The 72,089-nt window shown below is 36.1% G+C and overlaps 1 protein-coding gene and 2 pseudogenes across 1 annotated transcript; all 3 read left to right on the top strand.

Annotated features, from left to right (window-relative positions):
• Window positions 1-31,110: 31,110 nt before the first annotated feature.
• On the top strand, window positions 31,111-33,338 carry LOC122601125 (annotated as a pseudogene).
• Window positions 33,339-34,071: 733 nt separating this feature from the next.
• Window positions 34,072-45,237, top strand: LOC122601124 (annotated as a pseudogene).
• A 2,275-nt stretch (window positions 45,238-47,512) lies between these two features.
• Window positions 47,513-50,834, top strand: LOC122601123. The gene is made up of 4 exons (XM_043773894.1): window positions 47,513-48,084; window positions 48,211-49,206; window positions 49,289-49,633; window positions 50,072-50,834. Exons 1-4 carry the CDS (start codon window positions 47,513-47,515, stop codon window positions 50,832-50,834), a joined length of 2,676 nt encoding a protein of 891 aa, XP_043629829.1.
• The last annotated feature ends 21,255 nt before the right edge of the window (window positions 50,835-72,089 follow it).

Here is a 72,089-nt window from a genome sequence, read left to right as displayed (position 1 = left end):
ATCAACAGTCTCCCAACAGACTGTTGACGAGTTAAAAGGGAACAGCAAGCAGCCACCTCAAACTTTTTTAGGTGAGGTTGGTGAACATATTGGGTTACCCCAACCCACTAGAGGTCAAAGTCCAACTCCACCCCCAAATACCTCCTCTTCTTGTCAAATACCTTCTGAGTCGTTGACAGCAGCCAGATCACAGGTGATGCTAGAGTCAACACCCTCTACGGCCGATGATGTCCCAGTGGAACAACACACTGAGATTGAGGCACCAGGTTCCTTTACCCCCTTTATTACTACAAGTGTCTCGGAAACTGTTAGTGCAGGAACCGAGACCAATATTTTTGAAGCAAGTATTATTAGTGATGAAGAACTGAGCAGTGAGTTTGATCTCTAAGATGATGATGCTGAAATCAAACTTACTGTTGCAGAAGAAAGTGAAGAAGAAGTAATTACCAGTGGTTTCTTGGCAAAAGACTTGGGGTATGTCTTAATCTCCTCGCCTCCCACTGAATTTAAGGATACCCTGGTTTCTTTAAATGATATGCCTCCCTCACCCAACTATTCTCCAAGGCCTACAGCTAATCATGAACAAATTGGTCACTTTGGAAAATATGCAACTGAGCTAAATGATGATGAACTTCAGCGAAGGGTGCAATATTGTCATATTCAAAAGCTTAAGACAACAATCTATATTGAGGTAGAAGAATTTGATGATGAAATTATTATGGAAGTACCTCCTTTGCACCATCCGGATTTCTTCAGGGTTCCTTGTGTTCGATATCCAGTTTCTTTAAAAGCTCTCAAGGTTCCCTCTACTGATGAAGATCTCCAAACTGCATTTACTGCTATAAACGTGCCTGGACTTGACTATGTTGAAACTTGCCAACTGCATGAACTATTAAGAAGGGTGCAAATCTGCCAGAGCCAGGGGAATAGACATGGTTATTTATATGGTTGGCTGGTAGACAAGATTACTGCATTGAATGCCGATGCTCTGTTATAACACGATTTGTTCTCTGGATTTGATCTCAACAATGGCGGATCAAGTGTGTGTGTTCTTGGTGTGTTTAGTGTGTGTGTGATTTCTAGATAGAGAGATTGGAACAATCTGGATTAAATGTATGTAAAAATGGATCAAAGGCTTATGATTTCTAAGGAGTTGAGGGTATTTATAGTCTAAATCTACAATTAACCTAATTAACACTCCTAGTCCCTCAACCTTAGAAATCATTTCACCATGTCTTAACAACAACTAAGTCCACTAATTTAAATTACAATTTATCACTATTTTTGGATTTCTAACATTCTCCCCCTTAGTGATATCTTGTAATGAATGAAGTACGTGTTATTTTGTCTTGTAGGAATTAAGTTGATGAGCCCGATGGTGAAGACAGTTGGTGTGATGAAACAAGTCTTCAAAGCTTTCTCATTGTCTCTGGAGAACTTGAATCAATCTTGGTCTTGGACTTCTTGAAGTTAAAACATGATGAAATTCTCAATGTTCTTTTTGAACAGAGAATAAAATGAATGAGTCTAGAATCATTGTAAAATTGATGAACCATGAATCAGAGTTGTCTTTTGAAGTAATTTGTTTTCTTGAAATGAAGTATCAATATGAAGTATCAAAAACTAGTACTCTCCTTCTTGATGTATGCTTTGGAGCTTCTAGACCAAGTATTATCATATGACTTTGAAGATCATGAACGAAATGTGTTGATAAAGACTCTTTCGAAGCTTTACTTCTTTGTCTTGAATCTTCCAATCAATCTTTCAACTTTTGTAGCTTTGATCTTTGTTATTTTGGCTTAAACACCTTGGAGAGTAAACTTTTGAGCAAAACTTGAATAAATCTCTTATGAAAAATCATGCTCCCCCTCAATTCATGAGTGTAAGCATTTTGAAGCATTTTTGGACATCATATCCTTATCTTTGTAATTATCTTTTTTCAAGTCAACAACTCAAGTTTGAAAATGAACAACTCAAATTTGAAAATCTGAGCTCAATTGACTGAAATTCCATTAAATGCAAGTTTTCCCATCAATCCCATACACTAAATATTCTCTCTTATCTTTTATCCGTAACCTCCATACACTCACTACAACCTAACTCCATGTTTGCACAAATCAAGCTCAGAGGTTTTCTTTCGCAATCAATCATAATCTATTTCTCCCCCTCATAATGACAAAGTTGGGAACCAATGTCATTATGCAAACATTGATTGATAAAACTAGATTTGCATGGAGAAATATCAAACGACAACACATCAACCCATTTCAATAGTCCCAACCCAAAGAATCTTAAGGGTACAAATCAAAATGTAAGGTTGAAGTTGTTGGTACAAACGTTATAGTATGGTGTTGGTGGTTTTTGTGTTTGTGGGATGAGAAAGGAAAAACCGGATAAGGATGATCCGTTAACATGTTCAAAAATCAAAAAGATTAATGAAATGACCGATATAAATGTATGACATTTTTCGGATTTCCTATATATCATTGAAATATGCACAAAGCAAATTTTCTAACATAGTTCGGTCTTGTAGTTTTTCAACTACGAGATTGCTTCAAAGAATAGAAATCATGGTCAGTGTCACCTAAGGTGTTCGATAACCACAATCTATTATCCTTAAAGACTTTTTAGGAAACATCCGAGGTCACTGATAGACTTCTCGTTCACTCAATAATCACATAAATGTAATTATGAGACCTACGTTCAACGTTGGAAAAAAACATTAGCATTGGTAGGATTTCCATTTGATCATTGTGAAATATCAATTAAGATATCACTACAAATGTTCCGGCTATATCACATAGATATGCAATAATATCACAAAGATATGACTCAAATGTGTCTTAAGATAATGAATAAGAATCAAATTAATGATCAAGCAAGATAGCTCTAGACACAACGTGATGAAATGAAGTCGGGGACCGGAGCAGAGTGTCGCCCTTATTCAATATCAACATCTTCCAAATGAAGAGTCAATAGAAATGCGAAGATCTCCGTGAGAAATGAAACAAGTATTTGTTAAGAAACACTTGAGTGGTTAGGTAAAGATGTGCATCGCTTCATTGGGTCCATGAAGTCTTGATCAAGATATCATCAAATGATATAAATGTGTTTTACCCGGCGATTTTGAGAAATTTAGGGAAGGGTGTCATTTCTTTTAACCCTTTTCTCACAACATATCACCATAACCTCTCACTTTTCGACTTTACTCCCTCCATCCTATTTGCACGAAACCATCATCTCTCAAAATACCCTTACAATCTAAAGAAGAAATTGAATACTCCGGGGTTAGAACTTATCGGTGATGATGAAGTTCATGGAGTGAATGAATCTCTCAAGTGCAAACTAAACACCGAACTTCAATTGATGAGAATCATTTGAAAATCATCAAATGTGTGTAAGAGAATGATTTGAAAACACATTTGAAGTTTTGAAATCACAAACTCCCCCTTAATCTATGCAAAGGTAGATCTTAAAAGTTTTTCATAGAAAGGTAGAGCAAAAATTGGTTTTTGTGAAGTCAAATAGAGTAAAATCTTTGTTGTGATATATACATGAAAAAAAATTTGAGAGTCTAAAAGTGAACAAGATTTTAAGAAAAACAAAGTTTTGCGTCAACAACAATGTTCATAGTAAGACTACTAGGGAGTACACAAAGGCGTTCAATCCTTCGCATCTTACATCAACAAGTTGGATGCAAATAAAACATTTAAGCACAAATTTAACTTAATCAATTGTTCACGATGAGACAACTAGAAAGTACACAAAGGCGTTCAATCCGTCGCTTCTCATATCAACAATTGAGAGTAACAAAATCTTTTGATAAGAAAAATAATTCTTTTGAAAATAAATAAAACTTTTTAAGAACGGGTTATACACAAAATATGTATAAGCCATTTTGAAATAAATAAATCGTTTAAGCACGGGTTACATACAGAGTATATGTAAACCATTAAAATATAAATAACACTATAAAGCCCGGGTTACATACAGAGTATATGTAAGCCACTAAAATATAAATAACACTATAAAGCCCGGGTTACATACAGAGTATATGTAAGCACTAAAATATAGGGAAAAAAATAAAGAAAATCTTTTTGTTATTTTTCAAAATTTTAAGTTTTTGTATCTGATTTTTGTCTTTTCAAATTTTGTATTTTGTTTTACAAGAATGTATCAAGAACAAAATAAGTTAAGGTTCAAGATTTAACATGCCAAGCTTAGAGATAAAAAAAGTTAAACCTTTTATCATCCAATGGTTTAGTGAACAAATCTGCAAGTTGGTAGTCAGTTCCCACAAAATAGAGTTCGATGTCACCTTTCTCAATAGGATCTTTGAGAAAATGATATCTCACATCTATATGCTTTGATCGAGAGTGGTTTACTGAGTTGACTGCAATAGCAATGGCACTTTGAGAGTCACAATAGATGGGAATATGATCATATTTCAGACCATAATCAGTAAGTTGAGTCTTCATCCATTACACTTGAGCACAACAACTAGCCGCAGCCACATATTCAGCTTCAGCTGTTGATAGTGATACACAGTTTTGTTTCTTGGAAGACCAACTCACAATTTTATCACCCAAAAATTGTAAAGTACCGGAAGTGCTCTTGCGATCAAGCTTACAACCTGCATGATCTGCATCTGAATAGGCAATTAAATTAAATCCAGTATCCCTAGGATACCAGAGACCTAAGTTGGGTGTACCCTTCAGATAACAAAATATTCGTTTCACAGCTTGAAAATGTAAATCAGTTGGAGCAGCTTGATACCTAGCACACATACATGTTGCAAACATTATATCTGGGCGAGATGCTGTAAGATACAACAATGAACCAATCATACTTCTATATCTCTTTTGGTCAAATGGTTTCCCATTTTTATCAGCATTAATACTTGTACGAGCAGCCATTGGAGTTGAAATTGAAGAACAAGTAGTCATATCAAACTTTTTCAACATGTCATGAATATACTTACCTTGTGATATGAAAATACCATTTGTTAGTTGTTTGATTTGAAAACCCAAAAAGTAGTTTATTTCCCCAATCATGCTCATTTCAAAATAATTAACCATTAGAGATGAAAAATTTCGGCAAAATGTTTGACTGGTTGACCCAAAGATAATGTCATCAACATATATTTGGACAAGAAGAACATGCTTACCTTGTTTGCGAATGAATAGGGTAGGGTCAATTGTGCCTTTGGTAAAGCCACCTCTAATCAAGAAAGTAGATAAGGAATCATACCATGCTCGGGGTGCTTGCTTAAGACCGTAGAGAGCCTTGTCTAACCTGTAGACATGGTTTGGTCTTTTGGGATCAACAAAACCTTCAGGTTGTTCAACGTAAACTTCTTCTTTGAGGTCACCATTCAAGAAAGTTGTCTTCACATCCATTTGAAACACTGTAAAGTTTTTGAATGCAACATAGGCTAAGAGGATCCGAATGGCTTCCATTCTTGCAACTGGAGCAAAAGTTTCGTCGAAGTCAACACCAGGTTGTTGGCAATAACCCTTTGCAACTAATCGAGCCTTGTTCCTTACTACCACACCATTCTCATCTTTCTTGTTCTTGAAAATCCACTTTGTGCCAATAGGTTCATCTTTTCTTGGATTTGGAACTAATCTCCATACTTTCAGTCTTTCAAACTGAGCGAGTTCGTCTTGCATAGCTTTAACCCATTCTGGATCTCGAAGAACTTCAGAAATAGTTTTGGGTTCAATGTTGCTAAGAGAAAATGCAACAAGACACTCATTCACTGAAGTACGAGTAGTTACTCCGGCTTGTGGATCTCCAATAATTTGATCTGTAGGATGATCTTTTCGCATACGTGACCATTTGCGATCATGAGGAAGAGGATCTTGTTGATTGACATCAACATCATTATCATTAAAACCAGAGTTTTGCTGAGAGATGGAATTATATCTTGGTAGAACAGCTTCCTCGTAGGATGGATGATCGAAATCAAGAGGCACATATACATTTGGAGTGTTCATCGGATTGGTAGTCTGGGTATATTGGGTAGGTTGTTCTTGAACATTCACTGGAGAAGAATTATCAAGAGAGGATTGAGAAGAAGAATCATTAGAAGAGGATGAAGAACTACTACTTGAAGAAGTAGCATTTTGCTCAGAAGAACTTGATGATGATTCATGATGGTTGTCAGGAACTGGATCATGGTTAGAGACTGGTTCAACAATAACTTGAGGTTCTTTATCATGAATCGGTTTAGATTTGTAGAATTCTTCAAAAAGAATATCTAACTCATCACTTGTTGGAGCTGGAAACTTCTTGAATTTAGATGCCAAAGTAGAAGTCCTTGACGAAGTACTTGAATCACTTGGATCATTACTTGTTGGTAGCAAACTTTCTTGCTCAAAGATCATTCCCGACATCTCATCAAACCAAACATTCATTGTTTCTTGAATTGTCTTTGTTCGGCGATTGTAGATTCGGTAGGCAATTGATGTCTTGGAATAACCAACAAAGTAACCTTCATCACCTTTCTTCTCGAACTTTCCAAGATTTTCCCAATCATTCAGAGTATAACAAACACACCCAAAAATATGAAAATAGTTGATGTTGGGTTTCCGTTTGTTAACAACCTCATAAGGAGTCTTCTCAAAACGCTGATTAACAATGGACCGATTCTGAGTGTGACAAGCAGTGTCAACAGCTTCAGCCCACATGTTGGAAGGTAACTTAGAATAAGCAAGCATGGTTCTTGCAGCTTCCACAAGCGTTCGATTTCTCCTTTCAACGACACCGTTTTGTTGTGGGGTACGAACTGCAGAGAATTGGTGAGTAATGCCTTTGGATTTACAAAATTCATCAAACATGGCGTTTTTGAACTCAGTTCCGTTATCCGAACGGATGTAACGGACTGGAAGTTGAAGATTTACTTGAGTAGAAGTAATGAAATCGATCAAAGTTCGAGTTTTTTCATCTTTGGAGGCAAGAAACTTGACCCAAGTATATCTTGAATAATCATCAACAATAACCAAGATGTATCTCTTCCCATTTCGGCTTTGTACTTTCATCGGCCCACAAAGATCCATGTGAAGCAAATGAAGAGGTGCTAATGAATTTGGAGATTTCTTAGGTTTATGAGAAGCTCGTTTAATCTTCCCAACAGCACAAGAAGGACACACATGCTCACTTTCATACTTATAGTCTGGCAAGCCTTCAACAAGATGCTAGTTGACCAAAGTATTGATGGTAGAAAAATTTAGGTGAGAAAGCCTTATATGCCACAACCAAGAATTCTTTGATGTAGCTTTCGAAATGAGACAAATATTATCGATTGGTTGGTTATCATCAAGATTAACGGTAAAAAGATTATCATCGCGGTCGCCACACAAAATGTCAACTCCATCTAGAGTTTGAACTATGCAAAGAGATTGTCGAAAAAGAACTTGAAGATTGTTGTCAAAGAATTGTCCAGCACTGAACAAGTTATGACTTAATCCTTCAACATAGTGAACTTTCTTAATGACAATTCCATTGCGTTCAATATCACCATAGCCTAAGATAGGAGCGAAATTGTTGTTACCAAATCGAATAGTTCCCATGAATCGTTCGATAAAGTTCTTGAGCAATGCTTTATTACTGGTCATGTGTTTTGAACACCCGGAATCGAGTATCCAAACACAGATGGTTATTTCCTGTAATCAAATAGAATTAACCGACTTTAGGTACCCACTTGAAGACGGGTCCTTTGTGGTTAGTTAAAACAGGCAGGGTATATAACTTAGGATACGCATACAAACATGCTTTAGAATCAACATAGGCATTAAAAAGCACATTATCAACAAGCACATATGGATTAAACAAACGAACATTAACACATGAATCAAAAGTAACATGTCTACCAGCATTCAAACCATGCATATGAGAACAAGAATTAACATTGTTTACAACATCACAAGGCCTAGCCTTGGCACCATTAACTTTGTTTAACACAGAGGACTTAAAAGATAAATTGTTTGACTCAACAGAAACATGCTTCTTCTTACTACCAGCTTTTCTCCTTCGCCTTTTCTTCTTTTTATCAACATTAGTGAACTTAGGTACTAATGACTTAGCTACCCATTTAGTCTCACTAATTAAGCTCTTTCCACCTGTCGAATTGACACTAAGAAGATTAGAACGAGAGTTTTGAAGCACTTTTATCTTTTTAGACTCTTTTGGAGGTGCGGAAACTTCTTGTTTCTTAGGTTTATCATGAGAAAACCAACCATATCTATCCCTATACCTAGTTGCACCATTTGAAGCATCCCTAGTTAGCAAAACTAAGCTAGATTTAGACATTTTAGGTAATGAACTAGATTGAGAGTTAGAAGAAGAAACATTTGAATTGATTTCCAGAAGCTTCACTTTGTTGTATTTGATTTTGGGAATGGTCTCAACTTGTTTAGTTTTGACATGCTTTTCCGGGGTAGGACACTTTGTTTTTAACTTATTGATTCTTGGTTTTGTGACAGTCTTTGGTTCAGTCTTGACAAGTTTTGGAATAACTCGTTTCTTTGAATAATATGAAGTTGGATCTTTGGAAAACAATTTTGGAGATTCCTCTTTTGATTCAACTTTGATTTTGGTAGATTCAATCTTTTTCTCAGTTTCAGAATCAAAAGCATATTCTCCCTCCATGAATTTATCAAAATCATCTTTTGTGAAAGGTTTAACGGGAGAGATTTTTGAAAAATCAGGAATCTTGGTATCCAACTTTAAACTATGGGTAGTCTCAAGAATTAGATCAACTTGAACTGACACATCTTTGGTTTCACAAGAAATTAAAGTAGAAGTATCAACACCTATACTAGCACTAAGCTTAGGGTGAACAACTAACTCTTTAAGAGAATCACAAGTGAAAAACCTATAGTAGTACCATATCAAAACTAAACTATGTGCAAGTTCGTCATTAGATAAATCAGTTTGCACATAATCATCAGCTATAGTAGCAGCAGTTTGACATGAACACTCAAGAGAATCAGTCAAGGTCTGGGTGGAGGAATCAGTAGATGAAACACAAGTAGTCTGAGTGGAATGGTCTGCTTCAGCACTTAGATTAGTTTGAGTAGAAACATTCACACAAACTTTCTTGGTGTCTACATCAATTAATTCATTCTCTGAACTTTGATTTTGAGACTTAAGATGATCAATGACTTGTTGTTGAGAATTCACCTTTTGTTGTAAACCTTCTATTTGTTTTCCAAAATTGTGGATGGAACATACATTTTAGTAGGTTTAGGTGAAATACCAATTGACTCTTGGTTTTCAAAAATTTGATGCTATTTCTTCTCATTTGAAAATTGAAGATTCTTTGAAATTACAAGAAGCATTTATAGCATCATAGTTAACCAAAAATTCAGTTTGAGGTATTTTCTCAACATCATAAGTCTCAAATTCGTCATCCAGTGGACGAATAAATTGTTGTACCATACCAAGGCGAAGAAATTTTTCATCATACAGAGGTTCAATTTGGTCTTTTGCCTTTTGTAATGGAGTGATATTCTCAAATCCCAACCCATGAAGAAATTCTGATTTGTCAATTTTCGACTTGTTGAAATAGGCGGTAAAATCCAAAAGAGGGCTTTGTTCAACTTTATATAACTTCTCATGATAAAAAATAATATTCTTTTTGAATTCCTCAATTTGGTTTTTAAGATTTTCAATCTCAACACCTTTCAAAAAAAAAGTATGATTTAAATCAGAAATTTTTCTTTTTAGTTCAACATTGTTTGGTTTGGATTCTTGAAGCTTTTTATTAAGAATATCAACATCCATTTGTCTAGCATTTGCTCGAAGCCACTCATTGGTCTTTTGAATTTCAAGATCTTGATTGGCTTTTTCAAGATCATGAATGGTCTTTTCAAGATTGTGACATTTATGTAATAACTTAGAATCAGGAGAAGCATTCAACTCACATTCTTTAACCAACATTTGATATTTGTATGTTTGAAAATCTTGTTTAATAGTATCATAATCAAAAAGTAATTTTGAATGTTCTTCAAAGAGTTTTAAAAATTCACTTTTAGAAAATGAAATACTATTTTTCAACTTCTTATTTTTGTTGGTTAAAGACGTGATATGAGTTGTCAAATTTGATAAAGCTAAATCAAACGACTCTTTATCTTTAACTATTGAAAAAGCAGAGTGTAGATTTACCTCATCATCCGGGTACTCATCATCAGTGCTTTCAGCCTCAAAAGCTTTGTCCTTGGCCAACCTCGCCATGAAACACACATTTGCAGAGAGATCTTCATCTTCATCATCCGAGAGCAACAGCCATTTGTCATCTTTAGCAAGTAATGCATGACCGGCTTCCACTTGCTTTGCCAACAACATCTTCTGCTTGTAGTACTCATAGTTCCACTTACGAGGTTGCTTGCAATCAATTGCAAAATGACCAGGATTTCCACAATTGTAGAACTTTTTATTAGAAGCTTTACCCTTCTCAACAACTTGATTGTCATAACCTTCAACTTTCTTTTCAACATGCTTGGATCCACTTGATTCACCTTGACCATTATTCTTAGAATGATAGTGTTCCTTCTTGGGAAATGCACTTGTGGAAGAAGTGCGGGGATTATTGTTTGTTGGCCTCGCTTTGTAGAACTTTTTCTTGAAGTGCTTGGTAACTGCGGCAACAGCTTGATATAATTCGTCAGAAACACCATCTCTTGGAGCCAACATATCATCTACCTCCTCATCAGACGAAGAAACAACTACCATTTGCCTTTTAAGAGCTTCAGAATCCTTCTTTTCAACAATTAATGCCAAAGGATCAGAAGATACAACTTCTGGCATTTTGTTTGATGAAGCTTTGTTTAGGACTTGATGTTCATTGAGTTTGAAGGATTCATGAAGATTATGGATGGAGAACTTGGCCAGATTTTGATGTTGCTTAATTTGAGTTCCATAATCTTCCCACTCAGGACCAAGAGCTTTGATGAATTTGATGATTAACTCAATCTCTGATTTCTTGACATTGTTCTTCCTAAGTTCATTTATGACATTGCAAAATCTATAGTAGACAGCCTCTAGAGATTCATTTGGCAATTTGCTGAAGTTGTCAAACTCAGTGAACACATTTGTCAATCTAATTGTTGAAGTTAGGTCAGATCCTTCCATTTGTCTTGCCACCTCATCCCATATCTCTTTGGCTGCATCATAAGAATCAACAAAACCATAGATTTCATCTGGTAGTGCTTTGTATAAGCATGATCTAGCTCTGTTATCTGCAGCTGTTCGATCTTTTTGTTCAGCATTCAAAAGATCAAGAGTGAGTATTGCACCAGTAGTGGGATGGTGATGAACTGCAAGTCCATTAAGGATGGAATCTTTAAGAAGGTGACCATTTGGTTGACATTCCACATAGTCCATAAATCTTTTCTTCCATAGTCCATAAGAACCACGGTAGAGAACTTGAGGTCTTGTATCGGAACCCAATGCCAATGCTTCACGAGAAGCCATTTGAAAGAGATTTGATTTGAAACTTGGAATGAAATGAGAGTTGGAAAATTCGGAAATGAAACAATCTTGATGAAGATCGTCCTAGGTGAAGATCGTTTTGGAAGATCGTCCTAGAAGAAGAAAGAAGTAAGACGAATTTGTGAAGGTCGTCTTAGATTTGAAAGAGTGAGACGATTTAAGGAAGATCGTCTTGGAAGAAATTTGGTGAAATTTAACTAAGTATGAAATGAAATTGAAATTGAGTAATAATTTTGTGTTTCTGGAATTGTAAACTGAAATTGAATTAAAGGAATTTGAAATGGAAATTGGAAAATGACAGACATGGAAATGAAAACAATCTCGTTGAAGATCGTCTTAGAATTTGAAGGGAAAATGAGACGGTCTTGAGTTGAAGATCGTCTTGGGTGACTGAGAAATTTTCTAAGTATTTTAAGAAAATTTGGACAAAGTTTGGTTATGAATTGGTAGGAATGAATTTGAGCAAAACCAATCAAGAATGATCAGTTACCCAGGAAGTGTGTGATTCCTAATCACAACAACTTCAATTAAACAACCAAAACACACCAACTTTTAACAGACACTGAGACGATCTTGGGCAAGATCGTCCTAGAGTCAGGTAACTGAGACGATCTTGGCAAGATCGTCTTAGTTTTCTGTCTTAATTTTCAAAGTAAATCACTTTGAATTGACCAAAACCGATCCTTTCGGATTAGTTAGCCACAATCAATACTTCACACCACAACCACTTGCTAGAACGATCTTGTGAGGATCGTCCTACAAGCCACAACACAGAAAGTATGAATGAATGAAAATTCAAGCACTCAGACGATTGATGAGCCAAATCGAGCTTTAATATTTGTAAACTAAAATTACCAAAGAACTAACTATTACGCACTCACGGGCAGTGGACCCGATCGTTTGTAATATAGCAAAGAGGTAAGTCTGAGTTCGTTCTCAGGGACTGTGAAATGATTAATTGCTTGTTAAATGGTTTGGAAAAACAGGTGTTGCTCGAAATTCCCTTTGACAATTAAACAAATTGATTTGCCAATTGATTGCATAAAATTAAAGAAAGATTCAGACAAAATAATTAAAAGTCATCCACCTTGACTTCCCTTGACTTCAAATGTGATTGCATTTGATGAGGAACAAATTCTTAAGAGTTTGAAAAGTAGTCGTGACAAGATTAAACTATTCACGTGGTACCACCATCCATGAATAATTTATCGATCCACCTGACTAGTCTAATTACCCAAGCCGGTACCACCAAGACCAAGACAATTCTTCTAACGATAGTTTTTATCTACTTATCAAATTATCAATTGAACCTATGTGACAATAACGTGGTACCACCAACCGATATCAATCACGTTGACAAATTTAATCTTTACTTAAAATGATATTCACTATCATACCATGAACTAGTGATAATTACTTATAGACAAGTAACCGTTTTAAAATCACATACACATTCGACTGGTACCACCAACGAAGAATCATATGCAACCAATATCGATTTTAATTAAATGAAAAGAATTAAAACCATCAAGATCACGGAACAACGATAATTAAATAAACCCTTTTAAATTAAAAATATAGCAATCACATTATCCGTCTAGTTTCATCAAGGTGGACGATTAAACAGTTAGCCACTCATGATCAATTCACAATAATCAAAGAAACGGAAAAGAAACATGAAGTACCAACTGTTTGAAGAAAATAATTTGCAAGACAATAATGTAGATACGATCTAGATGGATGCCCGTAATATCTTCAATGAGTCCGCCTAAGTGAAACACTTGATTAGAGAAGGAAGAATCCTGATAGAGCCGCTCCTAGAAAGAGTTTGAATGCCTTGAAATTCGTGCCTAAGGTTTATATTTATACCACTTGAAAAATAAGGCTTTAAGTCGGCCGTTGACTTTTGTTGACCAGCCTCCCACTGCGGCGCAGTGGTCATGTGAAGGCCTCCACTGCGTCGCAGCCAAATATCACTGGAATTCCCTTCGTATGCAACATGGATGACTGCGGCGCAGTGGGATCGTGCATGCCATCCACTGCGGCGCAGCCAAATATCTCTGCCAAATCTTTGCGTGCAAAAGGGGTGACTACGGCGCAGTGGACTCGTACAAACCCACCACTGCGGCACAGTCGTGCCCTACGACTTGTCTCTGTTGACTTGCTTGATCACTGCGGCGCAGTGATCCTCGATTACGACCACTGCTGCGCAGCCAGATCTCACTGGACAAAAATCACTCGTGCATGAATAACCACTGCGGCGCAGTGGGCAAATGTGCATTTCCACTGCGTCGTAGTGGACACAGACTTCGACCACCTCGTTTTCAACTTTCAGCTCGCCACTTTCATCATTTCTTTTGCATAAATCAACTCTCGACTTCATGAATTATTGTATTAGCCAATAGTCTTCCAAATGTGAGCCAAATGACTACGTAACCTGCTAAGCGCCTGAAACTACTAACAAACACCATAAACGCGCCAAATGCACACAAAGTAGACTTAAAACATATAAATAAATGGCCAATAATGATGTGGGTAATGGGTATAAATTAGTCACATCAACGATCTTAGAAAGATCGTCCTAGTGAAGATCGTCTGGAGGTCATCTTCTTCATTACAACAGTTTGCAAGAACTCCATTGATGACTTTTAAAGCTTTAATATCTTTCGAAGTACTTGGAGTTAGAACTTGAAATCACTTGCAAAATGTTTATAATCACGTCCGCAAAAAATCCTTGAACAAAATTCAGCTAATAACACAACAGAATCAAAATCCAAATTTTGAGCGCCAAAAACGAAAAATTCAATCTTGAGAATTCGATTGAATTGGAACGTAAAACTTGACAGAATTATGTTTTGAGCTATGAGGAATCTATTGGCGAACAAAATTTGATGATTTTATGTGTTTTAATCGATGAAAAATGATGAAACAGGGGACGGTATGAAAAACGGTTTTTTATATGAATTTGGATGAAAATTGAGATCAAAATCAGTTATGGATTGATATCAAAGTGATGTTTTGCTCTGATACCACATGTTATAACACGATTTCTTCTCTGGATTTGATCTCAACAATGGCGGATCAAGTGTGTGTGTTCTTGGTGTGTTTAGTGTGTGTATGATTTAGAGAGAGAGAGAGAGATTGGAACGAACTGGATTAAATGTATGTAAAAATGGATCAAAGGCTTATGATTTCTAAGGAATTGAGGGTATTTATAGTCTAAATCTACAATTAAGCTAATTAACACTCCTCGTCACTCAACCTTAGAAATCATTTCACCATGTCTTAACAACAACTAAGTCCACTAATTTAAATTACAATTTATCACTATTTTTGGATTTCTAACATGCTCATCATCAATTACTGAAGTTGATCACTGGCAATGATGAGATGATTGATGAAATGGTTGAGTTGAAAGATAAAGTTTTTGAGATCATCAAGGAGCATCACTATCAGCACAAGTCTCATGAAAATCTTCTCAAAAGAAACCAACTGCTGTTGGATCAAAGCATGAAGAGAGTCAGCACTTCCAACTCTCAAATCCCTGCCTAGCTTGACAAAATAACCAATGAACTTAACTCAGCGAAGGTCACTGAAGTGCCTGGCCTCTTATCCTCCCTTAACCAACTCTCTCAATCCAATATTCTCTTCACTGCTCAACTTCATAAGCTTGATTCCACTGTCTCATCCTTCTCCAAAAATCAAGACAACTTTCTCACTACTCTTACAAATGAAATCTCTTCCCTAAAACATCAAGTCTTCTCTCGTACCCCCTTCCAAGTTGTTGACAAAAAGTTGCTTGACGAATCCGTCAGCAGGACAAAGAACTTGGAAGACGAGGTTGCATATCTTAAGGGAATGATGGGAGAAATGTTGGGGCTCCTCAAGCAACGAAATATGGAAGTATATAGTCCCTCAGCTACTTCCAAGGGGGAGAAAATTGTAAAGGAGGCCCCAACAACTCAAAGTGATGAGCATGTAAATGCTGCTCCCTATGCTGAAACTGACAAAGCTGAGACGATTGTAGAACCGGCAGCAAGTGTTGAGGGGGAGCAGACTGAGGAGGTCGCTGAAGGGGTGCCAGCGAATGTTGAAGAGGTAGCCGCTGAAGGTAGTGTGCCAGCGAGACCAATCAATGTTTCTAGTTTCAAGCCAACTGTTGAATTTCATGATGCCCTTGAAAAGAGATATGCTGATAAGGGTAAAGCAGTTGTGGTCACTAAGAGCAAACCTCCTAAGATTCCATCTTCAGCAAGGCAAGAACAAGAAAAACTTATGCCTGGAGCATTTCCCAAGTCCTCACTATCAACAACAACTGTTGAACTTACTCCCACAGAAATTGTACTTTAAGAAGAATTGAAACAAAAGAAAAGGGAAGAAGAATTCACTGAGAAGTTTATAAGTGAGCAGATTGGTAGTGAGGAACTAAAAGATGCTGATGATGAAATAAAGAGATTGGCTCAAAAGTCTGGTGGCCTTAAAGCTTTAAAGAAGAAAGAGGCAAAGTTCTTTGCCAACAGAACAAAGAATTTTGAAGAAAGTCAAAGACTCTGCCTCAAATCAAGGGAAGTTAGGCAAAGAAAAGAGGAGATCATGTCTGTCAAGGTCTCACTCACTCAAAAAGGAATAAATCTCAGCATCCAGAGGAAAGGTGTGCCCAAGCTATATACGCTGAAAAATGTCACTAAGGACACACTTGGGCCAACTGAATGGATTGAAAAGAAGGGTGTAACTTATGATCCCCTAATCAAAATGGCAGGCGAGCAGATAAAGCACACACAAAAAATGGAGCAAAAATATAAAGTCCAAGACTCCCTGCTCAGCACTGCAAGACATCCATTTCCTCCTCCTCCTCAGCAACAGCAAATTGGTGTCAAAAGGACAGCCTCTGGTCAATTAACTTCTCAGCGTCCTTCTATCCTCGGAGCTGTGCCTAAGTCAGACATTGATAATGAACCAATGCTGAACCTTAGGATGCCATCGAGAACGCTTTTTGTTGATGGTACGTATGATGAAAAGCTAGGAGGTTTCTGTTTTTGCAATATCCATGGTCATGAACTTTTCTTTAGAACAAATGAAGTTGGAATTGCTCCCTCTGGCTTTCTTGTAAAGCTAAGAAAATATTGCATTAAGTCCTCCAACAATCAGGATTTCATTAAGCTGATTGATCAAGAATTGTTGAAGCCTGAAAGACAAAAGGATAAAGCGTTCATTGAGGCGAAGGAAGAATGTAAGTGGGAGTAAATAAGTGTTGTAATTTCATTTATGCTGTATATTGTAAAAGTGTTTTGACATATATATAATATCAGCATTTTTTCATTCTACTTGTTATCACAACTACTTCAAAAGACTCACTCTCAGCTAAGTCTCCTCAACGAATAGGGGGAGATTGTTGAGTCATGGATTCGCTGAGAGACTCAGCGAGGCACTTCATCAGGGAGCTCTCAGCGACCTATATTATCTTCGAGTTAAAGGATAAGTTCAATGACTCACCGTTGTATTTTGTAAGTCAAATATGAGCGGGAAAATTAAGATAAGAAGGATGGTCCCAAGGACACGTGGTGCACGATCAAGATGAAGCCATGTGACCTTGTACAGATTTAGTACTAAGGAGTTTCTCTTTCATGCCGTTTTGGGAAACAAACAAGATGAAGAAAGAAGAACTCTGCAGATCTGAATCATCCTCCAATAGATGGTTGACAACCTTCATGTGTCAACATCTATTGGGTTGTCATATGATTCTCATCTCTGCCTATATAAGGAATCACTTGACCTAGCTGCAACTCTTGTTGGTGTTGTTCTGCAATTATCACTTTGTGTGTTCTTTCATCTATTGTAGAACAGTTAAGTTTTTGTATGTCAAAAACTTAACAAGTATTTTCTTTTTCTTCTTCTTAAACCAACCATTTATTCACTGTTTAATTAATATATACATATGGTTAAACGTGTTTACTTCCTTGTCTTACATATCTAGTTTAATCTGTTTTGATCATTGCAAACTTGGGAGTTTCATAATTCAATAGTGAAGATACCTAAAGTACTAGCATCGCTAGCTTGCTTCTTCTTCACATTCAACTCGGCAAGATACTTGGAACAGTTCCTCTTCCAGTGCCCTACTTCATTACAATGATGACAGGTCTGGTCTTTAGCCGGATGCTCTTTCTTAGCCGGAGGGGTTTTCTTTGGTTTGGGGGCATTAGCAGCTTGCTTACCCTTGCCTTTACCATCAAACTTTCCTTTAGCTTGGTGCGATTTCTTAGCTTTCTGGATCCGACCCCCTTTTATCATAAGAACATTTAGGTCATTGGCCTTCTTGGGAATCGTCTTCTCATATTCAATGAGCATATCATGAAGTTCAGTGACACTCTTTTTCATAGAGTGCATGGTATAGTTTTGCACAAAGCCCTCATATTCCTTAGTAAGGGATTTGAGAATCATGCCAACTTTTTACCTCTTTATGATAAGCGTACTCCATCGACTCCAATTTGTCAAAAATGCTCTTCATCTTAAGCACATGACTGCTAACCGATTTACCAGATTCAAGTTTCATGTCATCGAGTTCCACGACTAAGTCGAATAGTTCCACTCCAACTTGTTTTTCATACAAGGATCTAAGTTCTCTGATCATATCATATGGAGTGTAATGCTCGAACTGTTTCTGAAGCTCGGGAGACATGCTCGCAAGCATCAAACAACAAACTTCATTGAATTTAGTGTATTGAACTCTATATTCAGTTCTTTCAGCTGCTGTTGATTCAGCACCTGGTTCGGCTGGCCATTGCCTTTCAATGACATCCATGCGTTCTTCAACTCTTAGAACAATTCTCAGTTGACGATACCAGTCATTGAAATTTGATCCATTAAGCTTTTCTCTTTCAAACATTTGCCGAAAAGCATTGGTGTTTGTAGGAGGATTCATTTCCATCTACAAAACAGATTAAGTTCAAAAATCAGTATTTTCGATAATATATCCTTAAGAAATTAATTACCTAATGTTTATAAAATAAACAATTAATTTCATGAACGCTAGGATCCAATTGACATACACTCATTTCATCAGTTGATTTGCTAGAAATGATTGCACTCAAAAGGTAAGTGACGAGCAGTAATTGCATTACATGTGCAATTCCTAGTAAGAATGGGACTTACAAATAACACTCGATTCATCAAGTGATTTGTAGTCATGTTTTGTCCCATCTTTTGCCACGGGTTAAGGTCTCACTGCTTAACTCGCTTTAAGTCGTCCAACCAAGAACGCACAAATTTGTCCACCACTGTGTACCAGTGAGTGGGATTCACCATGCAATTGACATTTCACCACTGTGTACCAGTGAGTAAAACAACAGCCACAAGTGTCCTTTAGGAGCTGGATGACAATGACTTAAGTTTATTGGGTCAATCAATTTGATACGTAATGAAAAAGTTATGTTTGAAGATTCATGCATATCTTCTAAACAGAATATGTTTATAAAACTCATTTTTATTGCCTTTAAATACAAAAGAGCACGGTATCTCCATTTTAACTCACATAGAAGCGCAAGGGCAAAGGTTTGCGATGGACGCAATTAAAAACACGCCCTTTTAGAAGGCTAACTCACTCCGACTTATACCTCTCTTAGAGTTTGTTCAAATGGTGAGCCGGTGTATCTTTTGATTTTATGGCACCAATTTTATAAACAAAATCATTATTTCAGTATAATTTAGTCAAGTTTAATTTTCCAAAAACAATTTTGCACACAATTTTCTTAAATATATAAACACGTAACAATTAGGTATTCATCCTTGGTTAGACCACTATGGTTTAAGATTGGCTTCCCTTTCTCTAGGAAAAGGACCACATACATCAAGTAAACTTGATTGCGTAAGCCAAAATTTAATAACAAATTTATCACATAAATTGGAAAATTCCAGCAGCTTCACAACCCATTTAGGCCTAGAGGATGGCCGAACTGGGCTTAGAACAGAACTAAAAAGTTGTAGCCCTCTGAGTCTAGTATCTACAGTTCAAAGGAAGACTTCTAACTCCTCACGGATTAAAAGATATGATTGTTTTAGTGGACTGGTGTTAAGCAGCAATATTAACAAAAATTATCACAATGTCAAACAATTAATTATTTTAATTATCCACCTAAATAGACCTAGTGATCAAGTAATTTTATCATTATACTAAGTAATAATCATGAATTAATTGCATGTAAAAACTCATGATTATTACTTCTATTTAACAATTAAAATAAAGATAATCCATAAACGTATGCAATTAACACATTAATCATGCAATAAATCAAAACTTGAACTTAGGGTTTCCAAAAACAATTTTTTTTTTATTTAATTCCAGATTTTCAAATTAGGGTTTTAAAAAAAATAAATTTTTTTTTTTTATTATTCTATTACAATTAAACCAATTAATTAATAAAATTATCAAAATAACTACATATAAATTCAAAAAATATAAACCCCTAACCCCCCTACAAGTTTTGATTTTTAGGTAACTAAAAATCATATGGGTGGCTCGTGATACCACTGTTGGAATATATAACTAAATATCATTATTCACGAGTACGCAACGGAAGTAAATAAAACCATATAATCAAATAATTAACCTTGAAATAGGATTAAGAAATACCTTTTAACGTAGATGATAAAGTGAAGAACTTTAAAAGGATTTGAAGTAAATTCCTTTACGATCACACACTAGACACCTCTTATACCGTATGCTAGTACCCCGATCACGAACCGAACAACCCTTTGATACTATTTCTATTAGTCGAACCAAACAAAACCCGAAACCCTTTGTTTTTTTGTGTTTCGGCCGAACCAAGAGAGAGGGAAGAGAGGAGAGAATTAATGTGTAAACTTTTTTTTTAATGAAAACCCTTGAATTAAGCCTTCTATATTTAGGGAATAATTAGAGTTTAATTATCTTGGAAAACAAGTTAAATCAAGGCTTAAAAAGCCCTTGATAGAACCGCCCCCCCATAGGAAAATTAGGGTCCAACACTAATTTTCTATTTTCACATTTAATCCTCCTCTTTAATTAGTTAAATGCAATTAACCTTTTAACTTATTTAAATTAATTATTTCGTGATCAAACTAATTAATATATTACTTTAATATATTAATTAATAATATAGAGTTACCGTGTCCTTTTGTGTGAACCCGTAGGTTTTAATTATTTCCAGACATACGTTCATTTTACGTGATCATATACTAACAGTCTTGGGCTTCACACGAAGTGAATCGAGCCCAATCCACCAAAACATGATCTGCCTCCGTGCTGACGTCAGCACGAGGACAACACAACGTGCTAATGACGTCAGCACGAGGTGCGTAGTCTGGGATCCTTTATTTCACTCGTACATAACGTTCAGCCACTGTTTAAGTTTTCTAAGACACTTATAACCTTGGCTCTACGTTCTTGTACCTGCAAAACAATAATATAACACACAAACATAACAATAATCATAAACATATATTATATTGAAGTTCAAACGTAATCTTTAAATACGAACGTAAGTCCAAACGACTTATTATTTAAACGATTACACACATTTTCCTAAAACAAAAACGTTAATCAAATCTATGTTGCTATTATCACATAAATATGCATCTACAGACTCCCCCTTGACATTAGCGACTAGATTTCTTTAAAGCGTCTTTAACTAGAACTTCAAAGTTATTCGTTAAACAGAAGTCTTGTGCTATTCGCATGAATTCTCTCTTGTAAACAATGTGCGAGAATGTTGCGATAGCGCCTTTCTTCAACTCTCCAAAATCTCACTATTGAACGAGGTATCTCTAAGAGTCTTCTCTGATCACTTTTTGACAGATTGACTACTTGCATTGGATCATACATGCGCAGCGACATCTGTTCCTTTGAATTATCAACAAACATATGTGCCTCGCCTTGCTTGATATCTATCTGCCAATATGTCATAGTTGTCAGCATATCTTGATCCCATTTGATAGCTGTAACAACCGCCTTAGAAATAATTTAAATAAATCCATAATATGTTCTAGTTTCGAACATGTGCTCACGTGAAGGTCTATTCACTCTTAAATCTTAAATTATAAGACGCGTCTATGGTCTATTGTGATAAGAATGTTAGGTTTCAAGACGTAAGCGATTGTGTTCAAGAAATTCAAGTCTGAAAATGTTTCATTTAGGCCCTACAATTATTAGAATCATTAATTAAGGGAAAAACTATATAAGGGTTAGAAAACCCAATTTTTCCACTTCTTCTCCATCTTCATCCCATCTCACCTCTCTCTCTCTAAAAACACACACATACCTTCACCATCTTCACCCACAAAAATTCATCATTTGATTTTGAGTTGTTAAACCCAGATTTCTTGCATTTTTAGCTTCCTTGTGATAATCAAAACATATTTCTAGTATCGATTTTCAGGTAATGACAACAAGTTTTGAGATTTTCATCAAAATAAAAGCTTACTTTTCAAGTGTATGTTCTTGATGATTTGGTCCATTTTTGGTGTAAAAATCGTGTTAAAAGTTAGTGGGTTTGTGTCTAAAAGTGTTTAGTAACCTTTTCGTGATCAAATTTGGGTCGTAAACATGTTTTAATCTTCAAAACCCTCGTTTTTGTTTGAACAGTCCCAAATTCGTCCTAAAAACACTTAAAACGAATTTAGTATCCCAGAAACGAATTTAAGACTTCCAAAACGAAGTTAAGCTTCAAAACGAACTTAGCAAACAAACTTAAGTCCTCAAACGAATTTAATCTTCGTTCAGATACACCTTACGAATTTAATCTTCGTTCAGATACACCTTACGAATTTAATCTTCGTTCAGATACACCTTACGAATTTAATCTTCGTTCAGCTACACCTTACGAATTTAAACCCTATTTTCGTTAGTTGTAGAAATCAGGTTTTATACTTAGTTGTAATCCAAGTCTATCATGTACAAGGAAACCCTAATTAAGGTATAATCAAGACATATTCGATCTTGTTTATCAAAGTGCGAGTTCAAAGACGTTCATTACGAGTCTAGTGTATGAAAAACACTGTTGAGTCAAACGTTTAAAGATCATTAGTGATCCAAATCATCAGTACATCAAGGACACTTAGTAAATAAATAATCACGAGAACTAATACATGTATCCATCTATGCTCAATGGTTTGTGATTAGGTTGACATCAAGACATACTTGGATTCGAGTAGATATATTTTACTATATCTGTGCTTATACCCTGTGCTTGTAGAACTACGCTCGTAGCAGATCACTGTGAGTCTTCGTAGCCCCTTTTTCTTTACTTATTTCGGGGTGAAAGGAATACTACTCATGCTTTTATACATGCCGTAACTACTTTTACTACTCTTTGGCTATTTGACTACTTGTTACATATTAGCCGGTCCTGTTGAGGATTGTGTGTGCACTATTGATACTATTAGCCGGTCCTGTTGAGGATTGTGTGTGCACTATTGATACTATTAGCCGGTCCTGTTGAGGATTGTGTGTGCTCTATTGATACTATTAGCCGGTCCTGTTGAGGATTGTGTATGCTCTATTGATACTATTAGCCGGTCCTGTTGAGGATTGTGTGTGCTCTATTGATACTATTAGCCGGTCCTATTGAGGATTGTGTGTGCTCTATTGATACTATTAGCCGGTCCTATCGAGGATTGTGTGTGCTCGCTTACTTATGTGCAAGTTGGTCACTAGCCACTACATACTACTTAATACTTGAGATCTACTGGCGGTACAAAATGCTTTTATGCTACATGTTTATACTCAAACCTACGAACTCACCAACCTTTGTGTTGACTCTTTTAAGTATTCCTTTCAGGTAAACCGGCTAATCGTGGCTAGGAGTGGTAGCATGGGACTATTAGCAGACTTCAGGATTTAGGGTTGGAGTTTGCATGCTTGTACTTTGTGTTTGGTGGCAATATGCCCAATCGTATCCCCTGCGTGGGAACCTTTCGTACTTGATTTGATCATCTTTGTTGAACTTGTGTGTGTAATAACTACTACTATGCTTGTTTGGTTATGAAATTGACTATTTATGTTTATCCTAAGCACTCATTTAGTATTCCAATGTAACATCCATGTGCGCGTGTGCTTTATCTTACATCCCGAGTTTTCCGCCGCTGTCGGGGTGTTACAATAGCGGGAACCTCTTCAACACATTTAATCATTCTCTGGACAAACCGAAATGTGTCATCTGGATTTTTAATCTTCTTCTTTGGCGTGGGTTTAATCAACCTATCTTCAGACTTCAAACCTCTATCACTGAAATTCCAAATTCTTTCCTTTTGAAATCTCTGCCAATAGAAATCCGCAGTTCCATTTTTCTGAAGATTAACAAACCATCTTCTTCCCAAATCTATCATATCAGAATCACTGAGATAGTGGAAATGTCTTTGACTGATTGACATGTACTGGCATCCTTCTTTTCTCTTGATAATGAACAAATTGATTCTATGATCATAAAACAAACTTTGTATCACTGAGAAGTATTTTGGTGCATCCTTGTCTAAGATAAACTCCCAAAACATCGATGGCTTATACGTATCACGTATTACCAAACCAGTATGTCCTCTATAGCCTGGAATCAATCTGTTAATAATAAACTGATGATCTTGCACTGTCAGAGGTATATTAAATCATCTAAGATTAACCTCTTGCGTAGCATTTATTTTCTAGCATAGATCAATGATATACTCATGTTCTTCATTATCTACTAACTTTGCAAAAATCTTGAACATTAACTTTGCAGTATTCCTTGGATCATCTGGACTGTGTCTGATCGGATTAAGTCTGAGATGTTCTTCTACAGCGACTGGTTCAACTTGAATGTCTTGATCATCATTAAAGACACGATCAAAGTCATAAGGTACATCAAGTAACCTTTTTCTGTCAGCTTCAGAAACAAATTCTCCTTCCAGATCTTCATCATTGATACTATCTAAATCATCATCAACAGCATCAATACCGTCCAATGCGCCTATTTGGATCTTATCTGCAATTTAATAGTTCAAATATACAAAACAAAGAACCTAAAGTATAAGTCAAGACATAAATAAGAAACAAGTATTAATACATAAAAAAACAAAGTATTTAAAATAAATAACACTATACCATAAATATAATGTAACAATTACATCAATATTTATCTTATAATCTTTATCTACTTTAAATAACAAAAAATAATATTATATCATAAATATAATGTAACTACTTAAGACATTAATATTTATCTAATAAATTATCTTAAGTACAAAAATCATTAACATTAAGGTATATAATCTGAATCTTCAGGATCATCAGAACTAGAGTCAAAGCCAGATGACATGTTATTCAAAATCCTTAGTCGTTTTCTCTCTCTCCAATGACGATCTGAATCTGACCATTGATCACTATCAAGGTCTATATTCGCTTGATTAACCTCTATGCTAAGATTTTCCCATACTTTAGATTCTTCATCAACAAGATTATGAGGATCATTCGTGAACTTTTCTTGAATCTCCCTTTCTATTCTATCCTGCTCTGATCGAACTCTCCGTGGATTGTGATAATCAGGATGTTTACAATCAGAATCGGATTTACCTGAATTGGAATCTTCCTCATCTTCTGCTGAATCTTGACCATCATCAGGATCTGCATCTGGAGCAACCACCACAGCTTTACCTTTATATTTCTAAGTCCCAGATGTACTAGCACTAGTTGTACCAGCAATCTCTGACTCTTTCTGTCTTGGTGACTCCCCTTGAATATCTGCAATCTCTGAATCCATAACAGTATTAGCAGCATCTTGATCTTGACCCTGATTCTCTGGCTCACCAGCTGTTGGTTGTACATCGTTTGGATCTTAAGCTGGATCTTGATCTTCATGATCATCATCTCTTATCTTCTTAGCAAGCTCATCATCCTTACAACCATCCTTATCTCCCCCTTGAGCGAAGAATTGGTCAAGTCAAGAACCAAGAGAATGAACAAGTGTTGTCATTAAGTCCATCTCTTCTTGATGCTTAGCAGCTTGGAGCTTTAGCTGACTCTCCAAAGCTGTAACCCTCATCTCTAACATCTTCTTATCAGAAAATATACGACTCTGTTGCACTTGAACAGGCAAAACTGGACGTGAAGTTGAAGCAACATCAGATGTATAGGAAGGTGGTGGCAACGTAGCTTCAAACGAAGGCATACGAGCACTGAAAGTTCCTGAGGGAAGCATCTGAGGTCTTTCCAAAGGCATCCTCAAACGTCTCATAATAGTAGAAATAGGAACTGCCTGAACAGGAGTAGATGAAGGCCTAGGAGCAACAACTGTCAGCTCTGGCTCTTGACGAACTGTCGATTCAGGAGCAGAAAGAATCGTAACAGTCGTAGCCTCAGTAACAACAGTAGGTTGAGAACCAATTCCTCTTATAACAAACCTGGTTCTCGGCCTTTTCTCTCCAACAAAAATACCAGTAGAAGTAGTAGACACAGAAATCGGAATCTCATAAACAAAAGCTCTTAAAGCATCAACTGATGGAGTAGCATCAGAAGTAAAAGAATGAGATCTCTCCATAGCTTCATCATAAGCAGCAAAGTCTCTATCAACTTCAGCCTGAGATCACTGAGTAGCTTGTAATCTCTCCACAACATCAATCCCTTTCCTTTGTCTTCTTCTTCTTTTTGGCAACCTTTCTTCTTCGTCTTCATCTTCTGAATCATCACCAGCATTAACAGTAACTGGGAATCCAGAAGGACCAGCATTATCACCAACTGGAGCAGAGGTAGAAGTAGAAACTCCAGAAGTTGGTGGCACAAGATTTGCGGGATCATCAATATCCTGCATAAGAGCATCCATATCTGGATCATTCTCCAGATTCCCAGCATAAAGAGGAACTTCATTCGATCCCTCAAACTGATGAGCTCGGTCTTCCTGAGGATCTTCTTGATCTTGAGCATCATCATCAGCAGTAGCAACTGGTACATCATCTTCCCAACCTTGTGTAGGTGCAACATAGTCAGGATTGATCAAGTGTCCGAACAATGGTGGATTATCAACATTAGCAGGAACACCATCACCCGATACGTGTTTCATACTTTCAACAAACACTTTATTAGTAAGCTATAAAATGTCGAATGATTATCATCACAAATCTTGGAAACAAAAAGAATTTCTTGTCGCTTCCAAACCCTCTCAACTGCTTAATGAAATTATCATATAGGTACTGAGAAAAGTTGTAAGGCTTGTTCAGCACAAAAGCAACCATCTATGAAGCAGTAAAGATATTCATCTAATCATGACCTGCACTCCGATGACTAATGGAACTCAATAAATAGTAGGCAAGTGATCTCTATTTGCCTCTGATACGATTCTTACGATATGGATGTGTGAAATCACCCACATAACCCACACTTCTGAGAGCACCGTCACAAAACGACTCTACAAAGTCTGCCGGACCTTGCTCCATATCAATATCACCTAAATGCAATATAGTCCGTAAGTCTCCAGCATAAAACTGAAACGTACGATCAGCAACAATGATGCGAATAATAGTATAAGCACCCTTCTCTACTGGTCTGGTTGAGTTCCAGAACTGACGAATGAGACTAATAACTAACAGAGGGTTCTCGGTCAATGCGAAGCGAATACGAGAGCGTGTCACATACTGAAGGACACCGTGAAACTCTGGTGTGCATCCCGGCTGAGTAATGTTGAGATCAATAGCAGCATTATGTTCCTTGACGAACACGCAAGCATTAGCACCTTGTCCTGCCATATCTGCACAAAAACAGACAAAAACGACAAGAAAAACAAAAATTAGAAATAAAAATTAGAAACTATTCTAAGTCCCACGACATAGCTTCGTGATGATGTCAGCACGAGGAGAATCCTCTTCGTGTGACGTCAGCACGAGCTGACCTTCGTGAACCCAGAAAATTCATCAAAAACATCTCCATATGATGTTAAAATCGATCGAAATCAATGAGCAACATCAATTTTGACCAGTTTTTATGAATATCATTGAATAAATGCCTAGAAATCCAATAAAAATTCAATATAATGAACACAAAGTGGCATGTTCTTCGTGTTCTTCATCTGCTTCATGTGAATAGTAACCAAACCATAATTTCTTTAATTAAACTTGACTTTAGACATGTTAATTCAAACTTTTGTTAGATTTAAGGTGTATAAACATCAATTAATCCAATTTTAAGTCCACATTTAGTCCAAATCACCAGAAATCAAAGATCCAATTCGTAGTTTGTCCTTGTTACTGTTTACGTGAAGAACAAGTCAAAATTTAGGCATTATAACGGCTTGTAATGAGCAATTATCATAGTCAAAACATCAATAAACTATCCTAGATTGGAATTAACCAACAAAACTGGATAATTAACACGAAAAGTAGATGAAAAGATCGAAAAGTGGATCGGATAAACAGTGCGCGTGAAGGAGATTAGTTTGTGTGGTAATTTTTAGGGTTTAATAATGATTAAAGGTAAATAATCCAAGTTAAAACCCATATTTATATCTAAGCTCGTGGGCCGGGCCAAAGACACACTTCGTGGGCTTCTTGCTGACGTTAGCACGGACGAGCTGGAAATTGTACACACGATCTGCACAATTCAGATTTTTGTAAAATTTTCCCGTAAATCAATAAGGAAAAATTACAAATTTCCAGAAAACATAAACCTGTAGATACTCATTATTTAAAACTTGTATCTGCTCGTAAATGTAATCTTACCATAAATCATCCATACTAACATGTCATCAAAATAATGTATAAATCTAATTTTACATTATATATAATCTTAACATAAAAACGATCATTTCTCCATTGATGCTTAACTCAAATCATATGCAAACTTACACCGAAACAAATTCAATGTATAATGCATTACAAATCAATTTATCATATCAACAACCTGTCACATTTAAGTCTTAGGTTGTGATCTTGATATTACAAATCTAACCTATTACACCAAGTTCTAGGTTATCACAAGGTTAAGCATCCTTGTATTACATTACATGCATAGACTATTGTCCGTTGCTATGCAATTCTAAGGTTAGAGGAGATGATTTTGTCCTCAATTGCAATATGAAATTTTGAGGTCATTTTCCTTTGAAATCTATTATCTTTATCTTGTACACTTAACAAACTTCATCAATGCATCAAAATCAACAAAAGTAATACAAACATGCTAAAACAATCAAAATCTTAACCTAGCAATCAAAAATCTAAGGCAAGTCCAATCTTTGTCAAGCATACTTATCAACCAAAAACAATTGAAATCTCAACAATATATTGAAACAAATTCAAGTATATTTTCACTTTTCAATTTTTTTTTAATAAAATCATTTTCAAAATTCAAACAACTTATGTTTATATTAGAAAATCCATCCATTAAACATATACCATAAGCAACAAGACTCATATACTCCGCTAAGGATCATTTATCTATGGAATCATAAGATGCTTATCAAATCTCTCGTGCAATAAGAACTAGTTTGACACAACAAACTGAAACTTACTGCAAAAAGTAAAATAAAGATAAAAATAAAAATAAAAGTAAAAATAAAAATAAAACGAAAACTAAACTACTTTACTTATTTACAAGAAATTCTAAGTTAGATTAGATAAACAATTACATAAGCATGTGGGTGAGAAATAATTCTTTTATTATTAGTTATGAACAATGACCCAACAACGATTACCGGTATATTTGTCCTCTTAAACACTCGGTACTTCTAGTTTTCTTTGGGTTGTGACACTTTCGACATACCCTGGTCAAGGAGAGTCACCATGTAACCCGAGTAGCCTAATATGCCACTTAGTTTGCGAACTTATGTGACTCACATCCAGATATACTCCCGTAATCGACACAAGCACTAAGATAACAAATATTCAATATCTATTCAAAAACTTCTTTGAACAAACCATGAGACACTTTTTAAGATTTAAGCAATTAAGTGAATTTAGTATCTTGTGAATTAATTGATTTATTTGCTTTTGCATTTCATTATATTTGGAACCCGTGATTTTCGATGAGACCCGTGTAGAACCTATCCCAAGTTGGACACTTTAGGTAGGCTAGGTATACAAAGACACCCTGAGGACATACTTGTCTGAATCTCAAAGACCACATTAGCCCCTTAATTACATTCATTTCATTTGCATAAACAGAATATCAATATCACATCATATCTAAATTTAACTTTCAAGCTCATGATTTATAGAGGGCCTTTCCCTCAATTGCGTATCTTTTACGTTCTTCAATCGGCATATCAGCATAAGTATACCTACCGATCACTCCATTCTTCTCATACGAAGGCCAATCAAAACCTTGAGTTATCACAAGCCACATTTCCATGTCAGTGAGACAAATGTAGTCTTCAAAACGTCTCTTCCACATCCAATAATTTTCCATACGAAAAAGCTTTGGAGGTGTATTTACCCCGACCAACCTCATGATCATGCTGATGAGTAGGGCATTTGGTGAATTTGCAGCAGCTGGTATGGTAATCATTTCGAATCTTTTGGTGACAAATCAAACGAAATAACAACGTAAATCGTGTGGCACGAAGTCACACGAGGAGTACGTGACACGAAGAATACGAAGTCACGCGAGAAGCACGTGACACGAAGACACACGAGGTCACGCTCCTGAGCACGAAGATCAGTTCGTGCAGACGTGGCACGAAGTTGACACGAAGTCAGGTTAGTGCTGACGTAGGCACTAAGCAAGGATCACCTCGTGCTGACGTAAGCACGAGGTCGCGCGAAGTTACACACGAACTAAAGGAAAAACACAAATTTCGAACGAATTTGCAATCAATAGCAAATCAAACGATCTTAAACATTCTGGTAATCAACCTTAGGGCTCTGATACCACTTGTAAGGTGCCCTATTGTTGCGTGGATCGTAATAAGATGTGATTCGTTATGTCAAGAGTGTGAAATCCTCTTGAGATAACTAGATTGCTATTGCCTTTTGTCGATTAATGAGCAATTAACCAACCCAAGGAGATGCACAAGGCTTGTGGTTCGTGTAGGATATCACACGAAGGAACAATTAACCTTAATTCGTAGTTTTACGAAACAATACTCACGATTAACCTAATTCCGTAGATTAGGTCTTGTATTTATACTAGTTATGTATTAGATCGTGTGGGCTTAGGCCTTAATCGAAGGATTAGGCCTGAAACAATAATCAATTCAATTTGCCTCGAGCTGACATCAGCACGAGGCCAGTCCTACATGCTGATTACGTCAGCACGAGGTTCGACTCTTTGATTCTTTGTTTTACTTCGTTTGGCTCGTACATAACATCCAATCATCGTTTAAGTATTCTATGACACTTATAAACCTTGATTCTATGTTATTGTACCTGCAAAACAATATATAACACACAAACACAATACAAAACATAAACAGATATAATATTGAAGTTTAAACGTAATCATTAAATATCAACACAAGTTCTTATTTAAATGATTACAAACATAATTCCTAAAACATAAACGATAATCAAATCTATGTTGTGATAGTCACAACGAATCTGCATCTACAACATCATTCTAACTAACAATAAAATCCACTAATCAGGGTCATGTTCACCACCATGTTCTACTCAATGATATTGTTCTTCTACATGGTAGCCATTGCAAGTAAGTTAAATAATGACTATTTTTATGTGTTTTTATCAAAACAAACATATACTGTACATTATAAACTCTTATGTTTACCTTCATTTTCTCAGGTTGCCAATCGTTTGTGGGAGTAAATTACGGGATAGTACCTGAGAACCTCCCAGTCCCACAACCATCAGCCATTGTATAACTTCTACAATCAACATCGATTGGGAAACTCGATCTTAATGGAGCAGACCAATCGATCTTAAACGCGTTACCCAACAAAAATATTGAAGTAACCATTAGGCGAAGAAGAGTTGCACGAAGGAAATCTCAGACTTAAAACCCAATTGTTACCTTCAATGCAAAACCATCGATCGACAATTATTGAATCCTTGTTAAATGGAAAAGTTAGGGTCTCCACCGTTCATTTATATATGGTGTTGGGACAAATTGAGCCTCTGTCAATTGCAAGATTTGATGAAACTTTTGTCGATACGTTGAAAGGTTTGCTGGACTTCAATAAAGCAAATGGTTCGCCTTTTATGATCAACTCATATCCATTCTTGGCTTACCAGACTGGAGCTACAATTGACAAACTGACATTCTGTTTGTTCGACGAGAATCCTGGCAGAGCAGATGAACGCACCAATATCTCTTATTACAATATGTTTAATAGGAAAACGCCCAGACATATAGTGACAAATTGGTTACTCATCTCAGATTAATGGTTGGAACTCCATTAATGCTCAGGCAGTCAATGGAAACCTACTTATTTGCTTTATACGATGAGGGTTTGACGCCGAGAAAATCGTTTTGTATCTTCTATGTTTGATCTAACCCCGATATATGATATGAGGCTCTCCACCACCACCCCTTATACAAGTCCCCATGGCTCTTCAACCGCTTCAAAAAATACATACTTGATTGTTGCCATTTTAGCCGTTGTCTTAACATTTATTAAATTGTTAGATATCCACCCATTGATGATATTTCTTATTTGAAAAGTTTTGGCCTTCGCATATTTTTTATCGCATTAACTCGGACCCTGTCAAATTTTAAGATTTTGTTATTAGGGATTGTTGTGAATTAAGGAAATGAACAAAAAAAACTGATGATAGTAGATGAGTGGAGGTTTTTATGTGAGTATTGAGATTATAACATAGATAAAAAAATATATTTTCTTTCTATTTTCTTTCCTTTTCACTCTTTTTTAATTTTTTGGTGGGGGTTTCTATTTGAGTATTGAGATTATAACATAGATAAAAAAAATATTTTCCTTCTATTTTCTTTCCTTTTCACTTTTTTTTCCTTTTTTATTTTTCAAGCTTTTTTGTGATAAAAACACATAAAAATGTTTTTTTTTCTTTTATAATAACTAAACTTTTACTTTTTCAGCCAATGCATTTGAGATAAAAAATTACTCAATATAGGCGTATTGCCTCCATTAATACGATAACTAAATATATACATTTTTCCTTTTTGCCTCCATTAATACGATTACTCAATATATACATTACTAAATAAACTGGAAGACCTCTTTGACTAGCTTTCTGTATCATAAAGATGCATAATAGAATATTTTACTGTTCTATTATTATGAATATGGTAATAATCGATTTTGAACGCGTTATCCAACACCAACATTGAAGTAACCGTATGAGTCACAAACAACGACATCCCACAAATGGCTACTGACCCAACCTACGCTAGATATATTATGGGTCATGGCCAACGTAATTCCATACCCGTCAACCAAAATCATCCTGATTACCTTAGACAATGAAGTGTTGCACTCTGGTAATTCCTAACTTATAACACAACTGTTACCCACTATGAAAAACCTTCAATCCGCAATCAATGAATCCTCATTAGGTGGAAAAGTGAGGGTCTCCACCGTTCATTCAATAACGGTGTTGGGAGCAATCGAGCCGAAGTCAGCTGCCAGATTTGATGAAACTCTTGCCAATACATTGAAAGGTTTGCTGGAGTTCAGCAAAGCAGACGGTTCGCCTTTCATGATAAAATCATGTCATTTTTGGCTTACCAGTCTGAAGCTACACCCAGCAATCTGGCATTCTGTTTGTTCGATTCTCTTATCAAAACATGTTTGATACTCATGTATGTGTGTATGTGGATGTGTGTGTGTTATAGATATAGGGGTATATGTCTAATTGGTCGGGGAAACACCGTCGCCGGAAATTCTAATTGGCTTAATCCTAACCGATATACATGTTGCAGGTCTTGAGGTTAAAGACAAAGGAAAGTGACAAAAAGTGTTTTTGATTTATATAAAATCTTTCATTCTAGCCCCTTGACTATTGTTATTTTACAGAAAAAATAAAATAACTTTTTACAACTTTGGTTTTACACCTTGACTTATAATATAAGAAAAAAAATATTTTGTATAAAATTGAAATTTATTTGTTGTTTTAATAATTGATGTTTTATAATTGCACATATTACTTAAAAGAGTAAATAATTTAAAATAATGTTTCATATAATTTATCATTTATACTTCTCAAAAGTAATGATAAAATTTAAAATTGTAGGTAGATGCAGTAAGAGTGGAATTGAATGTCATGTCTTTTAGTTATGTCGACATTGTAATTGTCAAGACCGTCTGGCCATAAAAAGGCGATTTTGGTGCATCGGTGGAGAACACCCAAATGTATAACAGGAGATTAGTTGCTAATCTTAGGTTGATGGTAGGAACTCCATTGATGCCCATGAAGTCAATGGATACCTAGTTATATGCTTTGTATGATGAGGGTTCGACGTCAACAAATTCTTTTTCTTTTTTCCATGTTGATTCAACCCCGATATACGATATCGGGTTCATCTCCACCACCACCCCTTATAGAAGTCCCCATGGCTCTTCAAGTGCTACAAACAATGTGTACTTGATTGTTGCCATTTTAGCTGTTATCGTATCGGTTATTACATTGTTGACGAAATTGATTGGGTTGTGTCATTGTGAAATGAAACTTGGTTTGCATGCCAAAGATCCACCCAGTGTTGATGTTTCCATCTCTCTCTAACAATCATAACTCTATCCACATTATTATATTTAACACCCAAACACATTCACCATATTTCTAAGTATTTTCTTTTAAGCTACAAAGATTTCAATCATTTTTTCTAAGGTTTTATTATTGAAAAAAAATATTTTATAAAAGGCCTTTTTGAAATAAGTTTTTGATTAAAACAAATACTTTTAAAACCTCAAGTTAACTATCTAGGTTTTGTTTTTATCTATTCATAGTTAAAATATGTATTCCATATAATAGATGTTTTCTAATGAAAGGTTTTGTTAGTTGTTGCAAAAAACAATTTGAATACCCACCTACCTACCCCTCTCTCAATATAACACAAATTATTTCAAAAACACCACCTATTAGGCTAGTAGTCAACCAAAACCAAACACTCAGCACCTACTATTTTCTTTTAGTTTGGTAATTTTCTAGAAGTTTAACATATTTAACCTTTATAAACAATAACCCTCTGCTTTCTTAAAAGATTACTGAATATAGCTATGTTTCCCTCCATTTCTACAACTACTTAATATAACCATTCTGCCTCTATTTAAACAGGGCATAAGCTCCAGGTTTAATCACATCATTCTAACTAACAATAAAATCCTCTAATCAGGGTCATGTTCACCACCATGTTCTACTCAATGATATTCTTCTTCTACATGGTAGCCATTGCAACTAAGTTAAATAATGAATATTTTTATGTGTTTTTATCAAAATAAACATATACTGTAGATTATAAAACTCTTATGTTTACCTTCATTTTCTCAGGATGCCAATCGTTTGTGGGAGTAAATTACGGGATAGTACCTGAGAACCTCCCAGTCCCACAACCATCAGCCATTGTATAACTTCTACAATCAACATCGATTGGGAAACTCGATCTTAATGGAGCAGACCAATCGATCTTAAACGCGTTACCCAACAAAAATATTGAAGTAACCATTAGGCGAAGAAGAGTTGCACGAAGGAAATCTCAGACTTAAAACCCAATTGTTACCTTCAATGCAAAACCATCGATCGACAATTATTGAATCCTTGTTAGATGGAAAAGTTAGGGTCTCCACCGTTCATTTATATATGGTGTTGGGACAAATTGAGCCTCTGTCAATTGCAAGATTTGATGAAACTTTTGTTGATACGTTGAAAGGTTTGCTGGACTTCAATAAAGCAAATGGTTCGCCTTTTATGCTCAACTCATACCCATTCTTAGCTTACCAGACTGGAGCTACAATCGACAATCTGACAGTCTGTTTGTTCGACTAGAATCCTGGCAGAGCAGATGAACGAGCCAATATCTCTTATTACAATATGTTTGATAGGAAAACGCCCAGACATATAGTGACAAATTGGTTACTCATCTCAGATTAATGGTTGGAACTCCATTGATGCTCAGGCAGTCAATGGAAACCTACTTATTTGCTTTATACGATGAGGGTTTGACGCCGAGAAAATCGTTTTGTATCTTCTATGTTTGATTTAACCCCGATATATGATATGAGGCTCTCCACCACCACCCCTTATACAAGTCTCCATGGCTCTTCAACTGCTTCAAAAAATACATACTTGATTGTTGCCATTTTAGCCATTGTCTTAACGTTTATTAAATTGTTAGATATCCACCCATTGATGATATTTCTTATTTTAAAAGTTTTGGCCTTCGTATATTTTCTATGGCATTAACTCGGACCCTGTCAAATTTTAAGATTTTGTTATTAGGGATTGTTGTGAATTAAGGAAATGAACAAAAAAAGACTGATGATAAGAGATGAGTGGGGGTTTTTATGTGAGTATTGAGATTATAACATAGATAAAAAAATATGTTTTCCTTCTATTTTCTTTCCTTTTCACTTTTTTTTTTAATTTTTTGGTTAGGGTTTCTATGTGAGTATTGAGATTATAACATAGATAAAAAAAATATTTTCCATTCTATTTTCTTTCCTTTTCACTTTTTTTTAATATTTTTTTTTCATTTTCTATTTTTCAAGCTTTTTTGTGATAAAAACCCATAAAAATGTTTTTTTTTTCTTTTATAATAAATAAACTTTTACTTTTTCAGCCAGTGCATTTGAGATAAAAGATTACTTAATATAGGCGTATTGCCTCCATTAATACGATTACTCAATATATATATTTTTCCTTTTTGCCTCCATTAATACGATTACTCAATATATACATTACTAAATAAACTGGAAGACCTTTTTGACTAGCTTTTTGTATCATAAAGATGCATAATAGAATATTTTACTGTTCTATTAGTATGAATATGGTAATAATCGATTTTGAACGCGTTATCCAACACCAACATTGAAGTAACCGTATGAGTCACAAACAACGACATCCCACAAATGGCTACTGACCCAACCTACGCTAGATATATTATGGGTCATGGCCAACGTAATTCCATACCCGTCAACCAAAATCATCCTGATTACCTTAAACAATGTAGTGTTGCACTCTGGTAATTCCTAACTTATAACACAACTGTTACCCACTATGAAAAACCTTCAATCCGCAATCAATGAATTCTCATTAGGTGGAAAAGTGAGGGTCTCCACCGTTCATTCAATAACGGTGTTGGGAGCAATCGAGCCGAAGTCAGCTGCCAGATTTGATGAAACTCTTGCCAATACATTGAAAGGTTTGCTAGAGTTCAGCAAAGCAGACGGTTCGCCTTTCATGATAAAATCATATCATTTTTGGCTTACCAGTCTGAAGCTACACCCAGCAATCTGGCATTCTGTTTGTTCGATTCTCTTATCAAAACATGTTTGATACTCATGTATGTGTGTATGTGTATGTGTGTGTGTTATAGATATAGGGGTATATGTCTAATTGGTCGGGGAAACACCGCCGCCGGAAATTCTAATTTGCTTAATCCTAACCGATATAGATGTTGGAGGTCTTGAGGTTGAAGACAAAGGAAAGTGACAAAAAGTGTTTTTGATTTATTTAAAATCTTTCGTTCTAGCCCCTTGACTATTGTTATTTTACAGAAAAAATATAATAACTTTTTACAACTTTGGTTTTACAGCTTGACTTATAATATAAGAAAAAAATATTTTGTATAAAATTGAAATTTATTTGTTGTTTTAATAATTGATGTTTTATAATTGCCAATATTTATACATCCTCATTTATTCCAAGACGAAGCAAGAGCATGAAGTGCACTTGAGGAAAGCATTAGAACTTCTGAGAGCTGAAAAGTTGTACGGGAAGTTTTCAAAATGTGAATTTTGGTTGGAGGAAGTAAAGTTTTTGGGCCATGTAGTTGACAAGGATGGAATCAAGGTCGACCCCAGTAAAATAGAAGCAGTAGAGAATTGGAGAAGGCCAGAGACACCGACAGAGATCAGACAGTTTCTCGGTTTAGCAGGCTACTACCGACGATTTATCGAGAACTTCTCAAAGATCGCACAACCTCTTACACTGTTGACGCATAAAGATAGAAGTTTCGAATGGGGAGAGAAACAAGAAGAAGCTTTCAGAATCTTGAAAGAGAAGTTATGTAATGCACCAGTCTTAAGTCTTCCTAAAGGGACCGATGATTTTATCGTTTATTGCGACGCGTCGGGTCAAGGCTTAGGATGTGTGCTGATGCAGCGAGGCAAGGTCATTGCATATGCCTCACGTCAACTGAAGATTCACGAAAAGAATTATACGACACACGATTTGGAGTTGGGAGCTATCATTTTTGCACTCAAGTGTTGGAGACATTATCTATACGGGACAAAGAGTGTGATCTACACTGACCATAAGAGCCTTCAGCATATCTTCACTCAGAAAGACCTTAATATGCGCCAGCGACGATGGCTAGAGTTGTTTAGCGACTACGATTGTGAGATTCGATATCATCCCGGAAAGGCAAATGTAGTAGCAGACGCCTTGAGTAGGAAGGAGAGAGTTAGACCAAGACGAATTAGAGCCATGAGCATTACCGTGCACAACAGTCTGAAGGATAGGGTTATTGGGGCACAAGTAGAAGCAAACAAGAAAGAGAACATCGATAAAGAAGGGCTTGGAGGTATGATAGAACGGTTTACTCAAGGAAATGATGGAGGACTGTACTTTTGTGATCGGATGTGGATACCACTGTACGGAGGACTAAGGAAACTGATAATGGATGAAACGCACAAGGCAGGGTACTCTATACACCCGGGGATAGATAAGATGTATCAAGACTTGCGAGATTTATTTTGGTGGCCAGGGATGAAGAGCGATGTGGCAGTTTACGTGAGCAAGTGTCTAACGTGTCTGAGAGTTAAAGCAGAACATAAGAAGCCAGGAGGACTACTAACACAACCAGAGCTTCCCAGCTGGAAGTGGGAGAAGATCACTATGGATTTTGTCACGAAGTTACCAAGAACGAGTAATGGTAAAGATGCTATATGGGTGGTGATAGATCAACTGACCAAGTCAACGCATTTCATACCTATACGTGAAGATTATTCTATGGAGCAGTATGCACGTCTGTATCTTAAAGAGATTGTAGCTAAACACGGTGTCCCTGTATCAATCATTAGTGATAGGGATAGTCGATTTACCTCAGGATTTTGGAGATCATTACAACGAGCTTTGGGAACGCGAATCGATATGAGCACAGCCTACCATCCGCAGTCAGACGGATAGAGTGAGAGAACGATTCAAACACTCGAAGACATGCTAAGAGCCTGTGTCATAGACTTTGGAGGAAGTTGGGACACTCATCTCCCATTAGTCGAATTCTCGTATAACAACAGTTATCACGCAAGTATCGGGTGTCCACCTTATGAGGTTTTGTACGGAAGGAAATGTCGATCTCCACTTGCATGGCACGAAGTTGGAGACAGGCAACTAATAGGTCCAGAGATCATCCTCGAAACTACTGAAAGAGTCGCTCAAATTAAGGAGAATCTACTGAAAGCAAGAGACAGACAAAAGAAATATGCAGACAACCGAAGAAAACCCCTAGAGTTTTAGGTGGGTGATCGAGTAATGCTTAAAGTTTCGCCATGGAAGGGCGTGGTGAGATTCATAAAGAGAGGGAAACTAGCTCCAAGATATGTTGGACCGTTTGAGATCGTAGAGCGCATTGGTGCAGTAGCCTACCATTTGAAACTTCCCCAAGAACTAAGTAACGTACACGATGTCTTCCACGTATCAAACCTCAAGAAGTGCCTAGCCGATGAAACAACATATGTTCCTTTGAATGAGATACGAGTAGACAGTAACCTAACCTTCAAGGAAGAACCCGTGGAAATTCTAGAACGAATAGTCAGAAAGCTCAAGAGACATAAGTATACTATGGTGAAAGTTCGTTGGAACTCCCGTAGAGGCCCAGAATTCACTTGGGAACAAGAAGATCAGATGAAGCTTAAGTATCCGCATCTATTCGCTTAACGTATTATCCTAGTCTAGCAAGTAAACTTAAGGACTTAGTTCCTAACTTGATACTTGATGCTTATTATGCAATATGATATTTGGAAAACTCAATGTGAAGCATGCTACTTGTTACTCTTGATGCAAATACACTTAGCACTAAACATGCAATCTAATACTTGTAAACTTGGTGTGCAAGCGAAGCATGAAACATGATGCGTAAATTCGAATTTCGGGACGCAATTCCTTTAAATGGGGGAGAATGTAACAACCGCCTTAGAAATAATTTAAATAAATCCATGATATGTTCTAGTTTCGAATATGTGCTCACATGAAGGTCTATTCAATCTTAAATCTTAAATTATAAGACGAGTCTATGGTCTATTGTGATAAGAATATTAGGTTTCAAGTCGTAAGCGATTGTATTCAAGAAATTCTAGTCCGAAAATGTTTCATTTAGACCCTACATTTATTAAAATCATTAATTAAGGGAAAACTATAAAAGGATTAGAAAACCCCATTTTCCATTTCTTCACCATTTTCTCCCCATCTTACCTCTCTCTCTCTCTCTCTAAAAACACACACATACATTCACCATCTTCACCCACAAAATTCATCATTTGATTTTGAGTTGTTAAACCAAGATTTCTTGCATTTTTAGCTTCCTTGTGATAATCAAAACATATTTCTAGTATCGATTTTCAGGTAACAACAACAAATTTTGAGATTTTCATCAAAATAAAAGTTTACTTTTCAAGTGTATGTTCTTGATGATTTGGTCCATTTTTGGTGTAAAAATCGTGTTAAAAGTTAGTGGGTTTGTGTCTAAAAGTGTTTAGTAACCTATTCGTGATCAAATTTGGGTCGTAAACATGTTTTAATCTTCAAAACCCTCGTTTTTGTTAGAACAGTCCCAAATTCGTCCTAAAAACACTTAAAACAAATTTAGCATCCTAGAAACGAATTTAAGTCTTCCAAAACGAAATTAATCCTCAAAACGAACTTAGCAAATGAATTTAGCTCCAAACGAAGATAGCCAAACTTACGAAATTAAGTGTCAAATTCGTTTAGCCAGACCTTGCGAATTTAGCCCTCAAACGAACTTAATCTCCAAACAAACTTAAGTCCTCAAACAAATTTAATCCTATTTTCGTTCAAGCATACCTTACGAACTTAAAGCTATTTTCGTTCAACTACACCTTACGAATTTAATCTTCGTTCAGCTACACTTTACGAATTTAAACCCTATTTTCGTTAGTTGTAAAAAAATCAGATTTTATACTTAGTTGTAATCCAAGTCTATCATGTACAAGGAAACCCTAATTAAGGTATAATTAAGACATATTCGATCTTGTTTATCAAAGTGTGAGTTCCAAAGACGTTCATTACAAGTCTAGTGTATGAAAAACACTTTTGAGTCAAACATTTAAAGATCTTTAGTGAACCAAATCATCAGTACATCAAGGACACTTAGTGAATAAATAATCACGAGAACTAATACATGTATCCATCTATGCTCAATGGTTTGTGATTAGGTTGACATCAAGACATACTTGGATTCGAGTAGATATATTTTACTATATCTGTGCTTATACTCTGTGCTCGTAGAACTATGTTGTAGCAGATCACTGTGAGTCTTCGTAGCCCCTTTTTCTTTACTTATTTTGGGGTGAAAGGAATACTACTTATGCTTTTATACATGCCATAACTACTTTTACTACTCTTTGGCTTTTTACATATTAGCCGGTCCTATTGAGGATTGTGTGTGCTCTATTGATACTATTAGCCGGTCCTATTGAGGATTGTGTGTGCTCTATTGATACTATTAGCCAGTCCTATTGAGGATTGTGTGTGCTCTATTGGTACTATTAGCCGGTCCTATCGAGGATTGTGTGTGCTCGCTTACTTATGTGCAAGTTGGTCACTAGCCACTACATACTACTTTATACTTGAGATCTATTGACGGCATAAAATGCTTTTATACTACTTGTTTATACTCAAACTTACGAACTCACCAACCTTTGTGTTGACTCTTTTAAGTATTCCTTTCAGGTAATCAGGCTAATCGTGGCTAGGAGTGGTAGCATGGGACTATTAGCAGACTTCAGGATTTAGGGTTGGAGTTTGCATGCTTGTACTTTGTGGTTGGTGGCAATATGCCCAATTGTATCCCCTGCGTGGGAACTTTTCGTACTTGATTTGATCATCTTTGTTGAACTTGTGTGTAATAACTACTACTATGCTTGTTCGGTTATGAAATTGACTATTTATGTTTATTCTAAGCACACATTTAGCATTCCTATGTAACATCCATGTGCGCGTGAGCTTTAACTTACATCCCGAGTTTTCCGCCGCTGTCGGGGTGTTACAGTAGATGAGTGGAGGTTTTTATGTGAGTATTGAGATTATAACATTGATAAAAAATATATTTTCCTTCTATTTTCTTTCCTTTTCGCTTTTTTTTAATTTTTTGGTGGGGGTTTCTATGTGAGTATTGAGATTATAACATAGATAAAAAAAATATTTTCCTTCTATTTTCTTTCCTTTCTTTCCTTTTCACTTTCTTTTAATATTTTTTTTCCTTTTCTATTTTTCAAGCTTTTTTGTGATAAAAACCCATAAAAATGTTTTTTTTTCTTTTATAATAAATAAACTTTTACTTTTTCAGCCAGTGCATTTGAGATAAAAGATTACTTAATATAGGCGTATTGCCTCCATTAATACGATTACTCAATATATATATTTTTCCTTTTTCCCTCCATTAATACGATTACTCAATATATACATTACTAAATAAACTGGAAGACCTTTTTGACTAGCTTTCTGTATCATAAAGATGCATAATCGAATATTTTATGTTCTATTAGTATGCATATGGTAATAATCGATTTTGAACGCGTTATCGAACACCAACATTGAAGTAACCGTATGAGTCACAAACAACGACATCCCACAAATGGCTACTGACCCAGCCTACGCCAGATTATGGGTCATGGCCAACGTAATTCCATACCCGTCAACCAAAATCATCCTGATTACCCTAGACAATGAAGTGTTGCACTCTGGTAATTCCTAACTTATGACACAACTGTTACCCACTATACAAAACCTTCAATTCGCAATCAATGAATCCTCATTAGGTGGAAAAGTAAGGGTCTCCACCATTCATTCAATGACGGTGTTGGGAGCAATTGAGCCAAAGTCAGCTGCCAGATTTGATGAAACTGTTGCCGATACATTGAAAGGTTTGTTGGAGTTCAGCAAAGCAGACGGTTCGCCTTTCATGAAGCTACACCCAGCAATCTGGCATTCTGTTAGTTCGATTCTTTTATCAAAACTTGTTTGATACTCATGTATGTGTGTGTGTGTTTGTGTGTGTGTTATAGATATAGGGGTATATGTCTAATTGGTCGGGGAAACACCGCCGCCGGAAATTCTAATTGGCTTAATCTTAACCGATATAGATGTTGCAGGTCTTGAGGTTGAAGACAAAGGAAAGTGACAAAAAGTGTTTTTGATTTATTTAAAATCTTTCATTCTAGCCCCTTGACTATTGTTATTTTACAGAAAAAATATAATAACTTTTTACCACTTTGGTTTTACACCTTGACTTATAATATAAGAAAAAAATATTTTGTATAAACTTGAAATTTGTTTGTTGTTTTAATAATTGATGTTTTATAATTCCCAATATTATTTAAAAGAGTAAATAATTTAAAATAATGTTTCATATAATTTATAATTTATACTTCTCAAAAGGAATGATAAAATTTAAAATTGTAGGTAGATGCAGTAAGAGAGGAATTGAATGTCATGTTATTTAGTGATGTCGACATCGTAGTTGTCGAGACCGTCTGGCCATAAAAAGGCGATTTTGGTGCATCGGTGGAGAACGCCCTAATGTATAACAGGAGATTAGTTGCTAATCTTAGGTTGATGGTAGGAACTCCATTGATGTCCATGAAGTCAATGGATACCTACTTATATGCTTTGTAAGATGAGGGTTCGACGTCGGGAAATTCTTTTGGTTTTTTCCATATTGATTCAACCCCGATATACGATATCGGGTTCATCTCCACCACCACCCCTTATAGAAATCCCCATGACTCTTCAAGTGCTACAAACAATGTGTACTTGATTGTTGCCATTTTAGCTGTTATCGTATCGGTTATTACATTGTTGACGAAATTGATTGGGTTGTGTCATTGTGAAATGAAACCTGGTTTGCATGCTGAAGATCCACCCAGTGTTAATGTTTCCATCTCTCTCTAACAATCATAACTTTATCCACATTATTATATCTAACACCCAAACGTATTCACCATATTTTTAAGTATTTTCTTTTAAGCTAAAAAGATTTCAATCATTTTTTCTAAGGTTTTATTATTGAAAAAAAAAAAATTTATAAAAGGCCTTTTTAAAATAAGTTTTTGATAAAAAAAAAAATACTTTTAAAACCTCATTTTGACTATCTAAGTTTTTTTATCTATTCATAATTAAAATATGTATTCCATATAATAGATGTTTTCTAATGAAAGGTTTTGTTAGTTGTTGCAAAAAACAATTTGAACACCCACCTACCTACCCCTCTCTCAATATAACACAAATTATTTCAAAAACACCAGGTTTTTGCATACATATTGAATAAATCTGATAGTAATGCTAGATCTTTCATAGAATTTAAGGACCAGTTCTAATCATTATTGAAAAGCAGCCATTCTAAGCCATATATCTGAACATGTTTCTCACAAAAATATTGTATAAATTAAGTTCATATTGAAGGAAACCTTGATACTTTGTGCCTAACGATATATCCTTTATTGTAATCACTGAACAAAACAGTTATATTACGATTAAGCAGGCTTAAAGGCTAAAGTATCCTCACTTCTAATCGTCTTACAGCATCAACTTAAATTTCTATCTTATTCATTTTGATTTTCTGATTTTTCAAATTTTTATGGTTTTTATGACACTAACTTTATACAGACTTTAACTATTTACTCTTTTTGTATTTTTATAACTCTAGCTATTTACAGACACAGACTAAGACATAAACATACAAAATTAGTACTTTGAGAGATTTAATACGAATCAGTATTCTTCATACCATTGAGAATAATCAGCTTCTCAAAACGAGTCTTATCAAATGCTTTAGTATACAAATCAGCTAAATTATCATCAGTTATAACCTTTTCCAAATGAATTAACTTCTTTTGGGCACAGTCACGTTAGAAATGATGACGAATATCAATATGCTTTGTGACCTTATGCATGAAAGGATTATTTCAGTTAATAAAGCTGTGAGACAAATTTATGCAGAATCTGCTGAAGAAGTTCTGGGTACCAATGTGGCAGCCACTAACACTACCAATTCTGATAAAATGGCGATTGTGAGTCAGTGAAGAAAAAGAAAGTGAAGTTCCCCCTGATGTTGCTGTAGGGGAAATTGAGAAGGTTGAAAATGATGAAGCTCCCCCTGCTGGTGCTGAGGGGGAGATTGAAATGGAAATAAATGTTGAAGCTCCGCCAGCAAGTATTGAGGGGGAGAAACAAATGGTGATTGCTAATGCTCCTCAGTTTGAAATGTTTGAAGACATTGGAGAGGAGTTTGACCCCAAGGTACTTAGAGCAGAAGGGGAGGCCAGGTTCGCCGAAGAAATGGCCACTGACAGATCCGGGGAAGTTCTACCAATTTTTCATCAGCGCTTCCTTGGAACTGCAGTCATTGCTCCTATGACTGAATCTCAAAGATAGCACCTTGCTCGCATCCAGCATAAGAGACCCTTTTCTTCTCTTTCCGCTGATCAACTATCCATCACATCCCCAGCAGGTCATCAACATCAAATGATTGATATACTTGCCTTGATTACTGAGGGAAAAACTCAAGATGAAGCGATCAAGGAGTTGGATAGGATCAAGGAGAATCAAAAAATTAAAGAAAGAATCTGGAGTATATCAAGCAGCTTCCTTTCCTTGAAAAGGATCAGTTAGATGGTGAGCAGAGCATGATGCTGAGAACGGGTGGTGCTGAAGCAGTATATAGGCAGAAGCATGCTGAAGTGGAGAAAAGGCGAAATCGTTAAATTATATGAAGGATAGGAAAAGGCCACAAAAGAACATTGTTGCTCAAGCCTTTCGTGCTGCAATGTCTAAAGACCAACATGAGAATCTTGAGGGAGGGAGCTAACAAACCTATCAACCTTGAAGGGGTTATGTTGAGTCCCAATGACAAATGTAAATTTAATGATCACAAATCTGACCCATAAAAACTTAGAAATCTTTTGGTTCTTGTAATCTGATCTAGGTCAGACTAAGCTGACACAGCTTGCGATTTATAACTGACCCAGATCATGCTTCATACTTTGTAATGTAATATGTTATGGAAGCAAGTGTTTTTCAAGCTGCATCAACAAGTACATAGCATTCAATCCAAGTCGAAGAGGAGGATTGAAGATAGAGGACCAAGCTAGTAGTGGAAGACAGTTTGGGACTAGCAGTCAGCTTAGAACACTTAGGCAGATTGGTGCTTTGACAAACAGCCCAATCTGTGTCTGATAATCAAGTGAAGATAACAACCTGAATTGAAGATAAGGATAAATGACGTGACTAGGAAGAATCCTAGGATCCAGGTTGGTGGTTAGATATACATATGTGTGTCCATACTTTTATTGGACGATGAAGAATGTGCAGCTGTGCGTGGGGGACCACAAGTACTTTGAAGGCACGATTGATTATTCCTTGATCGTCCAACAATAGAAGAATACGTGGCTGAAGTGGATACCAAGTGAAGAAGGAGCTTTCGCCTATAAAAGCTACACTCCTTGTATGCATATGTGTGGCATTCTTGAGAATCATTCTTCACACAAGTTTCTCTGCTCTTACACACAGCTTAGTCTGTACGATATCAACTTGGGCTGATTCTCTTGAGCTAGAACTTATTGATTGTTGTTTGTCATTTCATAGGGTTGTTTAGATATCTGTAGGATATATTTATTCCGCAACAACCCAATAATTCTTTGTAAAGAATATTTCTTAATAAAGGATTACATTTGAAAACCATAATCGGTGTTCAAGAATGTTTTATTTCTGCTTTACTGTTTTATTAATTCTTCTTCTTTACTTTCTTTACATTTGAATTAGAGTTACTTAAAACATTTATTTAAAAGGTTGTAAAGTTCAAGAAAAGTTGTATTCACCCCCCCCCCTCTACAACTATCATGTGTACAATATACTTTGGTGTATTGATACACCATGGGACATATCAATTGGTATCAGAGCAGGGGTTAAGAAGTAACTTGACTTGATCCTTGCATATTTTCTTTAAAGCATAATGTCATCTTATATTGATAATGGTTCTTCAACCAGACCACCCATGTTTGACAAAGATGATTTCAGTGGGTGGAAAGGTCGAATGACTTTGTTCCTTGAATCCATCGACAACAGTATGCCTGACATTCTTCAGGATGGTTCTTATGTTCCTACACAAACTCTTGTGGTTGAAGCTGTGGTCAAGGAACATCAACCAACCATTCCTGCCATGGTCAAATCTATTGTTAAGGACAAGGCAGATTGGTCGGATGAGGATAGGAGATTGGAAAACTTGGATGTGAAGGCTAGAAATTTCATTGTCCAAGCTGTGCCCAAAGATATTTACCATTCTATTAAAATGTGTTCAACTGCTAAGAAAATGTGGGGTACATTGACTGTCATGTTTGAGGGTTGCTCTACTTCCATGGAATCCACTATAACTACTTTAACCAGGAAGTATGAGAGGTTCTTCTCTTTGAGAAATGAATCCTTAACAGACACTCATATCCGCTTTAATGCTTTAGTAAACGATTTAGCTGTTGTTGGAATTGTTAAAAAAATTAGTGTTTTTAAAAGTAAATTTCTTGATTCTTTATCACCCAAATGGAACAACTATATTTCATTTGTTAAATTAAGTTCTATTTATGATGATCTTGATCTCCCTGGACTTTTTGGCTTGCTTCATAACCAAGAGTGTTAAGAGGCAGAAAAGTTAATTGATATGGGTGATTCTTATAGTCAGCCTGTTGCTGCACTTGTTGCTTCCATGTCTGAACACCCTAGTTCAATTAGCAATGAGATCGTTCCTTATATCAATGATGATATTCCTGTAATTTCTCATCCTAAATCTGTTTATGCTGAATCTGAATGTGATGAATCTGATGGTGATGAACTAGCTAATGAAGTAGCTATGTTGGCTGAAAGGATCAGAAGGAGATCCTTTAATAAGTTTAAAGGAAAAGGAAAAAGTGGCCAAGCTGATAAAACAAATAAGCCATTTGACATGTCCAAAGTCACTTGTTACAAATGTGGCAAAACTGGACACATGGTTGGAGACTGCAGATCCAAAGAGTCTTCTCAAGCTGTGCCTGCCAAAGGTGGTAGAAGTGAAAAATACTCAAAGATCAAGACTAAATACAAAGCCTTGAAAGCACAAGTAGCTGAGATGACTGAGAAGGTGAACAAAAGTGAGAAGAGTCTGGTAGCCACAGACAGGGCTAAAAGTGCCACTTCATATGATGATGAGCTGTACAAAGATGCCAAGTGTTTCATGGCTAAAGAAGCTACTCTAAAGTTTGCTGAAGATCTTGCCAAAATACAACAGCAATCTGAATCAGCTCACTAGCCGTCTACCAGTCAGACTGCTCAACCTGAGGTAATTTGTTTTTCCAATCTGTCTGATAATGAGAAACTGTCTAGGCTAAATAGACTTGGTGATGAGGTCCTTTTACAAAAACACTTCAATCAAGAACTCAAAAAGGAAATACATGTTTTGAAACTTGATATCAGTTCTAAATTTCACACCATTGAAAAACTTGAGTCTGAAGTTAAAGCACAAAAACAATTAAACTCAATTCTAGTTAAAGAAGCTAAGACTGCAGAAGAAAAGTTTTTAAAAGTTAAACAAATTACTGAATCATGGTGTATTTGTTCCAAAAGAACTGCTAAGTATGTAAATGACCAAATACCTCATCAGATCCAAGCTATTTTTTATGGTGATTATGATAGGACCATAGCCATTGCTGAAGTCTATGCTATGGAGCCTTGTTATCAGCCTCCTTCATCACCCAAAGTCCAAACCAAGGGAAAGAATTATAAACCAATTAAGTTGGTTCAGAAATATGGTATTGGGTTTAGTGATCCTGAAACCATGAGTCAGACCATTACTGAAGCTATGTCTAAAGCTGATAAGGTTGTTGAGTTAAAACCTGAAGAAAGTCTTGACTTGTCCAAGCTGACCATTACCCAATCTATGTCAGATTCAGTGACAAAATCTAACAAGGGTAACTCAAAGAAAAATAAAAGAAAGGTTAGAGAACACAGTGTTCCAAAAGAGAAAACTAAGATTTTAAAGAATGAGGAGTCTAGTTCTCTAGGAAATGAGTCACAAACAAAATCTGAGTATGTTTCAAAAGACACCAAATCTGACTCTGACAAAATGATTTCCAAATATGTTGAGTCCAGAACTGGTGAGGTTTCAAACAACACCAATTTTCTTGAAAATGTGTCCGATCCTGAAATTGTTAATCAAAGAAAATTGAGAGCTGAGTGCAAGAAATCTGAAATAGGCAAAAGCTTTGTTCAAAAGGAAACTCTAAATGTTGCTAAAAAGAACTTTAAATCTGGTAAGGGACAAACCAAGAAACAATGGATTTTCAAATATGATAAGAGTCTAAATTCTGTTGTCCAACCTGAGTCAGACCAGAAGGTCAGCTCTGGTGAACCCATCTTTGGATGGGTTCCCAAAAAAAAACTAATCTCTTATTGAAAAATGCAGGGCAACCTGGCACTTGGACAGTGGGTGTTCCAAGCATATGACCGGATGTAAGTCCCTGCTAAGTAGCTTTAGGATTCACGCTGGTCCTAATGTTACTTTTGGAGATGATTCTCAAGGAAAGACTGGAGGATTTGGTATACTTTCAAATGGTCATAGTGTGAGTCAATTGTGTGATGCTGGTTATGAAGTGAGATTCAGATCTGATAAGGGTATTGTTCTTGATTTGGAAGGAAATGTGGTTCTTATTGCAAAGAGGGATGAATCTTTATATTCTTTTGACATGAGAAATCCAACTGTGACTAGAGATGTTTGCTTCATGTCAAAGACTCAAGATAAGCTGAACTGGTTGTGGCATTAAAGGTTGTCTCATATGAATTTCAAGGGCATTAACAAGCTATGTAAGAAAGAGTCGGTGTCTGGTCTTCCTGTAATTAATTATGAGAAAGACAGGTTGTGTGGCGCTTGTGAGAAAGGCAAACAACACAAAGCTACTTTGAAGTCTAAAACATGCTCAACCATTGATAATTGTTTGGATCTGCTTCATATGGATCTCTTTGGACCAATTAGTACCCCTTCATTCACTAGAATGAGATACTCTTTGGTCATTGTTGATGAATATTCAAGATACACCTAGATTTTCTTTCTCAAGCACAAGAGTGAAGCTGCTCACAGCATTATCCATTTTATCAAGCAAGCTGAAATTCTTTACAAAAGGCTTGTTAAGCAGTTAAGGAGTGATAATGGTACTGAATTCAAAAATGTCACTATTAACTCTTTCTGCAGTGAAAAGGGAATTTCACAAGTCTACTCAGTTGCCAGAACTCCTCAACAAAATGGTGTTGCAGAAAGATTAAACAGAACTCTTATTGAAGCCGCCAGATCTATAATGGCTCAAAACAATGTTAAGTCTCATTTCTGGACTGAAGCAGTGCATACAGCTTGCTTTACCCAAAATAGATCCCTGATTGTGAAAAGACACCAGAAGACTGCGTATGAACTTCTTAGGGGGAGAAAACCAGAAATTGGTTTCCTAAGAATGTTTGGAAGTCCTTGCTACATTCTAAATCAGAAAGACCATCTTGGAAAGTTTGATGAAAAAGCAGATGAAGGTATCCTACTTGGATATGCAACAATGATGAAAGCCTACATAGTTTACAACAAGAGAATAAGAACAATTGAAAACTCTGTAAATGTAAGCATAGAAGACGGTTGCTCTAAGCCTGATAGTTCTCCTCTTGAAGATGAAGACTTTGATTTTGAAAAACTGGCTATACCTGAGAATGAGCCTCCAACAAATCCTCCAGTTGGAGCTAATGGTGCTCAAACTCAGGGGGAGCAACTCATTGAAGAAGAAGAAGAAGTTCCAATCTTTGAAGATGCTCAAGCTGATCTTACTCCTACTGAAGACACTAATCTTGTTCCATCAAATGTTGGTCAAGCTGGCTCAGATTCTACATCTATAGTCCATGCAGATCATGCTGGACCTTCCAATCTGAATCAGCATACAGTCTCAGTTGTGAGTAATCCAACTCATATGACAAAATAGACAAGAAGTCATCCAATTAACCAAATTAATGGTGATCCCCTTACTAGTGTAAAAACAAGAACAAAAGCAACAGGCAACTTTTGCATGTTTGTTAATTTTGTGAGTAAGGTTGAGCCAACTGAGGTTAGTGAAGCCCTGGCAGATCCATCTTGGGTTAATGCAATGCAAGATGAACTCACACAGTTTGAAAGAAACAAGGTTTGGGAACTTGTTCCAAGACCTCATCACAAAACTATAATAGGAACCAAGTGGGTATACAGAAATAAAATGGATGAAAGGGGAGTTGTGACCAGAAACAAAGCAAGATTGGTAGCTCTTGGTTACGGACAAGAGGATGGAATTGATTATGATGAGACTTTTGCACCTGTAGCAAGATTAGAAGCAATCAGTTTGGCTTTCTCTGCATACAAAGGTTTCAAGGTATATCAAATGGATGTGAAGAGTACGTACATTTCTTAATGGGAAATTGGAAGAAGAAGTCTATGTTGAACAACCTCCGGGTTTTGAAAGTTCAAAGTTTCCTGGCCATGTATTTAAGCTTGACAAGGCTCTCTATGGCTTGAAACAAGCTCCAAGAGCATGGTATGATACTTTGTCTAAATTTCTTTTGGCTAACAAGTCTAAAAGAGGTAATGTTGACAAGAGTTTGTTTGTGAGAAAGTATAATGGTGATATTCTGCTTGTACAAATTTATGTAGATGATATTATATTTGGATCTAGTAATGAAAGACTGTGCAAAAAGTTTTCTAAATTAATGTCTAAGAAGTATGAAATGAGCATGATGGGAGAATTAAACTATTTTCTGGGTTTACAAGTTAAGCAGACTAAAAGGGGAAATTTTATAAACCAAGGAAAATATGTTAAAGATCTCTTAAATAAATTTGGTTTTAGTGATTTCTCACCTATGAAAACTCCTATGGGAATTGGTGATAAGCTGGGTGAAGATAAAAATGGCAAATCTGTTGACACCACAGCTTATAGGGGTATGATAGGATCCTTACTTTACTTGACTGCTAGTAGACCAGATATTATGTTTGCTACATGTCTTTGTGCAAGATATCAAGCTAGTCCTAAGGAATCACATCTTAAGCCTGTAAAAAGAATCTTTAGATACCTTAAAGGTAGTCCCAATCTGGGTCTTTGGTATCCCAAAGACTCAGGATTTGATCTAATTGGCTATTCAGATTCTGACTTTGCAGGCTATAAGATTGATAGAAAAAGTACGTCAGGAGCTTGTCAATTGCTAGGAAATAGACTTGTAAGCTGGTCCAGCAAAAAGCAGCATTCAGTTTCTATCTCAACTGCAGAAGCTCAGTATGTTGCTGCAGGAAGCTGTTGCTCACAAATCCTTTGGATGCAATATCAGCTTCAAGACTACAGTGTCACTGTATCAAAAACTCTAATCTTTTGTGACAGTACTAGTGTCATAGCAATCTCAAACAATCCTGTACTTTATTCAAGGACCAAGCACATTGATATACGATATCATTTCATAAGGTATCACGTGATGAAAGAAGATGTTGAATTCCACTTCATTCCAACTGATAATCAACTTGCTGACTTGTTTACAAAGTCATTGGGTGAATCAAGGTTCAACTATCTCATAAGTAAGCTAGCTATGCTTAATATGTAAAAGGCAGTGAACTAAGTAATAACAAATCTGACCCCTTTAAATTTTCTCAAATTTGTGGGCAAGCTGTGTCTGACATAGACTACCTTTCTATACTTGGTAATCTATCAAGTAAAAATGAGTAAGCTGAGTCTAACCCAGCTTCGTGGTTATTTTGTTATTAAATATCTCAGTGCTTTTTATTACTTATATTATTTTATTTATTTTATTTGTTGATCCTCTTGAAGAGTGACACGTGTGGGAGTTATAGCTGGTTACTGAAAAAGTAGCCCCACTTTGTGTTCATCCTCCAATCATATTCTTTCTCTCGCTTACCTCTTCAAACGGTTAATTCAAATAAGGTATATATTATCAGATTAACCAAAAATCCCAAGTCACTCCATATTATTCAAGATCAATCTCTTTTCTCTCTAATATGAAAAACTGTTTTATTGTTTTAAAAAAAAAATTTCCTTCAAAAATCTTTTAGTTTATATTTTAATAACATCTTATTTTAAAATGGCATCTTCATCTAACTCTGCTAATAATAACAATCAATCTAATTCTTCAACTGAATCTGAGGTTCCATACCCAGCTCCAGTAAGCGCTAATAAGCTTTCACGTTATGTGTTGGGTAGTGATGTGGTAGTAGTTCCGGCTAATCTTGATACTGGTAAAATCAAGATTGGCAGTCTGGTATATGCCAATCTTAATCCTCCTTCTTAGGCAAGGTTATGATGATATTGTGGCATTTTTGTGGTATCATCCCTTTGGCAAGGTGATGATTGAAAAACCAGACTGGGTGTTTCAAGATCTCCTGTGTGAATTTTGGGCGAGCTGTTTTGTAGGACAGAACAAGAAAGGTCATACTGCAATCTTTGGAACCATCCTCAATGGTAAGAAAAAGGTATATATTTCTTTAGAGAGGATTAGGTCTGCTTTTGAGTTGTCATATATGTCTGATGATGATTATGAAATTGTTGCTACACATACTGAAGCCAAAAACATTTTACAAAAAGTTGAATATATTGGTCCTCTGGCTTCAGTAATAAAAATGAAATACTTAACTGGTATTTGGAATTATTTGTTAAGCACAATTTCAAAAACCTTACAATTAAAGGCAGGCAGTTTTGATCAACCTAATGTTCTAGAATTGCAAATGTTTCATTCTATGGTCACCATGACCAAAGTAGATTATGATGGCTTAATTTTTAAGGATCTTGTTGATCGTGTTAGTAAGAAGAGTCTTACCATACCTTATGGTAGGATTCTTTGTCTTATCATTGAAGCTATACTTGACAATGATGTATGGCAACTGGTCAGACTGTGGAGTGCAAGTCCATTAACTCTAACATTTTCAATAGCCCTAAGATAACTACCCAAGCAATGCAGATTTATCTTAATTTTTGCAGGCAAAGGGAGAGGGAACAAGAAGAACTAGAGGAAGTTGTCCCTACTTCGACGTGATCTGGGTCTGACACCAAACCTGCCAATCAGGGGGACCCAGGTACACATGCTTCTGAACCCTCAAACTCTTCCTAATCTATTCATTCTTCTCCTACAAAAGAGGGTGAAGGGTTGGCCAAAACATCAGCCACCCTAGCCACACTCTCAATCACTCTTTCAAAATCTGAATCTACAAGACCCATTGTTGAGGACTTAGTACCTCACAATGCCAAAAAGAAAAGATCTTCAAGGAAATCTGTATCAGATTCTGGGGTTGACAAATCAACAATAATAAGACTTAAAGTCCCCCAAGGTGCATTGGAAGCCAAGAAACGTTCCGAAGCTGACTCTGCCACCCAAGCTGATAAGCCAAAATTGCCACACCCATCTGCACTTTCCCAAAAGAGTGTAGGCGAGCAAAAGGGAACAACTGCTACTATCCAACCCTCCAAACAGGGTGAAGATATTGAAATAAAGACCTCCTCCCAAGGTCATACTGAGTCTACACCGAAATCGCCATCATCAGCCTCCCAAAAGGTTGATGATATCATTAAAGGAACAACAGTGGATCCAGCCCAGATCCAAAAAGAGTCAAAGTCTGTGCACATCCTATCTGACGATGGTCAGCCAAAGGAGAGAAGTATCGAACGCATTGGTGACGTTGCTTCTCCTCCCCAAGCTGATCAGACTCTTCAGTTTTTACACTCTGAGTCTGCACTGGCTGTCAATGCCTCTTCTATATCACAAGGAGAGGTACAGGCCACAATAATTCTCCCTCACGATACTTTGGTGCAACAACACACCATTGTTGAAGGGCAATCATCTACCCTTAACATTACACCTGCTGGTGTGTCTACATCTGTCCTTGGACAGAGGGAACCTGTAGGTTACATGGCTCTCTTTAGGGAGGTCATGCTAGCCCCTTGTGCAGCAAAGGGAAACATTGATGGTCCTCACGATGTCATTGAGAACATAGTCACTATCTCCGGAAGTGACTCTTCATTCGATGATGAGTTTGCCCATCCATCCTCAAGGGATGCTCAGATGAAAGATGCCAGTGGAGGAGTTGATCCAAATCTTGGTTAACACATTCCCACTGGCCCTCAACCTGAATCAAACGTCAATCTTTCTCAGCCTGACCAACTCCTCATCCCTTCTGACAAATCTAATGATGAGACTCACTCTCATGAGCAAATGCTCCTAAACTCCCTTAGCCTCCACCCCCGCCTAAATGAGCCCAATGACCATGATTCTAAGGACTGCAGGCTGCTCTTTCCAGAGTCAGTAGCTTTTAAGCCAACTGCATGTTCTTCCCAAGCTGTCACCATCTGATTTATGGATGTGGTTAATCAGTTCACCGAGTTCAATTCAACCTATAAGGTTAAGAGCTCACAGCTGGTTGAAAGCTTGGTAAAGATCCAAAAGGATCAGGAATTGATGGATAAGAAGGTGGAGAGGCTATGTCAAGAACATACTGCATTAAAAGAAAGTCTAATGAAGGCAGTTGACTTGATGCAGTAGAACCAAAGCAAGCTGACAGAGTCTCTTGATGGTTTAACAAAGGCAATTAATGAAGAGAAGGAAAGAAACAAGAGCACTCTGAGTCAGATTGAAAAAGCAACAACCAAGTTCACAAGAGATGTCACCATAGAACTCAAAAATGCCAACAAATCTCAAGCTAATTTTAAAAAAGAACTGGTGGACATTTCAAAAAGTGTGAACACTAACATTGCCAACCTTCACAATGACTATATTGATCTTCATAGGCCCCGGACCATCAACAACTTCATAATTGATCAAATAAGTACCAAACTCAGTGGTGTCTTTGCTACTCCAGTAGCTCCTTTCCTGCTGATGATGACAAAAAGGGGGAGAAGAAAAGGAGTGATGATGAGATTGAGCAAGAAAGACTTAATGTGGAAAAAGACATTGCTAAGTACTTGAAGAAGTTGGATGAAAGAAATAAAAAGGCCAGAAAATAAAGGGAGGCTAATGATAGAAGGATGGTTGTGTTTGGTACAAATGAGGAAGCTGGGGAGATAAAAATGCCAAAATCTGAGTGTGGTGGTGCAAATGTCAAATTTATGGATGAAGAGACTGTGAAGGAGAGTGGTGCAACTGAGGGGGAGACCACTGATGGTGAAAATGGAGATATAAGGAAGGATGTTGGAGTTGAAAAGGTTGTTGATGTTGAAAAAGAAGTTATTGGGGGAGAAGATGGTGAATAAAGGTAAGTTTGTCGAAGCTGCTCCTGTGCAAGTTGTGCCTTCTAAAACTGACACAACTCCTAAAGAAGTTAATGTTGAATCTTCAAGTGATGATACGATCACCTTGTCTCAGTTCAAGTTAAAGAAAAGAAAGGTTGAAGCTGGGTCAAGTGGTTTGAAGGTGTTAACACAAGAAGAGAAGGATTGGGAGCTAGCTTATCAAAATGCACCTGCACTTAAAATGTCAGTTAAGGAGGCTTACAAACTGGTGGTGGAAGACAGACTGGAAAGGGAGAAGATGGCTGAATTACAGTCTGATCCAGAAGTTACCAAGGTCTTTCAAGAAACATTAAATGAAAAAGACAAAGAAGATCTTGCAGCTATTGGATCCAAAAAGAAAGTTGGAAGCAAGAAGAGAAAGAAAGTGGTGGTTGATGAGCGATAAATATAGACTTTTACCGCACTAGTTTTGGCCATTTTATAGTCATTTGAATGAACTTATGATACTTAATGACATATATATGTGATTTCAGGTTCATTGCTCGTGGCATGAAGGAAAACATAAAGAATTGGTGATAAAGGACTTAAACAAAGATAAATGATGGTTCGATGAAGATTCGGGTCGAGATTCAAGACTTAAGATGAAGAAACTTGTGTTGAAATGAAGCCGATGACCACGTGTTAGTATTTTGGGCATAACTTCTTCATATGGACTTCATTTCTGACAAGTAAGCTATCCACGGAAAGGCGAGAGAAATATCTACAACTTTCGTGTTGAGCCTAAAGCCTCCAGCGCCGCTCCCAAGCCCCTAGCGCCGCTGGAAGTCACCCTGAAGCTCACCAGCGTCGCTGGAGTCTAGCCAGTGCCGCTGGAGTGATCCTAAAGCATACCAGCACCGCTGGAACCTCGTGAGCGCCGCTCGCACTCCATGAGCGCCACTGGGACTTTTCCAGCGCCGCTCCCAAGGTCGGTTCAACTACGTTTTGGCCCGAAAACCTATAAATACCCCTCAAAAACCCTAGGGCCGCAACATACTCATTCCAGTCGACTTTGGGGCCGTTTCTAGGGTAATTTCACTAGCTCTAAACCCTCGTAACACCTCCATATCATCCGGAAGATCAAGCATCGATTCTCTACAACATAATCATCAATCAATTATTTATTTCATTGTCGGTACATTATGTTTTCATATATTACTGATTGTGATTGTTCTTCTATTATGAGTAGCTAGGTATTTAATCATCTAAAAAGATGAAGTGACATGATTATGTGATGGTTGCATGTAGATACACTTAACGTTTTGTCGTGATCTTGATATACTTAATCTTTGTTATTTATTGTTGAATTGTTGGTTGTGTATGCATGCTTGTAATGGTATTATTGGTCTGTCTTCATGATCTTGATTGTCTAAGGTTTAGATAATTGGCTTTATGTCATGGACTGGTAAAGAATAATTCAGTAGTAATAGGATTAAGTGTGTTAACAGATTGGTAATTCGGTAGACAAGATTGTCATTAAAATAGTTAAACAAACTAATTGGTTAGGAAACTATAGGTGGATACGGTGGTACTCACACTTGTAGCTAATCGGTTAGGGGATTTGAGTACGAAACAAGGAATTGTTAGCGGATATGGTGATACCCACGTGACCCAGTCTAGTAACTTATTTAGATCTCAACTATGGTATTGAATAGTGCAACCTGAAACATGTCATGGATCTGATTCGAGGTAGATGACTTTTTATTTTATTGTTTTTAACTTAAAATCTTTTCGTTGTGTCTTCCGACACGGCCTGCCCCGGTAATACCGGATTTAATTGTCATTTATTTTCATTAGTTTAATTAGTGATAAACCCCCCCCCCCCAACAAACCTTAGAATTACTTAGTCTTGCTTAGTTCTTAAACATAGTCTCTGTGAACGAACTTGATCTTACCTACTAGCTATATTACAAACGAATGGATCCGATGTCCGTGAGTGTGTGTTTAGTTTGGTATTTCCTTGAGTTTATAATTTAAAACTTGACCGCTTTTCATTATACACAAACGACACATTAGTGGTTCACACTAAGCCATCTCAGAAAACCAAAGATGTTAAGATAAGTGTTGAAGCTCATGTTGGGTGGGTAGCTTTGGACATCAAGAAAGTAAAAGAAAGATTGAACTACATAAGGCACCCTGTAGATGCAGATTCATTGTGACAATCGCAACATAGATTTGATTATCGTTTATGTTTTTAGAAACTTTGTGTAATCATTTAAATAAGAACTTATGTTGATATTTAATGATTATGTTTGAACTTCAATATTATATCTGTTTGTGTTTTATATTGTATTTGTGTGTTATATATTGTTTTGCAGGTACAAGAACATGGAATCAAGGTTTATAAGTGTCGTAGAACACTTATACGGTGATTGGATGTTATGTACGAGTCAAACAAAGTCAAAACAAAGAACTAAAGGTCGTCCCTCGTGCTGACGTCATCAGTGTGAAGGATGAACCTTGTGCTGACGTCAGCACGAGGCAGAACGATTAGTTATTGTTCGGGCCTAATTACGCAATTAAGGCCTAAGCCCACACGAACCCAATATCAATTAGTATAAATACAAGACCTAATCTACGAAATTAGGTTAATGATTTACGAATTCTTGAGAGTTATTCACGAGTTAACGATCTAAGGTTATTTGTTCCTTCATGTGATCTCCTACACGAACCACAAGCCTTGTGCATCTCCATGGGTTGGTTAATTGCTTATTAATCAACGAAAGGCAATAGTAATCTAGTTATCTCAAGAGGATTCCGCACTCTTGACATAATGAATCACATCTTATTACGATCCACGCAACAATAGGGCACCTTACAAGTGGTATCAGAGCCCTAAGGTTGATTACCAGAAGGTTTAAGATCGTTTGATTGGCTATTGATTGAAATTTCGTTCGAATAACCCTGTCATGCATAAGACATTACAAGTGGTGTCAGCTATAGACATTACAAATAACCCTGTCATGCATAAGGTCACCAAGCATATTGATATTAGGCATCATTTCTTGCGTGATTGTGCCCAAAAGAAGTTAATTCATTTGGAAAAGGTTATAACCGATGATAATTTAGCTGATCTGTATACCAAAGCATTTGATAAGACTCGATTTGAGAAGTTAATTCTTCTCAATGGAATGAAGAATGCTGATTCATATTAAATATCTCAAAGAACTAATTTTGTAAGTTTGTGTCTGTAAATAGCTAGAGTCATAAAAATACAAAAAGAGTTCTTAGTGTCATGAAAATCATAAAAATGTGAAAAATGAGAAAATGACAAAAATATGGGGAGATTTAAGTTAATGTTGTCAGATGATTAGAAGTGAGGATACTTAGCTTTTAAGTCTGCTTAATCGTAATATAACTGCTTAGTTCAGTGATTACAATTTGGGATATATTGGTAGACACAAAGTAGCAAGGTTTCCTTAATCTGAACTTAAATTATACAATGTTCTTGTGGGAAACATATTCAGATATATGGCAGAGAATGCTTGCTTTTCAGAATTGAATTGATTTAGCATTACTATAAGATTTGTTCAATGTATAGGCAAAAATCTCTACTAATCATGAGCATGAAAGTAAATGTGATATTGTTATGCAAATGAAATGAATGTAAATTAAGGGACTAATGTGGTCTTTGAGATTCGGACAAGTATTTCCTCGGGGTGTCTTTGTATACCTAGCCTACCTAAAGCTTCCAACTTGGGATAGGTTGTCAGAAAGTTCGCTACATGGGTCTCATAGAAAATCACGGGTTCCTTATAAATAATGAAATGCAACAGCAAATAAGTTAAATCACAAAGTAATTAATTTCATTTATCTAAAAAGTGTCTCATGATTTGTTAAGGATGTTTTTGAATATATATTGAATATTTGTTATCTTAGTGCTTGTATCGATTACGAAAGTATATCTGAATGTGGGTCACATAAGTTCGCAAACTATTCAATGGCATCTTAGGCTACTCGGGTTACATGGTGACTGTCCTTGGCCAGGGTATGTCGAAAGTGTCATAACTCAAAGGAAACTGGAAGTACCAAGTGTTTAAGAGGACAAATATACCGGTAATCGTGGTTGAATCACTATTCATAACTAATAATAAGAGAATTGTTTCTCACTTGCAGACTTATGTAAATGCTAATCTGATCTAATCTGCAGAAACTTAGAATTTCTTGTAAATAAATAAAGTAGCTTAGTATTTTATTTTTATTTTTATTTTTTTATTTTTATTTTTATTTTTGTTTCGTCTTTATTTTTATTTTTGTAATAAGTGTCAATTTGTGTATCAAACTAGTTCTTATTGCACGAGAGATTTGATAAGCATTAAAAGTTATAATTCTTAGTGAATTATATAAGTCTTGTTGCTTACGGTATAAATGTTTACAAGATGGATTTTCTAATTAATACATAAGTTGTTTAATTTAGAAAATGAAATGTTTTGAAAATTGAAAAGTCAAAATATTTTTGAATGAGTTTCAAGTAAATTTTTGAAATTTCAATTGTTTTTGGTTGCTAAGTATGCTTGACAAAGATTAGACTTGCCTTAGATCTTGTAATGATTGTTAGGTTAAGATTTTGGTTGTTTTGCATATTGATGATATTTTGTTGATTTTGATGCATTGATGAAGTTTGTTAAGTGTGCAGGTTACAGATAATAAACTCATTTTAAATGTAATTGGCATCAAAAATTTTAGATTGTGATTGAAGGCAAAATTGTTTTCGCTTGCTTATTGGAATTGCATTGCAACGGACAATGAAAGTTGCTCAGAAATTGCTTCTACAAACTGTGTTATAAGGATGGATTGCCTTGTAATTAACCTAAGACTTAGTGTGATAGGTTATAGTTTTATTATCAAGATCACAACCTAAGATTGTAATGTGATAGGTTGTTGATATGATTTTTTGTCATACATTATACATTAAATGTGTTTTGATGTAAGTTTGTATTTGTTTGAGTTAAACATCAATGGAGAAATGATCGATTTTATGTCAAAATAATAATGTAAGATTTATTTGATACATTATTGTGATGACAAGTTAGTACGGATGATTTACGATAGCATATTCGAGTAGATACAGGTTTTTAGTAACGAGTATCTACAGGTTTATGTTTCTGGAATTTCTGGAATTTTTCCTTGTTTACATTTCTGGAAATTCACGAAATTTGGCTAAGGAATGAAGCTTTTGTGGTTTAAAATCTGAAAATTCGAAATCACCTCGTGCTGACGTCAGCATGTCTCGCGCTGACGTCATCACGAAGCCCACGAACTGCGTGTTCGGCCCGGCCCATGTGGATTCGAATATATATATGGGTTATTACTATTCATTAATTACCAATTACTCGAAATTAACCCTAAGTAAATCACACGAACTTCGTCTCCCTCGTGCTACTATTCATTCGCTCCTTAGTTCGATCGATTCCTTCTTTCTTCGTGTTATTCATCCAGATTTGTTGGTATAATTCAAATCTAGGATGATTGATTGATGTTTTGACCATAAAAGTTATCGATTACAAGTTGTTATAATGCCCAAATTTTGATTCTTCTTCGCGTGAACAGTAACTAGGACGAACCATGGATTAAATCTTTGATTTTTGATGATTTGGACTTAAATTGGACTTAAAATTGGATTAATTGATGTTTAAACATGTGTTAAATCAAGTGTTAAACCAAGATTAATCAAAGAAATTTATGTTTCGGTCACTATTCACACGAAGAACACGAACCAACTTTGTGTTCATCGAATTCGTTTCGATTCTGTTTTCTGGGCATACACGAACCATAAACAAGTCCACGATGATGTTTTTGATCGATTTTAACATCATATGGAGATGTTTTTGAACTTCGTGTTTCTGGGTTTCATATTGGTTCGTGCTGACGTCACGACGAGGGAAAACCTCCTCGTGATGACGTCATCACGAAGCAGACGAGCCAAAACCCTAAATTTAAGTTTTGTTTATTCTAACTTTTGTTTTTCTTGTCGTTTTTGTCTGTTTTTGTGCAGGTATGGCAGGACAAGGTAATAACGCTCGTGTGTTCGTCAAGGAGCACGATGTTGCACTCGATCTCAGCATTACGCAGACGGGGTGCACTGCAGAGTTTCACGGTGTCCTACAGTTTCTTGCACGTTCTCGTGTTCATTTTGCTGTGACAGAGAACCCTCCGTTGGTGATAAGTCTCATTAGAGAGTTTTGGAACTCAGCCCGTTCGGTGCAGATGGGTGCTCATACATACATTCGCACTACTGTTGGAGGACGTTCATTCTTTTTTTCTGCTGGAGACTTACGGACTATTTTACACTTAGGTGATGTTGCGATAGAGCAAGGTCCGACTGAGTTTTCTGAGGATTTCTGCGACGGTGCTCTACGTCGTATGGGGTATACTGGAGCTATTTCTCACCCATACTTCAGGAATCATTTTCGTGGCAAATAGAAGCTTCTTGCTTACTATATGTTGAGGGCTATTAGTCATCGGAGTACAGGCTATGACCAGATGAATATCCAGAACGCTTCTCAGATGGTTGCCTTGGTGCTGAACAAGCCATATAGCTTCTCTCAGTACATTTTTGATAATTTGGAGAAGCAGTTGAGGTCATTTGGTGTAGACAAGAAATTATTTCTGTTTCCAAGATTTGTTATGATTATCATTCGTCACTATGCAGCTGATTTGCCATTTGACTGTCCTACGTTCAATTTAGGTCATCTTACTTATAAGGCATTTGTTGAAAGTTTGAAGCACTTGTCGGGAAGAAATGTTCCGATTGAGGTTGATAATCCACCTCTGTTCGGACATTTGATTAATCCTAACTATGTTGCACCTCGACAAGGTTGGGAGGATGAAGAACCCGTTGCTGCTACTGCTGGTGATGATGATCAGGCTCATGATGATCTTCATGAAGAACAAGCTGATCAGTTTGAGGGACTCAATGATGTTCCTCTGTATGCTGGTGATTTGGAGCATGATTCTGATATGGATGCTCTCATGGAGGATATAGATGATCCTACAAATCTTGTACCACCATCTACTGGAGTTTCTACTTCTACCTCTAGTTGATGTTGCTGTAGGTCCTTCTGAAGTCCCGGTTAATGTTGTTGAGGACTCGGAAGATGAAGAAGAGGAAGAAAGACTGTCGAAGCGAAGAAGAAGACATGCAAGATCTCAAGCAGAGGTTGATAGAGAGTTTGCTGCATATAGTGAAGCCATGGAGAGGTCTCATGCACCTACTGTTGGTGATACTCCATTGGTTGCTGCTTTAAGAGCTTCTGTATCTGAGATTCCTGCTTCTGTATCTGCTCCTTCTGCCGGTGTGACTGTTGGGGAGAGAAGGTCGAGACCAAAGTTTATCATTAGAGGAATTGGTTCTCGCTCACAAGTTGTCACTGAAGCTACAACTGTTACGATTCCTGTTGCTCCGGAGTCTACAGTTCTGACACTTGTTGCTCCTAGGCCTTCGTCTGCTCCTATTCAGGCGACAGTTCCTGTTTCTACTGTCATGGGACGTCTGTTGGCTCCTCTGCAAAGACCACAGATGCCTCCCACAGGAACTTCTAGTGCTCGTATGCCTTCGTTTGAAGCTGTGATGCCCCCTCAGGCCTCTACATCTGACGTTGCTTCCACTTCACGTCCACCTGTACCTGTTCAAGTGCAGCTAAGTCGTTTATTTTCAGAGAAGAAGATGTTAGAGATAAGGGTTACAACTTTGGAGAATCAGCTAAAGCTCCAAGCTGCTAAGCATCAGGAAGAAATGGACATAATGACAGCACTTGTTCATTCTCTTGGTTCTAGACTTGACCAACTCTTGGCTCAAGGGGGAGATAAAGATGGTTGTAAGGATGATGAGCTAGCAAAGAAGACAAGAGATGATGATCATGATGATCAAGATCCAAATCAACATCAAGCAGATGGTGAGCCAGAGAATAAAGGTCAAGATCAAGACGCTGCTGGTGATGCTATGGATACAGAGACTGCAGATATTCAGGGGGAGTCATCAAGACAAATAGAGTCAGAGATTGCTGGTACATCTGGTGCTAGTACTTCTGGGACTCAAGATAAAGGCAAAGCTGTGATGACCACTCCAGATGCAGATCCTGATGATCCAAATAATGATGATGGGGAAGATTCCAATTCAGGTAACTCCGATTCTAATTCTGATAGAATAGAAAGGGAGATAGTAAATGATCCTCATAGCCATAAAGAAAAAGAAAATCTTAGCAAAGGAAAATCTACTCAGGATAGTGAGTCAACTAAGACTGATTCTACTACCAATGCCTCTACAGAGTCAGATTTGCACCCTTTAATTGTGCATAGACTAGAAAAGAGATTGGGATATGATCCACAAGCTCATATGAGAGCTAGAGCTGAGATTATGGATTATGATGATTATTATGATCCAGGATCACTTAGGGATCAAATGAAAGAACAGTCAGGGTTAACTCATACATCTTCAGAGTCAGAGTCAGATTCAGATTCAGATTCGGATTATGAACCTTAGTGCTATTGATTTTGTATTTTTAATTGATGTGTATACATTAGATTACTTGAGTTATAATAACAGTTTAGAGTGTTAATCAAAGTGTTATTCAGCTTAGAATAGTTATCAAAGAATTATTCTATTCGGCTTAACATATTGACAGTGTAATTTTAAAAATACTCGAGTAATGAAAAATAATGATTATAAGATAAATATGAATGTATGTGTTACATTATATTTATGATATAACATTATTATTGTAAGTTAAAATAGATAAAGATTATAAGATAAATATTAATGTAATTGTTACATTATATTTATGATATAGTATTATTTATTTTAATTTCTTTTATGTATTTATACTATTTTATTATGTCTTGACTTATAATTTATGTTCTTTATCTTTGTATATATAAATCGTTTGAATTGCAGATAAGCTTCAAACAATAGGTGCATTGGACGATCTTGATGTTGAAGAAGATCTAGAAAGTATCGATGATGAAGATTTAGAAGAAGGAGAGTTCATTACTTCGGAAGCTGATACACAAAGGTTGCTTGAGACACCTTATGACTTTGATCGTGTCTTTAATGAAGATGAAGTCATTCAAGTTGAACCAATAGCTGAAGTAGAACATCTCAATCTCAATCCAATCAGAGATAGTCCAGATGAACCTAAGAATGCTGCAAGGTTAAGATTTGTTGTATATGCAAACATAGTCGATCAAGGACATGATAATATTTTTGATCTATACTGGAATATAGATGCTACACGAGAGGTTAACCTTGGAAGATTTAATATACCTCCGGTGCAGCAAGATCATGAGTTTATTGTTAATAGACTAATTCCAGGTTATAGAGGACATACTGGTTTGATGATACGTGATACGTATAAACCATCGATGTTTTAGGAATATGTCTCAGACAAGGATGCACCCAAATGCTTCTCAGTGATACAAAGTTGCTTCTATGATCACAGAATCAAATTGTTTATTATCAAGAGAAAGGAGGGTTGGCAGTACATGTCAATAAGTCAAAGACACTTCCACTCTCTCAGTGATTCAGACATGATAGATTTGGGAAGACACTGGTTCGTTAATCTTCAGAGTAATGGACTTGCAAATTTCTACTGGAATAGATTTAGAGATGAAAGAATTAAGTATTTCAGTGATAGAGGTCTGAAGCCAGAAGAAAGGTTGATAAAGCCAACACCCTTGAAGAAGATTAAGAATCCAGATGGCACATTTCGGTTTGTTCAGAGAAGAATTAAATGTGTTAAGAAGGTTCCCGCTATCAGATGGGATCAAGATATGCTGACGGAGATGACATTTTGGCAGATAGATATCAAATCAGGCGAAGCACAGATGTTTGTTGATGATTCAAAGAAACAAATGTTGCTACGCATGTATGATCCAATGCAAGTTGTCAATTTGTCAAGAGGTGATCAGAGAAGACTTCTGGATACACCTTGTTCAGCTGTGGATTTTTGGAGAGTAGAGGAAAGACGCTATCGCAATATTCTCGCTCATTGTTTACAAGAGAGAATTCATGTGAATAGCACAAGACTTTTGTTTAATGGATAGCTTTGAAGTTCAAGTTCAAAGACTTTAAAGAGATCTAGTTGCAATCGTCAAGAGGGAGTCTGTAGATGCAGATTCGTTGTGACAATCGCAACATAGATTTGATTATCGTTTATGTTTTTAGAAACTTTGTGTAATCATTTAAATAAGAACTTATGTTGATATTTAATGATTACGTTTGAACTTCAATATTATATATGTTTGTGTTTTATATTGTGTTTGTGTGTTATATATTGTTTTGCAGGTACAAGAACATAGAATCAAGGTTTATAAGTGTCGTAGAACACTTAAACGGTGATTGGATGTTATGTACGAGTCAAACAAAGTCAAAACAAAGAACTAAAGGTCGTCCCTCGTGCTGACGTCATCAGTGTGAAGGATGAACCTCGTGCTGACGTCAGCACGAGGCAGAACGATTAGTTATTGTTCGAGCCTAATTACGCAATTAAGGCCTAAGCCCACACGAACCCAATATCAATTAGTATAAATACAAGACCTAATCTACGAAATTAGGTTAATGATTTACGAATTCTTGAGAGTTATTCACGAATTAACGATCTAAGGTTATTTGTTCCTTCGTGTGATCTCCTACACGAACCACAAGCCTTGTGCATCTCCTTGGGTTGGTTAATTGCTTATTAATCAACGAAAGGCAATAGTAATCTAGTTATCTCAAGAGGATTCCACACTCTTGACATAATGAATCACATCTTATTACGATCCACTCAACAATAGGGCACCTTACACACTAGAGCCAATCACCCAGGTTCAATTAAAGAGAAGAAGAGGGCAGGCCATTCCTAGCATAAGACTTACAAGATTAGGTTATGAAACCAACTATGAAACCTATGATCTAGATAATCTGTTTGATCTAGGTTATTCTGAGTGGGTGGAATTACATGACATAATTGTTGGTATGACTGGCATTCACAAAGAGACTGTCTTAGAAGCCATTGAGAAAAAGTTGGCCATTATAGTGAAAAACAAGATTGATATCACTGGCCTTTCAAGACCCAAAGCCTATGCTATGGAAGAATAAGATGAGTCTGAAGAGCCTCTCAAAAGGAAAAGGAGAAGACATGTTAAGCTTGATGGTCCTGAAGGTGTACACACAGATTTCATCAAAAATTTGAATCCTTCAGAATTACTTGAGCAATTGGCACCTGAAGCTCTTGACAAACTTCTGAACCATCTCAATCTGTCTCTGCCTGAGGGTATACCAAATTCAAGGAGTGGGATGCACATTACTGAACCAATACATGGCATGTATTTTGTCAATGCTAGAGGGAAACTGGTCTTCCAAAGGGCTGCTAAATTGAAAGAGGTACCAACTCTGAACCTATTTACCTTATACAGATTACGTGTGTCTTATATTGAACAAGGTAATGGGTATGAACAGTTCCTTGTGGAAGAGGGTTTAGACAGAAAAACTGATGTAACAGTTGCTCCCACATTTGAAGTCAAACACAGGAAACTGTAGATCTTGTTGGGAGATAATTCTTATTGTAATATTTTACTTCTCTCAATATATGCTCATATTTGTACTATTTTAGTGATCTTGTTAGTACTTCAAATCAGATTGAAAAGAACCCAAAAGATTCAAAGGGTCACAAGCTGTTAAGTCTTATGTCACTTTGATTCTTTGTAAGTTGATAATTAGAAGTGTAGTTGGGTTTTGTCATCATCAAATAGGGGGAGACTGTTAAGTCCCAATGATAAATGTAAATTTAATGATGACAAATCTGACCCATAAACACTTAGAAATCTTTTGGTTCTTGTAATCTGATTTAGGTCAAACTAAGCTGACACAGCTTGCGATCTATAACTGACCCAGATCATGCGTCATACTTTGTAATATAATATGTTATGGAAGAAAGTGATTTTCAAGATGCATCAACAAGTACATAGCATTCAATCCAAGTCGAAGCAGAAGGATTGAAGATAGAGGACCAACCTGGTAGTGGAAGGCAGCTTGGGACTAGCAGTCAGCTTGGAACACTTGGGTAGATTGGTGCTTTGACAAACTGCCCAATTTGTGTCTAACAATCAAGTGAAGATAACAACCTGAATTGAAGATAAGGATAAATGACGTGACTAGGAAGAATCCTAGGATCCAGGTTGGTGGTTAGATATACATATGCGTGTCCATACTCTTATTGGACGATAAAGAATGTGCAGCTGTACGTAGGGGACCGCAAGCACGATGAAGGCACGATTGATTATTCCTTGATCGTCCAACAATAGAAGAATACATGGCTGAAGTGGATACCAAGTGAAGAAGGAGCTTTCGCCTATAAAAGCTACACTCCTTGTATGCATATGCGTGGCATTCCTGAGAATCATTCTTCACACAAGTTTCTCTGCTCTTACACATAGCTTAGTCTGTACGAGATCAGCTTAGGCTGATTCTCTTGAGCTAGAACTTATTGATTGTTGTTTGTCATTTTGATAGGGTTGTTTAGATATCTATAGGCTATCTTTATTCCGAAACAACCCTGTAATTCTTTGTAAAGATTATTCTTAATAAAGGATTACATTTGAAAACCACAATCGGTGTTCAAGAATGTTTTATTTCTGCTTTACTGTTTTATTAATTCTTGTTCTTTACTTTCTTTATATTTGAATTAGAGTTACTTAAAACATTTATTTAAAAGGTTGTAAAGTTCAAGAACAGTTGTATTCACCACCCCCCCCCCTCTACAACTATCCTGTGTAGAATATACTTTGGTATATTGATACACCGTGGGACGTATCAGGTTAAGCTAACAACTTTGGGAGCCTCTGAATGGTTTGAGGTCTACATGTTGGTGAAGGACAAGAAAACTGTCAGCTATGAACAACTCCACAAGAGGCTCAAGGATTACTTTGAGAAGGCTAGGGAGTATGAGACCAAGTTCAAGGCAGACTTGCCCAAGCTAAGGCAAGTATTTGGAACTCCAACAGCCATCACCACATCAGCAGGTAAGAGGATGCAAAGAAAAAGAAAAGAAGTATATCAAACCTTGTCTATTGATCTTCCTCCCATCTCTGGTGATGCAGCATTGAATCTCAAACTTCCTCCCAGAAGTTTCTTCTAAGAAGGGAGAGTGCTGGAGACTCCTGTTGGCATATTCTTCAACAATTTTCAGAATGACCAGCTATTCTTCCTAATGAAAAAGATTGAAAAGGCCTCCACTGGGTTTCTCATCAGCATCAGAAAAAGATTTGCAAAAATGACAAGTGCCAGATGATTCATTGGCAAAATTGATGAAGAGTTGTTGAAACCTCATAGAAGAGATGATCCGGTGCTGAGGATTGCCAAGCAAGAGGATGCTTGGTAGATTGAAGCTGCCAATCTTTAGATGTCTTAACTTGTAAGTCCAGTGACTCTTCATCAACGGATGTTTTCTTTCCAATTTGTAAGTCAAGGCGGGAAGAATTTAAACAAGAAGAAGACAAAAGTCACATGGTGGTTCTTCCAACTGTATTTTACCTTGTAAGGTAAAGATGCAGGTGGACTAAAGGCAAGGGTTTTCTCTTTCATACCCGAATTTGTAAAGAAGACAAAGGCTCCTGGATGCAAGTACTTCGAGCCAATGAGATGTCGACAACCACCATCAGTCACTATCAAAGGAAGGTTGTGTTGCCCTAATTCTCCCCTATAAAAGGAACACAGCCGCAACACAATTGTTGTGTTTGTCACCTTAAAAAAGTGTGTGTCACTTATTTATCCTGTAAAACTATTTAAGTTTTTCTAGTGTGTTTAAAAACTTGACAACTGTAATTCCTTATATTTTATTGTAAGACAAGTTGTAATATCGATCATATATTCACTGTTTAAACAATGATACATATGATTAGACTTTCATAGACTCGTGTACTTGAATATTACTTTTGTTCTTGTTTATTTACTTATTCTCATTTACTTATTGCCTAGTTAATTGATTACAAGTTGTGCAAATCGTGGACTGTCAGCTGAGTATGGGTAAGGTGAGTTGTAGACAGTCTTAGCTCTAGAAAAACTGTTTCCACAGAAGGACCTCCAGCTACAAATTTAAAGAGGTAAAATTCGAAATGTAAACAGTTTAGTTTACATGCCTGTCGACCGAAAATACTTTAGCATATGTTCGATAAATACATATACAACAACCATATTGCACATATTAAACAAAAATAAAAGTATAAAAATATAAAATAAATAAAAAAATAAATAAAAAACAATTCTCCTTCAAGAAACCCCAACATGTGATATATCCCAATATACCGACAACTTTCATTCAGTTAAATTAACTAGCTAATTAATCCGGGTATTCTAAACAACTTAATTTCGTAAATACATGTCTATTATCATTAAAAAAAAAAAAAACAAGACGTAAGGTAAAAATGTCTATATTTTTAGTGGTAAGTTATCAATGTTGTTATAATGTAAATAGAAGATTCAACCTCTAGTACATCATTAAAAAATGTTATTATACATTAGGCTTGGTAATTTTAAAAAATTTCAAATGAAGGGACTAAAAATTAAAATTCAAATGATGATGTCATAAATTAGTTAGATAAAAAATAAATAATTTATAAGAAAAAGTCTCATGATGTCAAATAAGATTTTTTTAAAAAAATATAAATATCATTACAATTTTATTTTATCTATATAAGAGGTTTAGTTAGTTCAATTTAATTTAATTTACTTAGTTTAATTTAGTTAATTTAATAGTTTTTGTTTTAAGATTTTAGTATTTAAAGGATTTATGTACTTTTAATTTAATTACAAGAAATCAGCAAAATTGGCGACAAGTGTAATGTCACTCTTTTCTATGTTACTAATTTGCGAGTCAATTAGTGACATTTTAGCAACATATATATTACTAAAAATATCAAAAATAACAATTGTGTTGTAATTTCGTCACAAATTTTGTAACATCTTCAACGCATTGCTAACTTTGTCTCAAATTTTGAGATGACATTGCTATTGGATGCCCCTGGGACATGGTCTAATTTCAATTAATTAACTCATAACTTCCATATACATAGAGTTGTAGCCTTAAATGAAATTAAAGTAATTTTGTGTACCAAAATTGTCCTTCGCTTTTATTAGCTCATTACATACACGTTAGTGGTTATTTTGCATTGCTTATTCTTCTCCAGTTAATTAACCAACAACAATGCTTTATAAATTTTTAGTTTTTACACTTTTGTAAGTAGTACATGAACATGAAAAAAACCAAATGATTATATATGTTCAAAAGATAACTTGTATCGTGCAATTAGAAAGAAAATAAATAAAGTAAAATAAAACCCACCAATCTCACTCATATTTTGCAAACAACAAACAACATAACCATAAACACTTGTACTTTTAAAGCTCCTAGATACATATATAACAAATTTTTTTAGACAAACAAAAATAAGGATTCGGTAGAGAAAAAAAATATAATTAAAATCACCAAAATTAAATATTAAATATTTCTTACATCTATTATAGTAAAATACTCAACTTAACGTTATTAAATTTAAAAAGTAATAGAGAAAATATGTTTGCTAGAAGATAATCATAAATCAATAAGATTGAGTATCGATATCAAATCCATAAAAAATAATATTTTATTTTAAGGTCACCATTTTGTTCAATTTGTTTAGGGACAGCCTAAATTTCATTAAATTCGTTAAATACTAAAACTATGAATATATGGAAGCTATGAGTTAATTAATTAAAATTAGACAATGCCCCGGGGCATCCAATAGGCAAATCCCTAAGTTTAATGTCACTCTAGTCTATGTTACTAGTGACATTTTAGCAACATGTATATTACTTCAAATATCAAAAATAACAACTGTGTTGTAATTTCATTGCAACATTTTCAACACATTTCTAACTTTGTCTTAAATTTTGAGACGACATACATCATTTCTCTAACAATGTTTTTAACTTTAACGGTA

The sequence above is a fragment of the Erigeron canadensis genome, chromosome 5 (assembly GCF_010389155.1).
Source record: "Erigeron canadensis isolate Cc75 chromosome 5, C_canadensis_v1, whole genome shotgun sequence".
Lineage (NCBI taxonomy): Eukaryota > Viridiplantae > Streptophyta > Magnoliopsida > Asterales > Asteraceae > Erigeron > Erigeron canadensis.
This window is presented reverse-complemented; position numbering and strand designations above follow the sequence as displayed.

Coding starts and splice junctions, on each gene's coding strand:
- LOC122601123 (XM_043773894.1), top strand. CDS start 47,513: ATGGGTGATTCTTATAGTCAGCCTGTTGCTGCACTTGTTGCTTCCATG. Junction 48,085..48,210: donor GCTAAAGAAGCTACTCTAAA/GTTTGCTGAAGA, acceptor GAAACTGTCTAG/GCTAAATAGACTTGGTGATG. Junction 49,634..50,071: donor ACTCAAGATAAGCTGAACTG/GTTGTGGCATTA, acceptor CTCTTTCTGCAG/TGAAAAGGGAATTTCACAAG.